The 72,089-nt window shown below is 39.5% G+C and overlaps 2 protein-coding genes across 7 annotated transcripts; one reads left to right on the top strand and one right to left on the bottom strand.

Moving 5' to 3' along the window:
* Positions 1 to 21,536: 21,536 nt before the first annotated feature.
* LOC104242742 (uncharacterized) lies at positions 21,537 to 24,593 on the bottom strand. The gene is made up of 4 exons (XM_009797825.2): positions 24,093 to 24,593; positions 22,720 to 23,172; positions 22,132 to 22,444; positions 21,537 to 21,907 (listed from the first exon to the last, which is right to left on the bottom strand). The coding sequence occupies exons 1-4, from the start codon at positions 24,489 to 24,491 to the stop codon at positions 21,771 to 21,773; spliced, it is 1,302 nt and encodes a 433-aa protein (XP_009796127.1). The 5' UTR covers positions 24,492 to 24,593; the 3' UTR covers positions 21,537 to 21,770.
* A 4,108-nt stretch (positions 24,594 to 28,701) lies between these two features.
* LOC104219883 (uncharacterized) lies at positions 28,702 to 39,417 on the top strand. 6 transcript variants are annotated; one of them, XR_011400494.1, is made up of 12 exons: positions 28,702 to 30,188; positions 32,589 to 32,626; positions 33,427 to 33,571; positions 33,674 to 33,760; positions 34,034 to 34,161; positions 36,774 to 36,870; positions 36,965 to 37,042; positions 37,131 to 37,356; positions 37,586 to 37,806; positions 38,002 to 38,065; positions 38,630 to 38,792; positions 38,987 to 39,417. XR_011400494.1 is itself a non-coding variant. In XM_009770636.2 (10 exons), the coding sequence occupies exons 1-10, from the start codon at positions 29,826 to 29,828 to the stop codon at positions 38,023 to 38,025; spliced, it is 1,407 nt and encodes a 468-aa protein (XP_009768938.1). In that variant the 5' UTR covers positions 28,702 to 29,825; the 3' UTR covers positions 38,026 to 38,539. The 6 variants fall into 6 exon arrangements, 5 of the variants coding, with proteins under 5 accessions (XP_009768938.1, XP_009768944.1, XP_009768942.1 ...); XM_009770636.2 differs by lacking the exons at positions 38,630 to 38,792; positions 38,987 to 39,417 and having other exon boundaries at positions 38,002 to 38,539; XM_009770642.2 differs by lacking the exons at positions 38,630 to 38,792; positions 38,987 to 39,417 and having other exon boundaries at positions 28,706 to 28,868; positions 32,579 to 32,626; positions 38,002 to 38,539.
* Positions 39,418 to 72,089: the final 32,672 nt, after the last annotated feature.

Here is a 72,089-nt window from a genome sequence, read left to right as displayed (position 1 = left end):
CGCAGATCGGTACGGAAACGTTTGTATTTATCCTCGAGAAGCTGCAGAACCTTTATGAAAAATTTATATTCTTAAAATTCTTGTCGTGCGACTTTGTTGATCCGAGTACTAAACTTTTGTTATTCTATTCTCTCACAGATGGTGAGGACACGTGCTACCGGTCAGGATGGACAACCACCAGTACCACCAGCTGTGGCCACCAGAGGACGAGGACGCGATCATAATCGCGGTAGGAGTATAGGTGTGCTTGTACAACAGCTAAGGCAGCACCTATAGATCCACCAACAACCCCAGTTCAGGATCAGGTCCCAGTTATGGGCGCTCCAGCAACACCAGCTCAGGTACCAGCTGTGCCCATTGTGATTTCGGGTCTTCAAGAGGCCTTGGCTCAGATCTTATCAGTTTACACTGGCCTAACTCAGGCGATTTTAGCCGCTACAACCGCAACTACTTCTCAGGTCGGGGGAGGCAATCAGACTCCCGCCGCTCGCACACCTGAGCAGGTAGTGCAGGGACTTTAGATGCCGGGGGCACATCCAGCCCAGCCGGCTACAGCTGCTCAGGACTATGTAGTTCCTGCCATGTTAGAGGACAAGCAACGTAGGTTGGAGAGGTTTGGTAGACTTCAGCCTCCGACCTTCAGTGGTGCATAGGGCGAGGATGCCCAGGACTTCTTGGATAAGTGTTAGAGGATGCTTCGTACAACAGGTATTCTGGAGACCAGCGGGGTCGCTTTCACTACTTATCGGTTTTCTGGAGCTGCTTTCACTTAGTGGGAGGCTTTTGAGAGGCGTAGGCCTACTGGTGCAGCACCCCTTACCTGGCAGCAGTTCTCCGTTCTCTTTTTGGAGAAGTATGTGTTGCAGTCCCGCAAAGAAGAGCTGCGTAGGGAGTTTGAGTGGTTGCATCAGGGAGAGATGACTGTGACGCAGTATGAGATGAGGTTCTCCGAGTTAGCTCGTCATGCTATTTGGTTGGTTCCGACAGATAGAGAGAGGATTAGGAGGTTTGTTGATGGCCTCACTTATCAGCTTCGTATTCTCATGACCAGGGAGAGGGTGATTGGTGCTACCTTTAAGGAGGTTGTAGACATTGCTCGGGAGATTGAGTCTATTCGTCACCAGGAGCGCGAGGAGAGGGAGGCCAAGAGGCCTCGAGGATCTGGTAGTTACAGTGGTACTCCTTCGAGAGGTCAGTTTCAGCATGGCAGAGGCCGTCCATTCATGCATGCTCAGCCAGCTCGCCCAGGTTATCGTGGGGCATCATCGGGTCATGGTTCTCACAGTTCTCATTAGGGCCAGTCATCACTTAGTGCCCTTCCAGTTTAGAGCTCGTCCCGTGCTCTATCAGTTCAGGGCTCTTCTATGCAGGTGCATCTGCTAGTCACTCTGGTGTGAGGGGTTCCCTTCAGTCCCTTCTCCAACACATGGGAGTTGTTATGAGTGTAGTGAGATGGGTCATATGTAGAGGTAGTTCCCTCATCGTCTTATGAGTTCATCTCAGTAGAGGGGTCAGTCATCAGCTTTAGCGCCAGTTACTTCACCACCACCCACTCAGCCAGCTAGGGTTGGAGGTCAGTCAACTAGGGGTCGCCCCAGAGGGGGAGGTCGATCATGTGGCGGTCAGGCTCGTTTCTATGCACTTCCAGGCAGACTTGATGCTATTCCTTCGGATGCTTTATTACATGTATTGTTTTAGTCTGCCACAAAGATGCCTCTGTATTATTTGATCCCGATTTCACCTTTTCTTATGTTTTATCATACTTTGCTCGTTATTTGAGTATACCCCGTGAGTCTCTTGATTCACCTGTTCATCTATCTACCCCGGTGGGTGATACTGTTGTTGTAGACCGTGTGTACCGGTCGTGTGTGGTAACTATTGGGGGTCTGGATACCCGAGTGGATCTTTTATTATTATGTATGGTGGACTTTGATGTCATTTTGGGTATGGATTGACTATCTCCGTGTCGTGCTATTCTTGACTGTCATGCTAAGACAGTCACATTGGCTATATCAGGTGTGCCACAGATTGAGTGACAAGGTGTGACTGATTATGTTCCCAATAGAGTGATCTCATTCTTGAAAGCCCAGCGCATGGTTGGGAAGAGTTGTCTTTCGTATCTAGCCTTTGTGAGGGATGTCGGTGCTGAGACTCCTAGTATTGATTATGTTCCAGTTGTGAGGGATTTTCCAGATGTGTTTCCTGCAGACCTATCGGGCATGCCACCGGATAGGGATATTGATTTTGGTATTAACCTAGTGCTGGGCGCTCAACCCATTTCTATTCTGTCGTATCGAATGGCACCAGCGGAGTTGAAGGAATTAAAGAAGTAGCTTCAGGAACTCCTTAATAAAGGGTTCATTCAGCCTAGTGTGTCACCTTGGGGTGTGCCGGTTCTATTTATGAAGAAGAAGGATGGCACTATGAGGATGTGCATTGATTTTAGGCAATTGAACAAGGTAACAATTAAGAACAAGTATCATTTGCCTCACATTGATGATTTATTCGACCAGCTTCAGGGAGTGAGAGTATTCTCCAAGATTGATCTCCGTTTAGGTTATCACCAGTTGAAGATCAGGGATTCAGATATTCTAAAGACAGCTTTCAGGACCCGATATGGTTATTATGAGTTCTTGGTGATGTCTTTTGGGCTGACCAATGCCCCAGCAACGTTCGTGCATTTGATGAACAATGTGTTTCAGCCTTATCTCGACTCATTTGTCATAGTCTTTATTGATGATATTCTGGTATATTTGCGTAGTCAGGAGGAGCACGCGGAGCATTTGAGAGTTGTGTTGCAGAGATTGAGGGATGAGAAACTTTATGCAAAATTCTCCAAGTGTGAGTTTTGGCTCAGTTCAGTGGCTTTCTTGGGGCATGTGGTGTCCATTGAGGGTATTCAGGTTGATCCGAGGAAGATAGAGGCAGTTTAGAGTTGGCCCAGACCATCCTCAACCACAAAGATTCGCGACTTTCTTGGTTTAGCAGGCTATTATTGCCGGTTTGTTCAGGGATTCTCATTTATCGCATCGCCCTTGACCAAGTTGACTCAGAAGGGTGCTTTATTTGTATGGTCAGACGAGTGTGAGGAGAGCTTTTAGAAGCTCAAGACAGCCTTGACCACAATTCTAGTGTCTGTTCTGCCATCAGCTTCAGGTTCATATACCATGTATTGTGATGCTTCGAGGGTTGGTATTGGTTATGTATTGATGTAGGAGGGTAGAGTGATTGCTTATGCTTCTCGTCAGTTGAAGCCCCATGAGAAGAACTACCCCGTTCAAGATTTGGAGTTGGCTGTCATAGTTCACGCGTTGAAGATTTGGAGGCATTACTTGCATGGTGTGTCTTGTGAGGTGTTACCGATCATCGTAGCCTCCAGCACTTGTTTAAACAAAAGGATCTCAATTTGAGGCAGCGGAGGTGGTTGGAGTTGCTTAAGGATTATGATATCACTATATTATACCATCCGAGAAAGGCTAATGTGGTGGCCGATGCCTTGAGCCAAAAGGCGGTGAGTACGAGAAGTTTGGCATATATTCCAGTTGGGGAGAGACCTCTTGCAGTTGATGTTCAGGGCTTGGCCAATTGGTTCGTGAGGTTTAGATATTTCGGAGCCCAGTCGGGTATTGGTTTGTGTGGTTTCTCGGTCTTCTTTTTATGATCGCATCAGAGAGCACCAATATGATGATCCGCATTTGCTTGTCCTTAAGGACATAGTTCATCACGATGATGTCAGAGATGTGACCATTGGTGATGATGGGGTGTTGAGAATGCAAGGTCGGATTTGTGTGCAAAATGTGTATGGGCTTCGGGAGTTGGTTCTGGAGGAGGCCCATATTTTGCGGTATTCCATTCATCCGGGTGCTGCGAAGATGTATCAAGATTTGAGGCAACACTATTGGTAGAGGAGAATGAAGAAAGACATTGTAGGATTTGTAGCTCGGTGTCTCAATTGTCAGCAGGTGAAATATGAGCATCAAAAACCGGGTGGCTTGCTTCAGTAGATGGATATTCCAGAGTGGAAGTGGGAGAGGATCACTATGGACTTTGTAGTTGGACTTCCACGAACTTTAAAAAAGTTCGATTCTATTTGGGTGATTGTGGATCGGCTGACCAAGTTCGCGCACTTCATTCCTGTGTGTACTACCTATTCTTCAGAGCGGTTGGTAGAGATCTATATCTGGGAGATTGTTCGTTTGCATGGTGTCCCAGTTTCTATCATTTCAGATAGGGGCACTCAGTTTACTTCACAATTTTGGAGGTCTGTGCAGCGAGAGTTGGGTACTCAGGTTGAGTTGAGCACAACTTTTCGCCCTCAGATGGAGGGGCAGTCTGAACGCACTATTCAGATAATGGAGGACATGTTACGTGCTTATGTCATTGATTTCGGAGGGTCCTGGGATCAGTTTCTACCACTTGCAGAGTTTGCTTATAACAACAACTACCAGTCGATTATTCAGATGGCTCTATATGAGGCTTTGTACAGGAGGCGGTGTAGATCTCCAGTTGGTTGGTTCGAGCCGGGTGAGGCTAGGCTATTGGGGACAGACGTGGTGCAGGATGCGTTAGAAAAGGTGAAGGTGATTCAGGAGAGACTTCGTACAACGCAGTAGAGGCAAAAGAGTTATGCTGACAGGAAGGTTCGAGATGTGTCCTACATGGTTGGTGAGAAGGTTCTGTTGAAGGTTTCGCCTATGAAGGGTGTTATGAGATTTGGGAAGAAAGGGAAATTGAGTCTGCGGTTCATTGAGACTTTTGAGGTGCTTCGGAGGATTGGGGAGGTGGCTTATGATCTTGCTTTGCCACCCAACTTATCGAGTGTGCATCCGGTATTGCATGTTTCTATGCACCAGAAGTATATTGGGGATCTGTCTCATGTTCTGGATTTCAGCACGGTCCAGTTGGATGATTATTTGACCTATGATGTGGAGCCAATAGCTATTTTGGGTCGTCAGGTTCGGAAGTTGAGGTCGAAGGATATAGCTTCAGTGAAAGTGCAATGGAGAGGTCGACCCGTGGAGGAGGCTACCCGGGAGACCGAGCGGGAGATGCGGAGCAGATATCCTCACCTGTTTGAGGCTTCAGGTATGTTTCTTGACTCGTTCGAGGACAAACGTTTGTTTAAGTTGGGGAGGATGTGACGACCTGGCCAGTCATCTCACGAGTTACCGCTCCGTTTCCCCCATTTTTGCTTCTTTATGCTTTGTTTATCCGTGTTATGTGGTATCGGGTTGGTCAGATCGAATCCGAAATTATTTTTGGTAAGGTTTGAGACACTTTGTCTCTTTGGAGTGAGTTTAGGTTGGAAAAGTCAACTGGATGTTGACTTGTCTGTTAAAGGGCTCGGATGTGAGTTTTGATGGTTTGGCTAGCTTCGGGAGGTGATTTGGGACTTAGGAGCGTGATCAAAATATGTTTTGGAGGTCCGGAGTAGATTTTGGCTTGAATTGACGAAAGTGGATTTTTGGCGTTTTCCGGTTGATAGGTGAGATTTTGATATATGGGTCATAATGGAATTTCGAGAGTTGCAGTAGTTCCGTTGTGTCATTTGGTATGTGTGTGCAAAATTTCAGGTCATTCGGACATGGTTTGGTTGGGTTTTTGATCAAAAGCGAAATTCAAAAGATTTTGGGAACTTAGGCTTGAATCCGATGTGTTTTGTTTGAGTTGATGTTGTTCGAGGTGTTTTGAAGATTGGTACAAGTTTGAATAAGGTTTTGGAATATGTTGGTGCTTTTGGTTGAGGTTCTGGGGAGCCTCGGGGTGATTTCGGATGGTTGACGGGGAGTTTGAGGAATTATTGCAGCGGCAGATTTTGCTGCTTCTGGTATTTCTGTACCTGCAAATTGGGGATCGCAGGTTCGACGATGCATATGCGGGAAAGGGGTCGCAGAAGCGGAATTTGGTAAGATGGCAGGAAACCGCAGAAACGGTTAGAGGGACCGCCATATGCGATGCCGCAGATGCGGGAATGGCACCGCAGATGCGGAAATGGTGAGTTAAGCGAAAAACCATAGAAGTGGTTGGTTGGCCGCAAATGCGGTACCGCAGATGCGAAATGCCTGGGCAGAAGGTATAAATTGTGTCCTTCGCGATTTTGAGTTATTTTCATCATTTCTAATTCGGCTTTGGAGCTTTTTGGATGATTTAGAAGAGGGATTTCAAGGGAACTTCATTGAGGTAAGAAATTTGGACCTAAAACTCATCCCTATGCTATTATTTCATGGATTATAGCTATAATTAATGGAATTTAAGAGTTAAAATTGGGGAAAACTAGGGCTTGAAAACTTAGACCTTTGCTTGAAGATTTGAAGGACCATTTGATGTCGGATTTGAGAACTTTTGATATGTATGGACTCGTGGGAGGATAAGGATTCTGTTGATGTAAAAATTATCGAATTTCGAAACGTGGGCCCGAGGGTCGGGTTTTGGTAATTTCGGGATTTATGTTGTAAATTGATTATTTTCGTTTGGGCTTCGTTCCCTTAGCATATTTTGACGTCCTCGTTCTGATTTTGGATAGATTCGACACGAGTGGAGGCCGATTCGAGGGGCAAAGGCGTCGCGAACTAGAGATTTGACTGGATTGAGGTGAGTAATGATTGTAAATGATGTTCTTAGGGTATAAAACCCTGGATTGCACATCATTGTGCTATATTGAAGTGACGCACATGCTAGATGACGAGCGTGGGGTCGTGCACTATTGGAGATTGTGACTTAGTCCGTCCCGAATGACTATTTTACCGCGTATTTGACTGAAATCTATTTGCTATCATCATTATTTGGGTTGAATGCCATATTTGGGCTTCGTGCCAACTATTTGAACTCTTAGAGTACTTTTATTGATATTTCCTCACTGTTTTGACTTCATACTTGAACTCAGTCATGTTGTATTTCATTGTTTTCGTACTCAGCCATATTTACTCTATTTTAACACTTAAATGATCTTTCAAATGATATTTTGGGATGAGAATCCTATTTTACTATTGCCCGAGTGGCTTGTGAGGATTTTTGACTGAGTAAGGCCGAGGGCCTATGTTGTGAGGAAACATTTGATATTGATTATGAGGCCGAGGGCCTGAGGTATGTACGCCATGAGGTGGTTTGATTGATATGAGGTCGAGAGCCTAGTGATGATGCCACGAGATGGCTTGATATTGCGCTTGGGCTATAAGGGCCCCTCTAGGAGTCTGCACACCCCCAGTGAGCGCGGGTACCCATTGTGATGTGAGATATAGCCCAAGGGGCTGGTATTGTTCTGAGATATTGCCCGATAGGCATATTTGTGGATACTGTGCCCGAGGGGCGAACCTTTATGTGTTTATTTTCCTTAATTGCCTATCATTTATCTGCTTAAATTGTTGAAAAAGGATTTTGTGAAGTTTAATTTGAGATAAATGACTTTCACATATCTTTTACAGATTTTACTGCTTCATTATAGTCTGCAAATATGCTTTACGTGATTTCCTGCTTTCAGTCTTTATTTATGATTATTACTCACTGAGTTGGAGTAGTCACTTTACTCCCTGCACCCATGTGCAGATTCAGGCGCATCTGGTCCCGCTCCCGAGTGTTGATCATTTCCAGCTCAGGCGGATCCGAGGAGTCTCTAGGTAGCTGTCGGCGTTCGCAGCCCGGATCTCTTCCCTATCTTTATGTCTTCATGTTCTTAGTTTCTGTTTTAAACTCTGTAGTTTTCTCTGAGTACCCCGGATTGTTTACATGCTCATGACTAGTGACACCCTGGTATCGGGTTGTGTTGGATTGTATTCCGTATATTATACTATTATCTTCTTAAACCTTGGATTACTTTATCATGCTTTAGACTGTTTCTTACTGTTTAACTATTAAATACTAAAATGGGAACTGTCGGCTGGCTTTGTCTTCACGAGAGGCATCATCACGACCGGGTTCGGATTTAGGATCGTGACAAGACCCTATGTTGGAAAAGTGACTAAGGAGTGAAGACCCTATGTTGGAAAAGTGACTAAGGAGTGAAGACCCTATGTCTAAAATAACTTCAACTAGGGAGTGGAGGCCCTATGTTGGAAAAACATACTAGGGAGTGGAGACCCTATGCCTAAAATAACTTCAACTAGGGAGTGGAGACTCTATGTTGGAAAAGCAGACTAGGGAGTGGAGACCCTATGCCTAAAATAACTTCAACTAGGGAGTGGAGACCTTATGCCTAAAATAACTTCAACTAGGGAGTGAAGACCCTATGTTGGAAAATCAGACTAGGGAGTGGAGACCCTATTCCTAAAATAAAATCAACTAGGGAGTGGAGACCCTATGTTGGAAAAGCAGACTAGGGAGTGGAGACCCTATGCCTAAAATAAAATCAACTAGGGAGTGGAGACCCTATGTTGGAAAAATTACTAGGGAGTGGAGACCCTAGGTCTAAAATAACTTCAACTAGGGAGTGGGGACCCTATGTTGGAAAAATGAGCAGGGAGTGGAGACCCTATGTCTAAAATAACTTAAACTAGGGAGTGAAGACCCTATGTTGGAAAAACGACTAGGGAGTGGAGACCCTATGTCTAAGATAAAATCAACTAGGGAGTGGAGACCCTATGTTGAAAAAAACGTAACTAGAGATTGGGGACCCTAGGCTACCATGTTTATTTTGAATTTTTTCTTCTTATCTTTTTTTTTTCCTTCATTTTTCTTTATTTTTTTATTTCATAGAATGAGTAAATGCGGGAAAGAATTTTGGAGGGGACTTCCCTTTATGGATTGTTGCTACAAAGTTGTTTCTAGCCCTTGCGCAGTTTCTCTTTGGTTGCACCTGCTTCTTGCAAAGTTGCTTTGGATTGCACCTGTTTCATGTTTTCAAACAAAGAACAATTGTTAGTTTGAAACAGTGATTGGTTTTGTGGCATTGATTATTTTACTCACTTGATCTCGGCCCTTTCAACTGCAACTAGTTGCTTCCTGAATACCGACTGCATTTCTGACCCTAGAGAAACTCTGGCTTTTTCAGATTTTACCATGACGATTGGTCAATGGGACTCAACCTTTTCGACTTTATTTTGCCTCTATAGGCCTTTCCCTTATGATCCTTTTTTAACTTCGGAGCATTGGAGAACTTTTGGCTCCTCAACCTTTGCTGCAATGGCTAGTCGCGTGGGACTTAGCCTTTATTTCGCCTTCATAGGTCTTTCATTTATGGTTTCTTTCTTCCAACTTCAATTTCAGATCATTTGGGTACCTTGGCTTTTCAAACCTTTGCCGAGACGGTTAGCCACATGGGACTCAACCTTTTCAACTTCATTTGCCTTTATAGGCACTTCAATTTGATTTTCTCCTTCCAAGAGTTTTGAATTCGAAGCATCGTCCGCTATGGCCAGTCGAGGTCGACTTGATGCCCCTACGAGGCTGGGTGCCTTTTTGCACATGAGCTCGTATCAAACGAAAGCCTTGTAAATCAATCTTGTTATATCTTCTTTGTCTTAGTTTCAGAATAGAGTTAGACCGATAGGGATTCAAAGAAAACAAACAAGGGAATGGACAATGAGTTTAAACAAGATGTGTCCCTTTCGGGGAAAGGAAGGAAGGACTTATCTGGAGTACATGCGGACTTCAATGAACATGACATGCCTTTTGGACTAGATGCCTAATTTGTGTAAACCGTCCGACTCTCAAAAGTTCATCACAATATTTACCTCAAAATCGAGAAACCTTGCTAGGACTCTGTTGATGCCGATGGTTGTGAGGATCTTCTTTTCGATCATGGGCGCCTTTGCGGGTTTTCACGAGCTGACCTCTCTCATTTCTCTTCTCACCATCGCCTAATAGTGCTCTTTGCGATTTTTCACTAACAAGACTCTTTCATTTCTAATTTCTCTGCTTACGGTCGCCTCACGGTGCCCGTGTGAGTTTTCACCAATAAGACTCTCTCATTTTATTTCTCTACTTTTATTGCATCGGATCTAAGTAGTTGTATTCTCCGACCCTTGAACATTCTCACCGATTGATTGGAAGGACTTGAAAGGATTTGGGTAAAAATGATTTGGACTGAATTACAACTTTGGAACCATTCAGGCGGGATCATCGCCGAACCATTATAACACTTGCCCCAATTTTACTTTTGGGGAATTTGGATTTTTGTTTTGGTGTGACTGAACCCCAGAGAGAGGCTGCCTACGTATCCTTTCGGAATCAAGTCAAACATAGTTCAGGGAACTTTGTTTTTGATTTTCTTTATTTTTTTCTGTTTTGTTTTGTTTTCTCTTTCTTTTTCCTTTCCTTTTTTCCTCTTTTTTCATTTCATTTTCTTTGTATTTTATTTCTCTTATTTTTAATTGTATTTTTTTTTCATTTCATTTTTCAATAACACTTTCAGGTTCCAAAGGGATAATCAAAGAACAGTGACCGGCTCAAAGGGTTTGCAAAGGGTTGAGTATTTGGATAGTGAGAAAGAAAGCCTTCTTCATCCCAATCGGAGAACATTAATGCTAAATAGAGGATCCAACATAGTATCTTTTGACTGCATTTGCATTGACAATTGTTTGAGGGACATTTCCTTTGATGTATCCCAAGCACAACACATTTTTTTGGCAGTATTATTGTTGCAATGTATGGACCTTTCCAATTTGAAGCCAATTTTCCTTTAGCTGTTCCGATTCTTTGTTTTATTTACTTAAACTTATCTTCATTGCATTCTGATTCTTGATTCATTATTTCGAAGTCCGACAGAGTTTTAGGATCTGGGCATGAAGTCCGCAAGCATGTCATGTTATTGAAATCTGCATTTAATGGAACTCAAAAGAGAATAAGAAAAATGACAAGATTAAGAAAAGAGACATTCCTGGACAATGAAATATTAATTTCATTTGATTTTTGATTTTTTGATTTTTTTTCACTTTTTTTTGAAGAAAAAAGGGTTTACATTGGAAAGTAAGATAATAAAGTAAAACATCCGGATCACACCCTGAGGTAGTCCGGATGCAGAAAGAATAGCAAGATTGGCTACTAAGACTCCCGTCTGATGGGAAACTTTCATGCTTAGCGACCATTTTTTAGCTTTTCTTCTGTCTCGGTAATGGCCGCAATGGCTTTAGTGCCGGATCAAATTCCTCATCTTCAAAAATCATTCCGACTATTGGCCCGATGTTGTGGGCAGGCAACAGATTGCTCATCATATCAAGAGCTTCTTTATCTTGAAAAATAGTTCTTTCAGCTTCAATCAAATCTTCAGCTGTCTTTTTGAGGGTCCAACAGTCCTCTGTACTGTGTCTTACTGCTCTAGAGTGGTATTCAAATCTAGCATCATCTCGGTGCGTTGGGGACTCGGGGTTTGGCCGGTTCGGGGCCACTGGCTGCAATAGATCTAACCTGATTAGCTTTTGGAACAAGCTTGAATATGATTCACCAATAGGGGTGAACTGATTCTTTTTGAAAGGCTCTCTTGGGCGAGGATTGTACTGGGGAACACTTGGTTGGGGATTACATGAAGCTTGGTAAGGATGGACATTTCTAGGAGGTGGATCTCGGTTTTGTGTATGATGTTATAGCCGCGTGTAAGGTTGCGCATTCATCACCACATAAGGAGGCGGTGCCACGACATAAGCAACATTTTGAAGGGGATAATAATGATGAGGGACCTCAGGAAGCATATATGATTGGCTGAATGACCTGCGGGCCGCCCTCGAGCTGGAAGCCATCATGGCTCCTTCTTATCTCCCATTTCCATTTATCAAACCCTCTGAACCATTTTGAACATCTGGTGATGTTGCTTTAAAAGCAGCATGACTCAAGATTCGACCCGTTTTTAGCCCACTTTCTACCATCTCCCCAATTTTGATAACCTCAGCAAACGACTTTCCCATAGCGAACATCATATTCTTGAAGTAGTCCACCTCTTGGGCCTGTAGAAAGATCGTAAAACCATTTCAATTTCATCCATTGGAGGCTTTACCCTGGCAGCTTGGTCATGCCATTTGACAGCATATTCGCGGAAGCTTTTCGCGGTTTTCTTTTTCAAATTGGACAAAGAGTTTCTGTCGGGAGCGATGTCCATATTATACTGGAACCGGCAGATAAAATCTCAGGCCATTTCGTCCCACATGTGACAATGAGTAATTCCTTGATTCGTATACCACTCAGAAGTGATTCCGGTGAGGCTTTCCCCAAAATAGGTCATTAGTAGCTCCTCTTTTCCACCAGCACCCCTCAACTGGTTATAGTATCGCTTCATATGAGCGACCGGGTCTCCGTGCCCATCGTACTTTTCAAATTTTGGAATCTTGAAGCCAGCTGGCAAGTGGACATAGGAAAACATACAGAGATTAGAGTATGAGACACTCTTCTGGCCACTCAGACCTTGCATGTTTTTCAGGCTTTGTTCCAGGCTCTTCATCTTCCGAGCTATTTCCTCCTGCTCGGGAATTTTAACAACCTTTTCTTGCTCCACTGAGAAATCATATTGCGGAGGTTGAGTGAAAGAGTACGGGGTCACATATGCTATTTCTGATTAAAGTTGTGGACCCTGAAAGGTGAACATTGGAGGCTCAACATACGACCGTGGTAAAGTTGGTTGTGTTCTGGTGTAGACTGCTACTGCAGAGAACAATATTAGAGGTGCTCTAGAAACTGGCGCTTGGGGGAGAACCACAGAAGGCATGCTAGGAACATTGGACGACATTGAAGGGTGCCCGCATGGGATGAGCGGGTTGGGCACAGGGGCGTTGGTAACCTCACCTGACCTGTGGATCAACTCAGGGACCCCAGGGATTACACTTGGCGGTTCTCTACCATTAGACCAGGCGTCCCACATTTCCAATATGTGGAGATGCAACATCTTATTCTCTTCAACAACTGCTGATACTAGTAGGCCCGATTGGAGGCGGTAATCCGAATATGCATTTTGTTCCAATTCAAAGTTATGTTGTATCCTTCTTCATTGCAAGCAGCTCCTTTACGTTATATCAAATCTCCTGCCGCATAATAGCCCATGCTCCAAATTAAATCCGTAGGCCCCAATCACTAATCTCTAAAATTCCCAAATCATTCCAAACTCTCCTCAAGGTGCGTGGTCATCCTACCACCAAGCCCATATGCAACTCCGCCACTCTCCCACTTTGGCGGAACTCACCCCTTTAATCGACTACTCGACCTTTGCTTCTTATACTTGGCCTTCTAGAAATTTAACCACCGCCTGACACTCCCCACATGTCCTTTCTCATCCTTTGCCGCTCAGTTGTTTCCTTGAATAAAAATCTATCTTCGTAACACTTGAACCCACAAATTGCTACTAACTTTAAATCTCCCCGAGGTCATCATTCTTGGGACATCGACACTAGATATACCGATTCAATCCTGAACCACCGCAATTCGCAATCTCTGACAGTCGCCTTTCCATTATTATTTCACAATATCCTGCCCCAAAGGCGAATTGAAGAAAATCATAACACCGACGAACTCAACATATTCAATCGAGGACGACGATACCACGTCACAGATGAAAATTCCACCACGTTCGAAAATACCATGTCTCGTTACTCCATCAAACCAAACTTGAACATTTATAGCCCGATTTCCTTTCTTCCACCGGGAAATAAAATTCTGAATCTCTGAATCTTGCATTGAGTAAACATCCTTCCAAGTCATTCACTGCTTTAACGCATAGACAAACACTCTACCATTACACCAATATTGTGCGATAACAATGCACGAATTGTCATAACAGTTAGTGCCAAATCTCAAAACCTTAGGTGATACTGAAACTGAGCTGAAACAGCAGAACGCCTTCCGCAAGGCGACGATAATAGCCCGATCAAATATGCAGGGAGGAACATCCCGCACCACATCTGTATTATCATTAAATTTTTCTCAATTCCCGATTTATAATAAGCGCTTCACGTCGCTTAAGATTGAGTAGGAAAGAAACAAAGGTATAAGCCTCAAAGGAATCAAACCGCACGATGAGGAATCAAGAAGGGAAGTGCTCCTAACAGCCTTGTGCCTCTCGAAGATAAGTACAGACGTCTCCATACCGATCCGCAAGAATCTACTTGACTCGCTCATGACTCGTGAGACCTAAGGGAACCTAGTTCTCTGATACCATGTTATCACGACCCAAAATCCACTAAGGGTCGTGATGGTGCCGGACACCACTGTCAGGCAAGCCAACTACAATTTACTAGCAATTTCTCATTTTAATTATTTTGAAATCATTTTCTTTAAACAAATAAATAATACATAATAAACTCTGCTGGATAAATGAGGATGTCTTAACAAATTTAACTACTGAAAAATCCCGTAATCATCCCAGAACCCGGTGTCACAAGTACATGAGAAATTACTAGTGAATGAAATAAAATACAGTAACTGTCCGGAATACAAGTGGACAGAAATGAAAATACAGTGCAATACTCTGAAGGAGACTCTGCTGGCTACGGACGTCTCGATAAATATAACTCACCTAAGTCTCCGTATCAACCATGCTGTTATGCCACTGAGCCACTAGCCATATATTAACCTATGAAACAAAATGCACAGCAAGTGTAGTATCAGTACGAAAACAACGTGTACCCAATGAGTATCCCATCTAATCTCGAAGAAGTAGAGACGAGAGGTCGACTTCAACACTTACTAGTGGTCCAATGATAATATAGTAAAAATGTGAGGCATTCATGGATTTCATAAGCAAAATTAAACTCACAAAGCCGGAAAACAAGTAAACAACTTCCCAAATAATAAGGAATCCAAAGATTTACTTTTCATTATCTTTATCAATTTATCTCTGTCCAGGAAATGCAATTATCAACATTAAAAATTCTCAGGCAGCAATACAAGCATGCGCATATCATGTCGAGGTCGTACGGCCCGATCCAACAGAAATGTAAAATGTGCACTGCCGAGGGTCAAACGACGCGAACCATAGATGCATCTATTACCCCGCTCGCGAATCGTACATGCGACGCGGTCAACATAAATAAACAAACACCCTGCTCGCGAATCATACATGCGACGCAGGTACACATAGAAATACATGCTCAAATAGCAAATTAAGAATTTGTCGAGGAATGTTTATCCAAATAAAAGCCAATTCTCTTTTAGCAATTTAAGAAAATGAAGTTTAATCCCTTTTAGAAATTTATTTACCAATTTGATTAGATTTAAGCAATTCAACTGTCAACAAGATTACAGATATTCCAAGTATAATATGCTTTTGGGGTCCTAAACTGCCCGGACTTACACATAATAGTAGCTACGCACGGACTCTCGTCACCTCGTGCATACGTAGCCCCCACAAATAGGAGCACATAACCAATTATTTCACCTATGGGGACAATTCCCTCTTACAAGGTTAGAAAGGAGACTCACCTCGCTCCGAAGCCTATATTTCGACTCAAGAACGCGCTCAAACCTCCAATTCGGAGCTAAACGATCCAAAACAATTCAAATAGGGTAAGAACTAGTCAATACATGCTCAAAAGTTCATATTCTAATTATTAAACCAATTTCCCAACCTTAAATGCAAGGTTCCTAAAATTCATCTCAGGGCCCACGTGCCCGAATTTCGGAAACTTTTGAAGAAAATTGTTACCCATAACCTAAGAATCAAGAATATATGATTTTTACTCCATTCCCTAATAGATTTCGTGGTTAAATCTAACTTTTATCAAAACCCTAGGTTTTCACTCAAATCCCATGATTTTCACTAATTTTAGTGTGTTAATCTACCCAAACCAAGTATTAAACTCACATTAAGTAGGAATAACTTACCTCACAATGCTAGGTTGAAATCCTCTCTTTGAAAGCTCCTAAATCGCCCAAGTGTAGAAGTGAAATGAAATAAATGGCCTAAGTCCCATTTTTAAAAGATGTGCCCAGGCCTCTGATGTTGCATTTGAGACACCAGGTTCGCAAATGCGAAGTCGTAATTGCGACAATATGTTCACAAATGCGAACTAGGCCTCCCTCTGCCTTGATCACAATTGTGATAGAGGGGTCGCAAATGCGATCACTGCCCCCCCCCCCAAGTCGGCCTCATCGCAAATGCGATGTTATCCTTGCAATTGCGAGTTTGCAATTGTGATCAATATCTCGCAATTGCGAGATCTACAGCAGCAGCAAAAACACCAGAAAACATGTGTGCTTTTCTACTCCCAACCCATGCCCGAAACTCACCTGAGCCCTCGGAGCTCCGCTTCGAACACTCACACAAGTCCAACAACATTGTACAAACTTGCTCGAACGATCAAATCACCGAAATAATACCTAAAACTACGGATTCAACACCAAAACACATGAAATCCTTAAGAGCATTCAAATTCCTATCCTTACAGCCAGACGTCCGAATCACGTCAACTCAGTCTCGTTTCTCACCAAATTTCACAGACGAGACTAAAATATTATATTGGACCTGTACCGGGCTCCGGAACTAACATATAGGCCCGATACCAGCATGATCAAGCATTATTCCTTTTCATTAAATCCTTAGAATTTCAATTTAACAATTTCTAATAAAAATTCATTACTCGACCTAGGGACCTCGGAATTCGATTTCGGGCATACACCCAGGTCCCATATTTTTTCACGGACCCTCCAGGACCATTGAAATGTGAATCCGGGTCTGTTTACTAAAATTGTTGACCAAAGTCAAATTTAGCCTTTTAATAAAATCTTAAGGAATCAAATGAGCATATTTCAACCTAAACTTATGAGATTCTTCCAAAATGCTAACTTCCACAATAAGCGTCGAAACGTTCCCGGGTCTTCCAAAACCCAGCCCGGACGTACGTCCGAGTCCAAAATCATCATACGAACCTGCTGGAACCTTCGATTCCCGATTCCGAGGTTGTTTACTCAAAGATCCAATCTTAGTCCATTCTTTCAACTTAAAGTTTCTGAAATGAGAATTCTCTTTCCAAATCAACTCTGAACTTCCTGAAATTTAATTCCAACGATGCGTACAAGTCATAATACCTGAAGTGAAGCTGTTCATGGCCTCAAACTACCAAAGAATGTGTTATAGCTCAAAACGACCGATCGGGTCGTTACAATCATTATCATCACCGTCTGATGAACTTTCATCAACAAGACGATATACAAAAGGGTCTACTTGTCGAGGACGGGAAGAACGATCAAGGGGAGGACGGGAGTAACGAGCATGAGGAGGATGGAAGGAACGCTCACGTCCAAGTCGACCCTCTGGCGATGAGTCACGAGACTGGGGAATCGGAAAACCTCCAGAAGCTAGGAGAGATTTGAGCTGCTCTTGCATTCCCTGGTACCGAGCTTGCATGCAATGTACTGAGAATCTCTAAGCTTTTCTCTTTCCTTGGCCGCTTCTAGCTCGGATGTGAGCTTTGTCACAGTCTTCCGCATAGCGGAGAGACTCTCCCCATCAAGTTGCTTGCCTTGCGAGGAAGTCCCTATTCTTTGCATTCCACACTTATAGCGATGGAATTTCTTAGTAGGAAGCTCGTATACCTTCCCCCATTTTGGACCGCCAGCAGCCTCGTCCACATTCTTTCAGCATCCTCGTCCGAAGATTGGATTGGCTCGCCCGACTCATTAGGTGGCTGACTGCGTATGAATTCCTCCACGTCAGCTGTGAAGCAACCCTATAAGAAAAACTACATTGAATTAGTATTTCAAAATTTATATAAAAATAAATCAAAATACTTAATGAAAAGTGAAAACTTATATGTACAGTCGAAGGTCGGCCCTCGACCCACCTTTCTTGATCCGTCTCTTTCTTATTCTTTACAATATGAATCTCTTTGAATAACTCATCTTGGTTCATTGGACGCCCCAACTTTTTTTCCTGAAAACTCATAAATTTTAGTTAATAAACAGAATAGATATACTTTGAAAATTAAAATAAATTAAGCAATTACGTACCAATCTTCTTTTTATTGTCCCTAGGCTGATCGCACCTCCAGTGTGCAAGGAGCCTCCCTTCTCAGATGCGCGAGCTTTATTTCCTTTTTCGCTCTTCTCTAAGAACTTTGCGGTAAGCCATTGCCTTTGCAAATACTTCCATAAATTCTGAAGCAACCAGTCAGGCTTCTGGTTCAACTTTCTAGCTTTGGATAAACTATGCGACAACCGCTTGCGAGCTTTGTGATGAAAATTTGCAGCCACTTCCGCGCTATAGCGGTGTTCCCATACACACTTGCTCTATATTTCAAAAGTTAAATATTATATGGAAATATCATAAATATAAATAATTATACTGCTTAAAAGAACATTTATACCTTAAATTGATTGAAAATTTGCTCCTTCAGCGAGAATTGGAATTCACTCCAAGTTGCATAAGGGCCATCATAAAGCTTTCTGATGGCTTTGGTGATTATCCTCGTAGTAATATTACTCGGGATGAACCTGCAATTTAACAAAAAAAATACATTAATATCTTAGTACAAATTGTACAAAACAATAAACGTAAAAATAACAAATAACTCTTACCCATCATCACCCTCAGGGACTGTGATGTTCCTGTCATATTGATCATAATGCACCCCCCCCCCCGTCATCATCAACATCACCGTCCGAAACATGTATATCAGAGGCATGTGTGGAAGAGGTGTGTGTGTAGGGGGGGTCAGAGCTACTATCTCGCAGGCAAAGACCTGAAATAGATGGAGTCGTTGATGAAGATGGTTGCGATCCTTGTGACTGCGACATAACTTGATGGCCCGAGTGGTTGTGAACCGAGTGGCTGTGATCCATGTGGATGTGACATGGATGGATGCGATCCATGAGATGCAGATGGCTGCAATCCACGTGGTCGTGAGGCAGCTGGACTATATGCCGGACGTATAGTGCTATGGCCCTGTGATGAAAGACCTAGTGTCTGCACGAAGGTGTAGGTCTCGTGATGTTGTGGCAGCTCAGAATAGCCCTGGGGTGGAGGATAAGACATAGGCATAGGCATCTCTGAAGAGGGTGGAAAAGATGCAATATTATCTTCTACCCTCCTCTTTGCCTTCCTAGCCTTTTCTCAACCCCGAGAACCAGTAGAGTCATTGTTACCTCGACCTTTGCCTGTCATATGCAAAATATAATACATATTTAGATTGAAACATATAAGAAACTAGCTATAAAACAAGGGTTATTAAAGAAACCAACTTTTTAAATCTCATCAACGTATTGTTCCTCGTCCGAGAATTCTTCTTCCTCACTAGTTTGAGCTTCATTAGTTAATTCTTCTTCCTCATTTTCTATAATTGTTACTTCATTTATATCAACTTCTTCCAATATGTATTCAGGATGTTCCAAATCATTTCCTAAAATTTCGTCCACTATTTGGTGAACACTGGAGATAACATATTGATATGCAACATCTAACACATTCTCGACTTCCACCCTACCTACAGGTTTAGTTTTTATTACAACCCACCAATCAGACTTATTCCGCCGTAATGGATAAGGAGCATAATACACTTGCCTAACATTATGTGCAATTATGAAAGGATCATAGCGATCATACTCCCTCGTATAATTAACCTCAATTATATTGTATTGATTGTGTACTCTTGTACCTCTTGTTGGATTTGGGTCAAACCACTTGCATCTAAAGAGTATCAATTTCTTAAATGGCCAACCTGTATATTCTAGTTCTATTATTTCTTTGAACACACCATAATAATCAATATCTCCAACTTGGTTGCCATCTCCACCTTGAACACACACCTCGTTGTTGTTGCTATTTTTATTTTTAGAGCAATCCTCTGTATGAAACTTATAACCATTCACAATGTACTTAGACATTGTTGTGACCTGAAGCCTAGGACCCCAAGACATTGTCGGGTTCTTTTAGGGATTGATAGACTTGTCAAGATCCTAATTAGTATATATAATTTTTCATCAAATATATCTGTGTGTAAATTGATTCATCGACTTATAACCTACTTAGATGCATCGTTGAACATTAAAAACAAAATGTAACACGCTTCGTTGTACTACTTTAACTACATATATAGTATGTTAGAGTATATTTTAGTGTATTCATCTCTTGTATTACAAAAGTGTTAACGGATTACACTTATATTATTTAGATAGTAAATACAAAAGTGATTTTTATTTTTGACCAATGTTGACCTGAAAAGAGACCAACTTTGGTCGCTAATTATCCAGAATTAAAAAATAGCGACCAACGTTGGTCGCTAATTTTAAATAAGATTTATTTATATTTTATAAAATATTTTAAATAATAATATAATTATTAAACGTTAGAACTGAGTCCCAAAATAGCGACCAAAGTTGGTCGCTACTTGCTTCCCTTTCATAACTGACCAACTTTTGTCGCCAATTTTAAATATTATTTATTTATATTTTATAAAATATTTTAAATAATAATATAATTATTAAAACATTATAACTGGGTCCCACATTAGCGACCAAAGTTGGTCGCTAATTTCAATATTTATTTGACCAAGCAAGTCTGACCAGCCCAGTCAACATGTTGACCACTTTACCGACCAAAAAGCGACCAACCTTGGTCGGTAAATTATTTAAAATAGTTATTTAATAATTTTCTTCACATTAGCGACCAACGTTGGTCGCTTTTTTTGACCAACCAACTTTGGTCGCAAATTTTTGGTCGCTAATTCCTAGATTTCTAGTAGTGTATGGTCTGTTAAACCACCTAATTTACTTTATCGCATTTTATTTACATGGTTGGCTCTGCCCCATAGATTTATTTGCTTGCACTCTAACTGTATCTTCTGCAGGTTTAGTTATTTAACTTGTTACTTGTTTCTTGTCCTTACATTTATATATTTTTTCCTTAATCTTTTTGGGGCTTCGCTTCCGGTCCCCTTGGTATCAGAGCCATGGGGGGAAGTAAAGATTATTATTCTTGTTTTTAACTTGCTTTTATGTGGTATTGATAGACCCAAAGGTCTCTAAGAAGATCCGAAATTCAAATTGATCTTCTTAAGATATATATAGAGGATAAAATAGGCACTTAAAAGGGCCAACTAAAAAAAATGAAGAATGTCTATTGTTTAAAGTTGTAACATCCGAGACTTGTGAACAGACCGGCTTAGAACAGAGGAATCCAGATGAAGAGGGAATTTGAGTTTTAAAACAAAGTTAAAGAATGTAAATGATTTTCACCTTTTTAATTTGATGAAATAAACATGTGGTGCAATTCATCACGGTAAAAATAAACATGCGCTCATTATAATATAGTGTACTCCTGCTTATGATATCCTTGAATACGTATTTCCATCCGTGAATCAAACAGCCGCATCGATGTAGGACAAGAGGATATCAATAACTGCAATATTCAGACAAGTCTCAATTTTTCCTCTAATGTTACACATGAATACGCAGATAAGCTGATAACGTTATGGGGCTATTTAAAAGTTCCGTACTTCACTCATAAAGAATTCACTAATTCTATATTTTCTGCATATCTTGCTCATTCAAGAAGTCATGAATCATTGAACTTACCCGTACGATTCAGTAATACTTTGGGAATACACATGATTTATTCTTCAGAAAAAAGAAAATTTATGCCTAATTTGGGCAGTAAAGTTATAAGGTAAGATAGCATAAATTAAAGCAAAAAAAAAAAAGTAACAGTAAATTCATAAAATTATTTTTTGTCACTGAATCGATGATCTGCCTTCGATGGCATTCCAGGCATAAATCTTTCCTTGTTCATGGAAATTAATCATACACAAGAAGAAAACTTTCATCTTTTACTGTGTTCAAGGAACCATGCAACGTTAGAGGATCTTATACTATACAATTTCAGAGGCAACGACAAATTATATATAGTTTTCAATTGTGCAGTCAACAATTCAAGAAACGCCCACAGTTTTCCCAAGCAACCAGAGCATCAGTGTCAGCTCTATCCCAAAAATGGTGTGAAGAGAACTTCTGTCTAGCATGAAGCCGTAAATCGTCACTCCTGCTCTATTGTTCTCAAAATATGTCACTGCAAGAAGATGCACCAAAATAAGTCCGTTCGAACCAATTATGCATTAATACATGAGTTTTAACTTCTGTGCACCGATAGCTAGTATAAGGTTTTCTTTTACGTTACCATATTAATTGAAGAATCACAGGTAACTGTTTCATAGTACGCCTAATGTAATAATATAGGGATATTGCACATTTTTGAAGGAAGAATAAGGAAACTAAATGAAGTGATCAGCATACCTAGAGCTTGTCTTTTCTGGAACGAAATTGTACTATAGGCATACGATGGGACGAATTTCGTATTATCCAATTCATCTTCTTCATCTCCAACATCCTCTGCATCAGATGATCCATTAGAACTCGGATGAAAATCTTGGTTGTAGGCTACTTGAGTTGCTGGAGAATTCTCAACCTTAGCCCAATCATACGAGTCTATGGTCGCACACACGTGCCACTTTGCAGCAAGGCTCGTCACAGCTTGTGCCTTGTGTGTAATTCTGGTTGCGCTTCGCAATAGTATCATCAGCCCAGCAAGAAGGCTGACAGAACACAGCTGCATATGAAGACCAAAATATTTAGTTCCACAAATGGACAAAGGCGATCATATTCAGAATCTAGTGTCAGTGAGTCCAAAATAAACGTGATCTTATTGTATGTATATATTTTCAATCTTTTCTTCACATATACACATAGTTCGAAAACATGAAATATTAACATTTTATTTACTGCATGACATCTGCAAAAGGTAGATTTTCTCGAGCCATTTCTGAGGGAAATAGGAAGCGATAACAAATAAGAACGCCAAAATGAGATTATGAGAATCCATACCGCAAGTTCACCACTTTTATAGATATGAAGATCTGCATTTGGGCGCGTAGTCATGAGAAGAGAGGCAAATAGACTTGCTGTGATGAATATCAATGCCCACAAGATGAACACGCGGTACCTATGGCTAATAATTCTCAAGTGCCTCCTGATTCTAAGGTGCTCCCTCAACACGGATTCAACATCAGAATCCACATGGAAGAGTACCTGAGCAAAATCTTGTAGTCGGAGAATCTGAAGATAACAGATCAAGCGGAAAAGAACACACACTAGGAAGAACACCACAGTCCTGTAAAGCCAGGAGGTGAGCTCCAGAATGCACGCGACGATATTACTCATAACGACATTGCCCAAGAAGGGGAATCGAGTTCCACCTGAGCTGTACCACCAAATCTTGTATGTGATTTCAGCAGCAAAACATGGCATGACAAAAATGAATAGGATTTTCATTGATCTCTGCATGTTAAGAAGAGAATATAAGTGCATCATATTTGCTCAATGTACAAGAAGTAATTGCTACAAATGAGCCAACAAGAATGAACATATCACATTAGTAACTAATTTGAACAAATCTGAAATGGCTGAACCTCATGAATTCAGGTTATCTCCTGATAGAAATTAAACGATTCAAATTATTCGACTTAGTTTATGTTGGGTGTGCAAACAAAGTCCACATTGATAGCTGATAAAATTGGGAGCTTACATATAAGGTGTAGGGATCTCTTAATGGTACGAGACATTTTGGAAAAAACCGTGCGGGCTTGGCCCAAAGCAGACAAGGTCACACTATGTTAGGAGTATCTTTAGGCCGTTTTAGCCCAACAACTAGTATCAGAGCCCAGGTTCAGCGGGCCGAGTATGGCGATGGCAAAGTGATGGTGTGAGACTCGGTTTGGAGACGCGCACACAAAAAGAATTTAGTTGTGGGCTTTAGTTGGCATAAATACTCTAACAATGTGGGTGTCACACAGTTAATCTCGGAAAAAGACCCATGAATCGTGATAGTGAACCACGTGGAACTTAGTTCGAGGGGAGATTGTTGGGTGTGCGAATAAAGTCCCACATTAGTAGCTGAAAAGATTGGGAGCATACATATAAGATGTAGGGATCTCTTAATAGTGTGAGCCCTTTTGGGGAAACCGTGCGGATTTGGCCCAAAGCGGACAATATCACACTATGTTAATAGTATCTTTAGGCCGTTTTATCCCAACAGTTTATCAATCATAGAGTGAATACATTCTTGAGTCACACAACAAACATGACCTGCGTCGCTCAATGAATTTATAATTTCACTGAAACAAAATGATAGTCAAATATGTAGAATCAAGCCATGCTTTTGACTGATAATTAATCAAGAAAAGAAAAAAAAAACGTACATTAAGCTGTTGTGTGTAGCAATTTCTGACGGTCTCGCTCTCACCACAAAGCTTGTCAAGGAACAAGAACCTCCGAAGTCCATATTTCTTGTTAAACCTTGAAAGACAGATGAATGAGAGAGCAGCAACGCTGCTGAGAGACAACTGAACAACACTGTCGTACGGCCTACTGTGATCAGAAACACAATCGGTACAAGCCAGAAGGTAATGGGAGAGCCATGGCACAACTACGGCCAGCCAAATAAAAACAAACCAAGATAAGCAAGCAGACCAAGTGTCAGATTGATCCACACACATCCACTTGAACCACGTTCTAAAACTCCTCAATTCATCGTACATGTGCGAACCACTTCGGACTAATACTTTTTTGTTGAGAAGTTCTTTGTCCTCGTCCTCCATATAACAATACTGTCAGTGTATATAACTTAAATTCTATCGCAATACACTTTGTTTTCTTTACAATAGAGCGTTGGAGAAGGGCTGTAAATGGAAATTTGAGAGGAGTTATACAGGTGGTTGGAGATAGAGGACTCACATGGAGACAGAGCAAATGGCAATGAGCTGACGTTTAGACTTTATGCGAGGCATCTTGTGTAGAGGGGCAAGAAGAAAAAGTGCAACATGGCAATAAATGGTTGGTTATGTGGAATAATGGAGTGGAGGACGACATTAATGGATGAATCTAGTTCCTATTCCTCACACTTCAATTTTCTATTTTACCACAAAAAATGGGAGGCGGATTTAGGATTTATATTTTTAAAGTCATGAGTTCATATCTTCTATTTTTATAATATTAAGGAATTTTTACATATAAATTTTTGCTCCGCGTGAAAAGTTATGGGTTCAATTGAACTCGTAATAAACCTTCTACATCCGCCTCTGCAAAAAGCAAGTCCAAAAGCAGTGCGAATCAAAAGGTTCTGGGATTTCTTCTGGATTTTTGCTATCAATTGTCATTAAATGCCGTCTTATTAATCTAATTAAGTCCTATTGTATGTTTGCATGTCCAACTTTTGTGCTTGTTTTTTCACGTAGTTAACAGGTAAAGAGTGAAGCAAGTTTTTTTAGTTTCGAATTTGACTTGAGCATCTACATTTAGTCAATATCAGAAACAATATTTCCAAACAAGGTTCTAGTCATGCCAAATGCAAGAAGGGTAAGCAAAGGAAGCAACATTCGAAAATCACTATTAATCTAGATTAATCTATTTAAGGAAAAACACTTTCTTCATTCTATGAACTCGTGAGCTTTGATTAAAGGTGGAGAAATTTTATTCATCCCACCGTATCCGTTGTGGTACAGATAATGAATTCAATCTCTTATTAGTGAGATTCTAATTACTAACCATTCACGGAGGCAAATGGTCGTGTATCTAGGAGGAAATTTTTGATAGCTACCACCAGGAGGCATGGTGGGATGGCCCTTTCGAGCTCTGACAATAGAAAACTTCTTGATAAGGAACGCTTCAACCTACCAAACGTGAATCCAAATTTATTTGACTAATAGATTTCACGATGATTAAACAAAATATCTTTAGTACTGTAGTTAAATACATTATTTTTGAGATGTATAAATGATGATAGGCTATAATTACGTATTTTAGTCGATTATTACACTCTAATTTACTGCACTTTAGTTGAGTTTGTGCTTTAATCGCTAGTGTTTTACACTAATTGTGTATTTTATGCCTTGTAGGTGTGATTCCGAGCTATATAGATGTTATGTAATGAATTTAAGTGGTTTGGAGCTTTGAAGTCTGAGTAATAGCTCAAGGAATTAAGCCGGGATCGCGTTCGGGGATCAACGGATGATAAAACAACAAAACAAAAACTCGAAGAGGCATATTGCGCACTGTCTAGTAAAATAGACATAACATTTTACTCAAAACTCCATTTGAGATCCACAATATATGGTTGGAAAGATAACTCAAAGGACTACAACTTTCATGTTTTACGTTTTTCCAAATTCCAAACGGAACAGGGTCAAAAACCGCGACCGCGGCAGAGGGCAGTCACGGACAACTGAAGAATCTGAGAGGGTGTTTGGCCGCGGTTCCGGCGCGACCGCGGTGGAACCGCGGCAGGATGCGTAAATTTCAGGGACCAAAGTGCAAAACACGGGATTTTAAGCCCTAAACCCTATATTAAACCAAGGAAGCCGGCCAAGAATTGGAGGGGACATATTTTTGACATAGATTTAACCTAAGGAGGCAGAGACACAATAGGAGCAAGGCTTGGGAATTCTTCTACAAGTTTTTCTTTCCTCTTCCTATTTTTCGTTGTTGGTTATGACTTTTAGTATTGTAGTTTTACATACTATTATGAATAGCTAATTTGTTATCTAGAGTTTTGATAGAACCTTTTGTAGGATAAATTCTTGTTATGTTTTTATATAATTGAGCCGTAGTATAATCTCTATTTGTTCAACTACGTTCTTATTGTAGTTAATTGAAGAGCTCTCAATTAGCTGTGCCTATTTAGTATGCATAACTCGGGAGAGAGTGCATATTTAGGTAATTGTTGAACAACACCACTCCCAGAGTATATGAGGGATCAATAACCGAGGGTTTAAAGGCGGGATTAGGGATAACGAAGCCTTGGGTGCGATCTGAAGTGAGCTGTATCAAAAGCCAGCTAGCGTAGCTCGGGAGAGTGCGTCTAGTAAATTGTCGTGATTACTCGGGAGAGATTTACGGTAATAAGAGTGCTCATGATCGGTAGAGAATACTTAGGCGAAATTATAGAAGACATAGCGGGAAGGATTCCGACAATTGGGGAAATCATAACTCTAGACCTCCTTAATTTTGTCTCTAACTCTTAGTATCTTTAGTTGTTAATTTATTGTTTTAATTTGTTAATCAATTAGTTAAACACAAGAATCTAAATATCTATAAGTTAGGAACTGTTCAAGCTTGTCTTCTTGGTGATAGTGAACAACTGTAGCTAAGCCTTAGTTCTCTGTGGGATTCGACTCCGGACTTGTAAACCGGATTATATTTGCAACGACCGCATTGTCCTTTTTATAAGGCAATAAAGTTGTGCTCGTAGTAAAATTGTGAGCAGGTTAGTAGGGCATGCTAACAAATTCACTGAATGACGTGTCCAAATGAAAATATAAATCATTTGTGGAGAGAAAACGAAAAAATGAAAATTGAGATATAAGGATGAGTCGGAGAAAGAGCAGTTGCGTGCAGTGGCAGAACCAGAAATGTTGTAAAGAGTATTCAAAGTTTAATACATATATTTATAAAAAAAAAATTAACTTCTTTACATAATATAATTTTCTATATACTCCGTGTAATTTTTCGACAAGAGTGTTCAACTGAACACCCTTCTGTCTTTGTGGCTACGCCACTGGTGGCAAGGTTGAACTTAATTAATGGATCTTGGGATTGCAGTGAAACTGTAGATAGAAGAATCCTGCTACCTAAAATCCCATGGAGCTTGTGACTTAGGGTGCACTTTTTAGTTGTCTAAACTTCCGTGATCAAAGGGTCAATTTCACAGATTTATTCCTGTAAATTTCAGTCTGAGCCACTAAAATATACTCCTATCAAACTTGTTCATTAATTTAATTTCCAGTTTATTACTCAAAAAATGTTTTAGAATATGTATGCAGTAAGCAACATTATTTTTTCTAGATACAAATTTGAGATAATTGACAGAGTATATACTATGCAATATACTTGTCTAGTGACTAGTCTAAAAGAAATGCTCAACCTAAATATAAAAAAAAAGGTGATGTAGACATGGCTGAATATGAGATGCGGATATACTACACTTTGAAATTGAAAAAAAAATGGCCAGTTCGGTGTACGAAATATTCCGCATTCACATAGGATCCCGAAAAAGGTCGTCGCATTTCAAAAAGGTATAATGTAGGCAACATATCCCGACACAAGCATCAATAATTTGATTACGCATCTCTTATGACCTATATGTCACGCGTAAATAACTTTATTGTTGCTTTAAAATTCCCTTTCACTTTAAAATTTAAAAGTTCAATCCAATTTGATCTGAATTAGAAGCTTCTTACAAAAGTTGAAACTTGTAGTACCACCATCAGTAATAAACTCAAATTTTCTGTCGTTTTTTTCTCTTTGTTGTCTAGATGATCGTATGATTGTATAGTCATAGTCGCGTACTCACCGTACTAAACAACTTCTCTATGGATTACCGATAAGATGTGAACGGGGTAATTTTTGTCCCTAGACTTGAATGAGATTTTTGCTTATGATGAGGTGATGCTGGTGGCGAAGCCATATACTGATAGAATTGGGATTTCTGCTGATCCAGGATAGCTTTCTCCTAATTGGGCCTTTTTGTATAGCTGGGCCATTACCTTTATTTTTATTTTGAAGAATTGATCCAAATAGCCCCCATCTAATCTCTTAAATTATTAATAACCGACAGATGTATAATATATATACAATTCATGTATAATATTTGCATAACTATGTATAATTAATGTATACCGGCTAGAAAAAGTAAATATTGAATTTAACTGGCTATTTGTGTAACAATCCCTTTTCTTTTATACTGGGACCCGACCTATGTCCGATTTTATTTTATTGAATCTACTGTTGTACATACTAAAAGACCCATCAGGTCCTAAGACAAAATAATGGATCATTTTCTTTTGTTATTTACCCATTTGTATCTACAAACTCTCTCCACCGACCAGAACCTAGGGTTTTCATCGATCCATTCTCTCAAATTTCGGTCAATTTCATTGGTTAACATGGTATTAGAGCAATAATTCCTGCAACTCGATGAGGTTGTTCATCCTATCGGTTTAGATTTTTCAATTTTGAAGTTTTTCGGGTGTGTTCGACAAGGGTTGTTTTGCAACTTTCCGACAAAGATTTGAGTTTTTCGGCGATGTTTTTGAGGAAAGCTTCAGCATTTTCTACTTTTGTTGAACAAAGCTTTATTCCTTCGAGTATTGTGAAGGAGATACAGTATCATCTGTCCACTCCTTAGTCTATACCTAGTTGATTAACATATCTTTCGTGCTGTAGTTTTTGTAGCATGTTTTCATTCTATTTGAAATTGATACTGTCGTTGTTGTGTGAAATCGATTCTTGATTGTACTGTTCCGTGTGTTGGTTAAAGTCATAGGTGCAGAATCGACCTCTTCTCCTGCTGCCCTTGAATCCTCTCCTACAATCATCGATCTCTCACATCCTCTCTATGTCCATACATCAGACAACCCAGGTGTCTTATTGATATCTGTTCTTTTTCTAGGGACAGAATATACATCATGGAGAAAGAATATATTGATTGCATTGTCTGCTAAGAATAAGGCTGGTATGATTAATGGTAGAATTTTCCAGCTTTCACCTAGTTCTCCTTTTTATGACTATAGGGTTAGGTATAATGATATGGTCTTTGCTTGGCTCAACAATGCTATGTCCAAAGACATTGTTGATAGTGCCTTACATTGTGGCACTGCTAGGGACCTATGGAAAGATATAGAGGAAAGATATGGGCAATCTAGTGCTAGTAGGTGTTATCAGATTCAGAAAAAAATTGCAGGGGTCTCTCAGGGCTCCTATGATATTGCTAGCTATTATACCAAGCTTAGGAAACTCTGGGATGAGCTGAAACAACTTCTTTTGGTCCAGCCTGCATTTGTGGAGCTGAACCACAGGAGTGCAGTGATGGTCAGAAACTCATCCATTTCCTCATAGGATTGAATGACACTTATTCAAATGCTAGAAGCAACATCCTTATGATGTATCATCTGTCAACCCTAGGGAAGGCATATTCTATTCTTTTTCATGATAAAAGTCAAACGAAAATTCAATCTTCTGGTAGTCCTTTTGTATCAAAATCAGCTTATTTCTCTGTGAAGTCCTCTCCTACCTCTGGCCAGTTCAACAATACCTCTGCTCAGTTTAACAATGGGCCCGAACCTTACCTTCAGAAGGTAACATTGATGCCAAGAGGGAAAAACTTGTGTGCCAATACTATAAAAAGCATGGGCACTCTGTTGAGAAATGTTATAAACTACATGGGTTCCCAAGTGACTTCAAGTTCATCAATGGAAGAAAATCTTCTGCTTGCACTCAGGTTGACATTCGTGCTTCAGAAGGTCAGAACTCTTATGAGAATGTCAACCCCTAATAAACATCTTTTACACAATATTCAGCCTTTACCTTTTCTCTATCTTGTTATACTTCCTAATGGCTATAAAGTCAAGGGTTCTTTACATCTCTGTAATGACTTGATTTTATGAAAAGTTCTTTTAGTCCCCTCTTTTCAGTTTAATTTAATCTATGTGCCTCAGTTAGTTGATCAGCTCAGTTGCACAACTTTCTTCACTAGAGTTTTCTGTCATTTATAGGGCCCTTCTCTGAGGAGGCCACTAGAAATTAGTAGAGCACCAAATGGACTCTATGTCATTGAATCTGCAGTTACTTTACCAAAATCTATTCCATTTGTAAATGTCATTTCCAATAAAGGATCAATTCCTTTACCTCAATCTAGTCCACCCGTAAATAACGTTTTCAATAAAGCATCACCATCTTTGTGTGATTACAGTGATTGTTGTAACCCTGATTGCTCTATTAATAAAACTGATCTTTTCTAGCATCAAAGGTTATCTCACATATATGTCGCTTCTTACACATTTCTATTAGACAAATAAAGTCAAATCCTAAGGGGTATTTTTCCGACATAAGATTAGGCAAAAACTTACCTCAAACGGGCCAAACCAATACTCCAAGAATGCCTTTCCTTTGAAAATCACCTCTAACTGGCTCGAATTTAATAAAAAATAACTCAATAACGTCAAACAAAGTTATAGGAATTAATTCCAAACAATGAAGCTTCAATTTTTATTCAATTTTCAAAAATTCAACAAAAGTCAACCCGAGCTCACATGGTCAAAACCCGAGTCAAGTGTTAGATCCCGACTACCCATAATCCCACGAGTCCAAATATCTGATTAGATTAAAAACTCAAGTCCAAATAAACCTTCAAATACTCAATTTTTACTCTCTTAAGTTGTAGGAACCCCCTAATTTTTCTCTAATTCCATATTTTAGGTGTTAATAATCCATGTAAATTCTTGAAATAATATAAAAAATGAGTAGAAATCACTTACCCCAAAGTCTTGTATGAAGGTCTCCTTCCAAAATCGTCCATCTCCAAGTCTAGGGTTCAAAATATGAGAGAATGAGCTAAGATCCCGAAATTAGAACTTAATATAGTCTGTCAACACTATCTTTCGTGATCGCGAAAGGCTCTCGCGACTGCGAAGGCCCCTCTCGACCGCGAAGGCCAAACACATCTGCTGCCTAAAAGTCTTCTAAGCGAACTCGGAATGCACCTTGCAAATGCAATGCACAGTTGCCCTGGAATTATGCGAACGTGATTCCCCTACCCGCAATCGCGAAGACCAACCTCCAGCCAACTTACCGCCTGCCTCACTACTACGGAACACAACATGCAAAGCGCGAAACGCGAATGCCAACTGCCACAACCATCACTAACGCGACCACCAGCTCGCTAACGCGAAGAACAAAATATCTTGCCTCAAAATAACCCTCCGCGATCACGAAGCACACCAGACACCAACAAAAAATTTGCAAACTCAAACAAGCTCCGGGTGGTCTGAAATCCATCCGAGCCACTCGGGACCTCGTCAAATCATACTAACAAGTCCGTAAACACTACCCGGACCTAGCCAAAGCCTCCTAACACATACAAGATCATCACATCAACGAATCAAAGATCAAATCAATAGTTGAACTTCTTTTAAGTCCAAGAACTTCCAAACTTCAAACCACGCGTCCGATTCAAGCCTGACCAATCCGGATTACTTCCAAACTTTGCACACAAGCCGCAAATAACAAAGCAAACCCTATCAAGTTTCGAAACAACAATTTGAATATGATATCATGAAAGTCAACCTCTGGTCAAACTTATAAACTTTGCAAACCTTCAAACTTCCAACTTTCGGCAATTAGAGCCAAAACATCGTAGGAACCTTCAAATCCAAATCCGTACAAAAACCCAAGTTCAAAATCACCATACGATTTATTGGAACCATCAAATCACTAATTCGAGGTCGTTTACGCAAAAGTCAAATCTTAGTCAACTCTTATAACTTAAGCTTCCAACTATGAAACTAAGTGTTCTAATTCACTCCAAAACCTTCCTCAACCAAACTAACTATGCCTGCAAGTCACAAAATAACAAATAAGCATACAAAAAGCATCAAATAAGGAAATAGGGCTCGAATGCACAAAAAGACCGGCCTAGTCCTTATATTCATATGAATAATCACACTGCTCCTTCAAGTCAACTCAATTTCGATATTGTATATCCCTATGCTTCTGATAGGCAACTTTAATAACTCCAGTATCTGTGATAGTTGAGATAACAAAAAAAGATTAATAAAGTGAACTTCAAATCTTGAATTATTTCAGCACATTGATTGAGCATATAAGCAATTTATTACTCCTAATCCTTGTATAGGATATAGCAGGTCAACCCCACATCTATCCCACGCCATTTTGACTTCAGGTACCTAATTTCTTGTCGTATGTGCAAATTTGTGCTCTTGCTATTGATATGTACTGAATTTGTTTAGCTGAGTTCTAAATCTGAATTCTTTGTGTTCTTGAATTGCATTTTCATGGCCAACTGCACTAAAGTTTCAAGCTTTATGTTGATTCCACTGATGTTCCTTTTTATCTTTTTGGTTTCTTTCTTCACATTTTCTCACTTTGATTGTTCTTTTTCTGTGTTTAAGAATATATTAAAGCCCAAAAATAAGTTGGTTATTTCTAGCTCATATGTTCGTGCATTATCTCATCCAGTTAACGCCTTTCTTGGGAGGTATATGCATATTCTCTTAAAAATGAGTACTGGCCATATTATAAAACATAGTTCATTTAATTGTTATTATTTTTGTCTTTTACAGTATTTTGATTTTTTTCCTTCTGGGGTTCTTAAAGAGGGGTTTATTCTTTGAATAAGTCACTCCTCTTTTCGTTTATGTTACTCCCTCCATTTTGATTTATACGGCATAAATTGATTTGATATGGAGTTTAAGAAAAAAAAACAATCTTTTTTTTAAACTAGTCTTAAACATGCCATAACATTTGTATGATTATAAAAGCTTATCATTAAGGGTAAAATGAGAAGTTCCAACTTAATTGTGTCCAAATTCAGAAAGGTATTCTATTTGGAACAGACTAACACGGAAATAGTGTCATTCATTTTAGGACAAAGAGAGTATTTATTTCTTTTCCCCACAATTTAAATATATTTGCTTCTTCAACTTCAAAGAACCTTACTTGTGTCTGATCCACTTAATACAGTGAGGAAAGAAGACTACTAACAAGTACCGCAGCAATTGTCAAAATGGAGATTGATAATCGGTCATGGGTTCCGTTGGTAGAGGAGTTCACTTTTGCAGCAAATTCGGCCCCGTTCAATAATTGTCATGCTTCTACTATTGTCGAGGTTGTGATAAATTTTAGTTCAGGTTCAGTCATTAGGTAGATTGAGTTTTATTTTTTCATTGACTGATGGACTGAGATTGTGACTGATTTGGTTTTGTGAAAGGTGAATAAAGATCATTTCTTGGTTGCTTATTTTGGTGGTACAGTAGAGGGAGCTCCTGACGTGAAAATTTGGGTACAAACTTTTAAGGTAATCACATTCTGTACCACTTAAACTGAGTTCTCTAGCTCGTAGGTGGTATGCCGTGTTTTCTTTGTATAATATACTGCAGCTTTTTACTTGCAAACCAATATTTGAGCCGATGGTTTCAGTTATAGTTCATTAATATCAGCTAAGTCATTATGGAACTTACATTGACCTTTCCTAAATATCGTTTCAAACTTAGTGACATGTGAAGTCCTCAGATGATTTACCTTTTTAAACTGATTATGGGATAATTCAATTGAGGAACAATTTGAGCAGGATGGCCATTGGAATGCTCCTGTTATTGCCGATGAGGAATTTAATGTCTCAATGTGGAATCCTGTACTGTTTAAGCTTCCTTCCAGTGAGATACTCTTATTCTATAAAATTGGGCAAGAGGTACAAAAGTAAGTATTCAGGCTTCCCTTTTAATCTAGTGGTTAATTATGTTATGCAGATCTGACTCTAGATATCCTTAAGATTGTTTGAGCTTTTAGTTTCATAGTTAACATTTTATAGTCAGATTTTTCTACAATTAAATTTCATTATGAGACAATGTGATTTTGTTCACCAGAAAACACTTTTAACACAATACTTTACTACAAGGAGGAAACAATTTGGGAGTGCAGTTAACAGACATTTATAGACATGTATCTCTTAAACATCTTCAGCGTCTCACCAGAAAAATAAAGCGACGTGTCTTGCTACTTACCTTCCATCAATATGTGAAACTTGAAGAACTAAGGTAATTTTTGTATTAGCATGAAATATTACAAGTGTTAGGAAACTGTCAATGCATAGGGCGTGAAGTCACAATCAAATTTCATAATAACACAAATTTATTCGCATACCTGGCTCTGTTTTGTGCATAAAGTCAAAGGTGTTGCATTTCATATCAGAGCTGCCTTTTGTGCATAAAGTCAAAGGTGTTGCATTACATATCAAATATCAAAGCTGTGTTTTGTGCACAAAGTCAAAGGGAGTAATATTTTTAGTCTTTTTGCATTTCATTACAACCTGATTATAATTTTATTAATCATAGAAGAGTTGAGAAAATGTAATATTTTCTTCAAATGCATTGACTTCTTGCTTTTATGCAATAACTGTGAGCTAGATTTCATTATCATGTATATGACTCACTGATCATGCATAGTATTCGAGTTACATCACAGTACATTGCTGAATTTAAAGTTCTACTGTCTTTTCTATTTTGTTGAATGCAATGACAACTTACCAGATCCATGGGATTACGCTCAAACTTGCCTTTTACTAGGGACACCACTAATAAAACTCTTCAGTGTCAATATTTTATAATATCCTTCATTTCTTATATTTTTCATTAAACAGTTATACGGTGGCTCATTATTATTTGATATCATTTTGTACTGCTCAAAACATGTACTAACATTGATGCCCTTAGTTTTCTCATTTCATCCCTTACAACAACAACAACAACAACAAAAATTCAGTAGAATCCCACCAGTGGGGTCTGGGGAGGGTAGAATATACGCAGACCTTATCCCTACCCCGGAGGGGTAGAGAGGCTATTTCCAGTAGACCCTCGGCTCAGAGACAATAGATTCGTAACAACAACAGAAACCAGAAAAATAATATCAGCAATGTGAGAGGCAATAACTAAATGGGAAAGGAATAACACAAATACTATGCAAAATGTGAAACACAACATAAACTGCTAGCAGTCCTAGACAAAATATTATCAGACTAGCCGGTACAAAGAGGAAAAACGTTTGACTACCCCTTAACCTACAACCCTAATGCTTGACCTCCATACCTTCCTATCAAAAGCCATGTCCTCGGAAATCTAGAGCGGCGCCATGTCCTGCCTGATCACTTCGCCCCAATACTTCTTATGCTGCCCTTTATCTCTTTTCGTATCTGCCAAAGCCAACCACTCACACCTTCTAACCGGGACATCTATGCTTCTTCTCTGCATGTGCCCGAACCATCTAACCCGCGCTTCCTGCATCTTCTCGCCCACCGGAGCTACGCCCACCCTCTCCCGAATACCTTCATTCCTAATCTTGTACAGCCTAGTGTGCCAACACATCCATCCCAGCATCCTCATTTCTGCTACTTTCATCTTCTGGATATGTGAATTTTTGACTGGCCAACACTTAGCCTCATACAATATGGTCGGTCTAACTACCGCTCTATAGAACTTACCTTTAAGTTTCGGCGGCACATTCTTGTCACACAGAACTGCAGATGCTAACCTCCATTTCATCCACCCCACTCCAATACGGTGCGTTGTAACATCCCGTCGATCTCCCCATCTCCCTGGATAATTATCCTAGGTACTTGAAACTTTCTCTCTTGGGGATGACTTGTGAGTCAAGCCTCACTTCTACGTCCGTTTCCCCCGTCACGTCGTTGAACTTACACTCCAAATATTTCGTCTTAGTAGTTAGTCCTACTCAACTTGAAACCTTTAGACCCCAGAGCCTGCCTTCATACCTCTAGTCTCCCATTAACGCTGCCTCGCGTTTCATCAATCAAAACTATGTCAACAACGAACAGCATATACCATGACAACTCCCCTTGAATATGGTGTCTCATTTCATCCCTTAATGCATTAATATGTTTGTTTCTGCGGTAATGCCATATTATAAATTATATCAAGGTTCTCTAAGTTTTAGAGAGTATCAAGCTTGTTAAATGCTTAACAAAATTTGCAATTTCTCGAAAGCTGACCTAGTCACAATTCCCAAGGTCAAAGAAAACTAGAAAAACAGATGACCTAGTCACCATTCCAATAAAGGTCAATCAAATTATTTGGCTAAAATTTTCTAAAATATTTTTTCAGCATTTCTAAATTCTGAATTAATTCCAAAATTAATGGTTGATTATACTTATAATAATCATAATTCTATTTAAAAAATTTAGTCAATAAGTTAATCAAAAGGCTGGCTTGTTATATAACCAACTCTAAATTGAAATTATTGAACTTGTCCACTATACTTTGTGCTCCCGATGCTTGCTGATGGTTTTTATACATTAGATGGAGTGGATGCTTGAAGCGATCTTATGATGGTGGTGTTACATGGACGGCAAGAGAACAGCTTCCTCCTGGTATATTGGGGCCAATAAAAAATAAGGCAAGAATATGGCGAATTCAATTCTCTTAAGTTTCATCCATGTCTCTCAGAATATCTGATAAGCTAAGAATAAGTTTTCACTTGTTTTCATTAGCCTATCTTGCTGGAAAGCGGTTCCTTGCTTTGTGGATCATCTGTGGAGAGTTGGAACTCTTGGGGAGCATGGATGGAGGTAGTACTAAATAGTTGGAAAATGCTAAGTATCCGTTCCTACTGTTCTCTAATGGAACTAAATGGTGGCTTCTGTTTCTTTACTACAGATGACTGCAGATTCAGGTAGGACATGGAGAAAGTATGGTCCAGTATACATCGAGAATAACCCTCTTAGTGTGATTCAACCCGTCCCTTACCAGACTGCAAATGGGACATTGCGTGTTCTTCTAAGATCATTCACTGGCATTAATAAGATCTGCATGTCGGAGTCCCATGACAGTGGTTATACTTGGAGTTATGCAAAGCCTACTGAACTGCCGAATCCTAACTCAGGTAACTATTTAAGAAAATGCCTTTCATCTGGTGTTTGAAAATGATGTACTATGGTTACATTTTGTTTCTTCATAGGTTTCCTTAGGTACGAGATTTTTAAAGGTGATCAAACTTACATGTTTTCAGAAACTCTAAGTTTGAACATTAGTAATATGCCTTTCCAAAAGAATATGAGAAGCAACTATTCATTCCAACATAGTTAAGGCTTATCTGATTACTTGCTAAGCAGGGATTGATGGAACAAAGCTGAAAGATGGTCGTCTTTTGCTTGCGTACAATACATTTTCTAGGGGTGTGCTAAAGGTAGCACTCTCAGAAGATGATGGAGACTCATGGCACGATGTTGTTACACTTGAGGAGACTGTAGGAGAGTTCTCTTATCCAGCTGTTATCCAATCTAGTGATGGATTAGTTCACATAACTTATACATACAACAGAACACAAATCAAGGTAGCAACTTAATCTGATGAATATCATAAGATTTTGGTTAGGTTTTATTGCTGATATATTTTAATAACTAGTATCCACTTTTCACTTGTTTGCGTGTGTGAAACTATTTTTACTTGGTTGTTCAGATTCCCCCTGATGCTTGTGGACTACGGAGGCATAACTCTTTGTTTTGTTTTTAATCATTTGTTACTGCAGCATGTAGTCCTTCAACCCAAGTAATGAAGTACGGAAAGATGAGAAAACCTCTCAAGTGAAGAAGGTATGTAATCCATATTTGTGCCATGGGACTGCTGGAAGAATTTGATATACCACTTATTTGAGACTGATCTCACACCTATTTTGTGATTGTACTTCTAATTCTAGATTCATAATTCTCCTCGAATCAGTTCTTATGATGAGGATGAAGGGCAGCAATTGTACTTTTTCACTTTTCTTTTCTATTTTTGATGCCTTTGTATTCCTGCAAGATTGACCAGGTCCTCGTGAGTTGCGGGTTCAAATATGTATCTGGTTTTCACTGTTGCCTTATCAGGATGTACTTGAAATTTAAGAATTTATTTATGATTAGGAAGATGATCCTTTTATTAAGTTAGAAGTCAGTAACTCTTTATGGCGGAGGATGGTAAAATTAAGAGTGTGGTGTAACATGTGAACGAGGATCTTAAATTACTCGGTTTATTTCCAAATGTTCTTTTTAAAGTTATGTGACAACAGAGACAGGTAAATAACTTGATAGGGGTGTGTGTAAGTATTGTCCGTGCATTTTTCTGCTATTTCTTTTGACAAATCAGGATGAAATATCATAGCCGCATCACTCCTACAGCAAATGAACAATCCACATGATATTGGTACAAGGCATTATTCTTTGTGATTGCACCTGAATTTCCGTGGCAAAGGACTGTGTTGGTCATGCTCTCCTTCCGGAGGAACTAGCTTGTCCCTTTTGACCTTGCCTTTCTGGTACTAATTCACTATGCCAAGCTTATGTGAGTGCTAGTGATATGTTTTGATCATTTACTCCTGGAATAGTACAAAGATGTTTTATTGTTTACAAAATTCTTTTTATAAGAGATTTGAGGCAAACTTTTTTCTTTTTCTTTTGGTAATAACTGTGATATGTTACCATTGTCAACCAAATGATTATTACAAGCTAACCAGTATAGCGTATCATTGCTCGCAGAATAGCAGCTGCTATCTCCTCCTTGAATTGCGTACACTTACTCCTTTTGATCCACCTTACTCTGGTTGCTGCCCCTGCTCTTACTATGCGTATCCCGGCCCAGTTTTCCATGGTATTCGTCACCTCACTGATCCAACTACATGCAGCAAAGAGATGATAATGTGTCTTCACAGTATCTGCATCACACAGACTATACTTGTCATCATTAATGGGAATGTGTAGTCTATGTAATCTTTCCTTTGTTAAAAGCCTATCTTGATATGCCAGCCACATGATCAGTCTTTGTTAGGTAGCAAACTTATTGCTAAAGGTGCTTGATGGTTTATGCCATAAGACATTATTTTAGGTGTTGTAGATATAGGACAAGATGTGGAAAGAGTTGAGAAAAGGAAAAGAGGAATAAAATGTAAAAAGCAAGTTAAAAAGAGGAATCAGATATCATGGGGATGGTGCTCTATAACGTTTAGTGAAGACTGCTATCGGGTACTGGTGCTTCATTAGAATGAAGAAGGATGATTGCTGGTGGTTGTGATATTGATATGTGATGCTGCTAGGAATGGGGGACATGGGAAGCAACCTAAGGAAACAAATATAATTGATATGAAAAAGAAAAATATGAGAGTGGGCAAGGTAATTAGAATATTCAGTGCTAAGTCTGAAAATCTAGGACACAAATGAGAAATATCCCGTCTTAAGTTTTTTTCTAACAAACGTGCTCCCTTGGTCCCAATTTATGTGGCGATGCTTCATTTGATGCGGAGTTTATGAAAGAAAGAAAGATTTTTGAAACTTGTTTAAAATATATCATAAATATTTATGTGGCTATAAAATCAGGTTATTTAGGGTAAAAGTAAATTTACCTATAAGATAGAAGTGTGACAATTTTTTGGGATATAATAAAAAAGAAAATTGTGTCACATAATATGGACAGAGGAGTACAACTCTTGCTCAAAGCTTATCTAACTAGGCTTGACTCAATTGTCTACTTGTCTTAGGGCATCTCCAAGGGTGTACTATTTTTGGCACCAAATCTAAATTTGATGTTTTCTTTGCTCCAATGGAACACCAAATCTTGCACCATTATAGTTGTTATGCAATGCCTTCCTGATATTCTTTGGAAGGGCAACGTAAGGCTAAGCAACTGATGTCAGTGCGGTTGCTGTCCGCCAATGAGGTCCCCTCCGCACGCTAGACTAGATTGTCAGTGCCGTGCGGGAAAACCAATGTCATGAGCAATTGCGGAAGCTGAGAGAGAATTGGGTTTTGAATGATGATGATGATTTTATTGATGACTGAAATGCTGATTACAAAGATGCGGTGTCGAGGGGGAGAGACACCAGAAAAATGCTTGCTTGAAAATGTTTGATTGTTTGGTCCCCCTTAATAATGCTTAAAAAAATAAACCAACATTACATGACTAGTCCTAATAAAGCTGTAGAAGCACACTGAAATGGAAATGATGTAAACTAGCTTATGATTACAATGAAAATGACTTAGTTTATTACAAGGTAGAACTAAGTCCGATGGCAGCAACTTTGTCTTGCGGGTCAGGGTCTGCGCGCGCGTTGTTGTGGGCGCGCGCGACACTTGCTGTGTTGACCTGAGGCTGGGCCTGGTGCTTGGCATCAGGGTCTGTGCGCGAGGCGCTGCTGGAATGGGCCTGCAGCTGGGCGCTGGCGAGGCATCAGGATCTGCGCGCGCGGCATTGTCAGGGCACGCGGCGCTGTTGTCATTGGCCAGCCCTTGGGCGCTGGCGAGAGGCATCGGTGGGGCGACAGAGGCGCATGCGCGCTTGTCACTTGGCGCAGCCAAGACCGCGGGGCCAACCATGGCGCTAGGCATTGTGAGGCTTGCTAGGCCGCCATGGGGCGCGACCAAGGGGTCATGGGGCGTGTCTGGAAAGCAGCCCATGACATTCTCCCCCACCTGAGTTGGCGCCATCCTCGGAGCCTTATGATGATGATGATGATGATGTTTCTGATGGTTGTTGGATGGGAGGCCTGCGCCCCTCTGTTCTGTGAGCTTGCTGTTGTAGCGACGCAATGATTTCATGCGGCTGACATGGAAGACTGGATGGATCTTCCACCAGGATGGAGTTCTCACCTGGTATGTGGACTTCCCAATGCGTTTTTCAATGGGAAGGGGCCCGATGTATTTTTGTTGCAGGCGAGGGTCATGGGTCCTTTCTGCAAACAAGTACCGCTTTGGGATGCATAACATTACTTTGTCCCATGTTTGATGTTGGGCAAAGCAAAGCTTTTGTTCGGTGAACCTTTTTGCCCGCTCTTGGGCTTTGACGAGATAGCTCCGCACTATCCCCATGTTGCGCTCCCATTCGCTCGAGGAGATTTCGGCATGGTTGATGCATTCACCGTTTGCGGGAGAAGCGGTTGCTGTCCGGTAATAATTTCAAAAGGGCTTTTGTTTGTATGATGGCTCTTTTGAGAATTGAAACACAGTTGAGCAGCATCCAGGAGCTTCACCCAATGCTTCTGTGATCCAGTTGCAAAGTTGCGGAGATATTCCTCCAGCATGTCATCGAACCAGTCTGTCTGGCCATCCGATGGTGGATGGATGCCTGAGTTGTGACTCAATGTTGACCCAAAACACCTGAAGAGATGGGTCCAAAAGTTGCTAGTGAAGCGTGAGTCGCGCCTACTAACAATGTCTTTGGGCAGGCCCCAATGTTTGACAATGTGCGAGAAGAAGAGTCGAGCTGTATCTTCTGCTGATGCGTTTTGCGGGGCTGCTATGAAGGTTGCATAGCTTGAAAACTGATCTATGACAACCATGATGGATGCAAGATTACCGACTTGGGGCAATTCCGTGATGAATCTGAGGGAAACACTTTCCCATGGTCTCTGAGGGACATGTAATGGCTGCGAGGGTCCCGTCTGTGATGAGTGATCCGACTTGTCCTTATGGCATGACTTCACACACTGAGGAGCATCACCAGTCCTTTGAGGCCGATGACATGATGGCTGATTGTTGCTGCGAAGAGTAGCCGGAACTAGGGGTTCATGTCTGTCGACTACTTTCTCCAACTGCATGGCCGAGATGTTTTCAGCGGCCATCTTTATGGGAAAGCATGGTATGGTGCAGGGCATGACCCCGTTTTCTCCCATCATCAGGAGCATGTTGGCATATGGTACCGGTATGGTGTTGGTTTGCCTCATGAACTCCAAACCCACTATGATGTCGAAGTCATCTATGATTGTGATGCACAGGTCGATGCTTCCTTTGTATGGGCCAAGTTTCACTGGGACATTTGTAGCTGTTCCACCCAATGTCTGAGGTGGTGAGTTGATAGCCTTGACGCGGCCTTTGCTCTTTTGCACAACAAGACCTAGGCGCCCTACTTGCGTTGACGACAAGTAGTTGTGGGTGGCACCCGTGTCTATCAATGCGTGAAGAGGCTTGCCATTCACTTTCAATTCGACGAACATTAGGGTCCTCGCTTGTTTAGGAGGCCTCTCGTCCATCTTTTCCTTCCCTTTCTTGGTGATTGGGACTGATGTTTTCTTAGGAGGACATGCACTAGTCCCCGCTAAGGCATGCGAGATAGAGCCAACAATTGCATTGAAAGTGCCTACCTGGTCGTCTTCGGATGTGTCTGATGCGTCTGACCCATCCTCGACAGTCTGATGAGCATTGACCTTTATGTTTGGGCATTCATTGTTCCAATGTGCCCCGCCGCAATGACGACATTCTGAGGGAGGCTTTCTCCCCTGATTGTTGTTGATGGATGCAACACTGTTGCTATTGGAGGGAGGAGTCTTAGCTTTGGATGCACTCCGATCTCCCCCACTTTTGCTTGGGCCACCATTGCTGGGATGGTTCCTATTGAATCCCCCTCGGACAGACGGCTGGGGCCTGTCATTCTGAGTTCCCAAATGATAATCGCCAAGGCATTCTGCAGCTTGAATGGCCTTGGGCAGGGTGTCTACCTGTTGTCTCTGTAGTTCCATACAGGCATGAGGTTTCAAACCTTCTATGAATGCGAAGAGTTTGTCTTTGTCCCCCATGTCGCGTATGTTTAGCATGAGTGCGGAGAATTCGCGTACGTACTCCCGCACTGATTTGGTGTGGCGGAGGTCCCGTAGCTTTCTCCTTGCATTGTATTCCATATTTTCGGGGAAGAACTGCAGGCGTGTGGCTACCTTCAATTCATCCCATGTCTGGAGAGTATCTTCACCGGCCTTGATGACTTCGTATTTGACCCTCCACCAAAGTTTGGCATCGCCCTGAAGATACATGGCAGTAGTCGCTACCTTTTTGGATTCTTCCAAATGGCCCACGACATCGAAGTATTGTTCGATGTCGAAGATGAAGTTTTCCACTTCTTTAGCATCCGGGATCCGTCGTATGGCTTTGGCTACGGTATCTTAAGCTTTTGTGGAATGGGGGTGAGGTTTGCGGCACCCCTGATGTGGTTGTCACCTCCTCGAAGTAGGCTCTGTAGGGCAGCATTGACAACATTGAGCTTGCCTGTCAAGTCATCTATGGTTTGCTGCATGACAGTTAGTTTGTCTGCCTCTTGTTGCTGATGGGCTAAATCGCCGGCACGCTCCTGTTGGAGGTCCTCAAATTTGCCATGAATATTGGCAGTTTCGATGACTGCCGTTTGTCGGTCATCATCAGAGTCACGACTGATGTTTGCAATGTCATTTTCTGCCTGCCGCATTCGGCGGTCCAGGTCATCCAACCTTTGCACTAGGTTGTTGTTTTGATCAGGCACCGTATCCACGATGGGTCGTAATCGGTCAACCGTCTCTTCTAGGGATGCTAGACGCTCCCCATGATTCACCATGGTCAGAAATGGTGATGATGACAAATGTGTTCCCTCATCCGATGTCGAGCCTAGGCTCTGATACCAACTGTTACGCAACGCCTTCCTGATGTTCTTTGGAAGGGCAATGTAAGGCTAAGCAACCGATGTCAGTGCGGTTGCTGTCCGCCAATGAGGTCCCCTCCGCACGCTAGACTAGATTGTCAGTGCTGTGCGGGAAAACCAATGTCATGAGCAATTGCGGAAGCTGAGAGAGAATTGGGTTTTGAATGATGATGATGATTTTATTGATGACTGAAATGCTGATTACAAAGATGCGGTGTCGAGGGGGAGAGACACCAGAAAAATGCTTGCTTGAAAATGTTTGATTGTTTGGTCCCCCTTAATAATGCTTAAATAAAATAAACCAACATTACATGACTAGTCCTAATAAAGCTGTAGAAGCACACTGAAATGGAAATGATGTAAACTAGCCTGTGATTACAATGAAAAAGACTTAGTTTATTACAAGGTAGAACTAAGTCCGATGGCAGCAACTTTGTCTTGCGGGTCAGGGTCTGCGCGCGCGTTGCTGTGGGCGCGCGCGACACTTGCTGTGTTGGCCTGAGGCTGGGCGCTGGTGCTTGGCATCAGGGTCTGTGCGTGAGGCGCTGCTGGAATGCGCCTGCAGCTGGGCGCTGGCGAGGCATCAAGATTTGCGCGCACGGCATTGTCAGGGCGCGCGGCGCTGTTGTCGTTGGCCAGTCCTTGGGCGCTGGCGAGAGGCATCGGTGGGGTGACAGAGGCGCATGCACGCTTGTCATTTGGCGCAGCCAAGACCACGGGGCCGACCATGACGCTAGGCATTGTGAGGCTTGCTAGGCCGCCATGGGGCGCGGCCAAGGAGTCATGGGGCGTGTCTGGAAAGCAGCCCATGACATAGTGCATGAATAGTGTTGCACCAAATTTGGTGCAACACTATTCATCAACACCAAGTTTGATTTATTATTATTTTATTCATCTTTTTATTTTTTTGGATTTTTAATTTATCATATATTGCGTATATAATTAATTTTTATATTAAGATCTTTATAATTTTAATTTTTATCCTATTTTTTTGATATATTAATTTTTGTGTATATTATACTTATATATAAAATTATAAGTTAATTTTATTATTATTATTATTATAATTGTATAAAAAGAAATATAACCATTATTTAAAAATGAAAAATGCAAAAGTAACATATTTGATGTTGCTAAAATTGAAAAGTGAAAACTAAAATTTTTAAAAGTACATTATAATTAATGCACCAATTGAAGATGCATGTGAATGTCCAGTTCCTACGGTAGAAATGGCAGTAGATGAAGATCACCGATTTGAATAATTTTTAGCTCGACACAACAAATTAAGGATAAAGATGCGCATTTCGCACTTCGTAATGCATTAATCGAGCATTTGTGGGAGAATAGAGGCGAAAGTTGAATATTTATGTGGTACTTAAATTAAATTTGACTATGACGTAATATTTATTTAATTATAATTTATCAATGATTTCACTTTTAGTTGATTTATCCTTTAAAATAATTTTGTAATAAATGATTATATAAGTGGTGAATTTGAATTATATATGATGAATATGGAAAAAAGAAAAAAGATAGAATTTGTTTGAAAGAAACAAAAAATGAAATTTAAATAGAAGATAATAATATTATATAGAAGAGAGAAAAAAAAAATTTGGTGAAAAAAATGGTTGGAGTAAATTTAGTGTTACACCATTTTGATGTAAAATTTAATATTAGGGTCGGAGATAGGTCTTATTGTACAAGCGCTTCAAAAGGCAAAATTCACTGTCATAGTCTAGCGGCCTATCATTAGTATGGGCCTTTACTCCAATAATAGCCAAAAGTAGCAAAACGTTTTAAAATACCAAACGCACCCTTCAAGTGACTCAGTCACTCATGTCATTGTTTTGGGGTAATATGTGGACGATCATATAACTAAGTAGAAGTCGATACATGGTCCATAAGAATCAGTAATAATACTAGAGTTACCAAGTCTAGCCAAATTATTAAGCATACTAACCAAAATATAATTTACAAAACTTGCTCCAAGGCTATGACTGCGTGCGCATAGCGGGAGCTTAGTACACCGCGCTGCCCTTTATTTTGCTCCGAGGCTATCTGCACTATTATTTGCTGAAGTAGTAAAAGGTGGCGGAGCTGAATGCTTTGAAGGTTAAATTTATTTGTCCACATAATGATCAAGTTACAGGAAACGTTCTTAGTTTCATTTTTATGTAACAGGAAACAGTAACAGTTGTTGTTGTATTTTTATTAGTTCAAATCCACATTATGATCGAGTTACCAGTTATGTTGATTGTTGGTAGAGCCTATATAAAATATCCTCAGAAACTACGAGCACTTTGTAGTAGAGGAATATGTGCTCTAGGGTTTCCTTATCCATTTTGCACACATTATTTATGTTAATCCCAATGTGATTCAAGTTGTTTTTAGTTGGAAAATGATAGCAAAGCCACATGAGGAATTTTATTTTGTTTGGAACTTTTTAAGTTTCCAGATCCATCTGAAATTTTTGATATCATTTTCAGGAGGATTGATAAGATCAAAAGCAGTACGAGTAGAGAAAATTTCAATTGTTGACCTCGGTTAAAAGGCAAATATATACTATTACTTAATCATATTATTAATGTAACAGGGAAGTTAAAAAGATATGGGAGCTCAGTCCCAATCTCCATTGTCGATTAGGTCACTGGTTTTCAAATTATCTTCATTTTAATATCAAATGTGGTTGGGTCAAAACAGAGAACTAAAAAAAATTCTCTCCGTACATATAGATTGGAAAGGGAACTTGCTGATCAGAAGGAGAAGAGCGACAATGAGCAAGCCAATGGTAGAAATATAGGGGTGCAGGAGAATGAACAGACAAAGGATAAACAAGAACAGACTCATCAACAAGACCAAAAAGGAAAAGGAGTGAAGAAGAATGATGAGGCTAGCCAGAATGCATCCACAAACTCTCAAATTGCTGATATTCCAGTGACAAAAGAAAAAGCAATTCTCGCAGCAGACAAATGTTCAATTTAGCAGAGGAAGAGAAACTATGATGAATTGTAGGATTGCAGTCAAAAACAGAAGAGGTAGGAGCGAACCCCCTTAGAAAATCTACAGACCTATAGGAGCTATTTTCGGTATTGACAAACCTTCCCCATTAGTGGAAGTAATCAATAACATCACTGAATCATCCAAAGCAAGGGAGAAGACAAAGAAAAGTCCATAATCCCCTGGTGCCTAACAAATGCTAGCAGTCAACAATCAGCAAAATGCTCCACAACTGAAAATCAATATGAACCTGCCAGACATGAGAATTGATAGAACAAAGAAATTGAGGGTTTTTGTCTAAAATTTCATAAAGTAAATTTTTGAGTTTTGAGCATCGATTCGGAATCGGATTTGAGTGAAACTAGTATGGTTGGACTCATAATTTAATGGGTTGTCAAATTTAGTAAGTTTCGTCAGGTTACGAGGTGTGGGCCCGGGTTTGACTTTTTGGTTGACTTTGGGGCTTTCGAATAAAGATTCAACCTTTATTGATTGAGATTGTTTTCTTTGGCTTTATTTGATGTTCATGAGTTGCTTTTGGCTAGTTTTGAGCTGTTCGGAGGTCGGTATGCGCGGGATGACGTTTCTAGAGTATTGTTTGGCTTGCTCGATATTGGATTCGGCTTGTTCAAGGTAAGTAACACTTTTAAACTTGGTGCTGAAGGTATGAATCCCTGAATATATGTGTTATGTGTTTGGTGTTGAGGTGATGCACATGCTAGGTGACGGGCGTGTAGTTGTGTACCGTGTGGATTGTGACTCGATTAATTCTGTGGTACTATGTAGTTACGTAATCTTGTCTTTATCCATGAGATTTCTACATGATAGAGTAGTTGAGTTGCGATCTATGTTAGAAATCATATTTAGGCTATATGCTTATTCTGTTGAGACCTGCTGAGGTCATTTCTGCTGTTGAGTTATTTGCTTAAAATTTGCAGTTACATACTCAGTCATAGTCATTCATTTGCATATCATATTTTAGTCTCTGTTATCATTGTTTGGGCTGATTGACATGAGATTTGTGAGCCCGAGAGACTAAAGAGATTGATGACTGAGTTGGGGCCTGAGAGCCGGATTGTAAGTGATATTGATAGGATCGGGTTGCACGTCGCAACAGGTTTATTTGATTCATGATGGGATCGGGCTGCACGCCGCAGCAGGCCATATTGGCTTTATATATTATTATATGGATCAGGCTACATGTCGCAGTAGGCCCTATGCGCTTTACATATATTATTGATGGGATCGGGCTGCACACTGCAGCGGGCCATGATGGCTTATATTAGCGCTTGGGCAGGATCCGCCCCTCCGGATCCTGACATACTAGCAGTGAATGCAGGTTTTATTGATTCATGATGGGATCGGGACGCACTCCGCAACATGTACCGTACAGTGCTAAGTGACTGAGTGTGCTGCGGGATTGAGCATGATGAGTGAGAGTGCGAGACAGTAAGATTGAGTACTTTGAGAGTATGAGTACATGAGTTCATCACTGTGATACATTGTATTGACACATATATATTTGACATACAGGCATAGAGATGCATTTCCTCATGCTATCGGTATTGTGACATTCATGACTTCACATGTAATTTGACATGTAGGCATAGAAATGTACTTTTCTTATGCTATTTGAGATTGAAATATTTTATTCGTTGTTGAAAGTTTCTGGGGAAAAGTCACAGTTTTCTGATATACTCACATTTTGGTGATTTCAGTGAAAGATTTGGGTTTTAATGTTCTACTTGAAAAGCATGCCTATTTTTTCGTAACTGTGAACGGGTTGAGCATTATATCTTTGAGTTGTTTCTTGTACTACTTTTATTATATTGTTATGAGTTGTTGTTGGCTATTGGTGTTGGACTCTGACTGTTGTTCAAGCTCGTCACTACTTTCAACCTAAGGTAGGTTTGTTATTTATTGAGTACATGGGGTCACTTGTACTCATACTATACTTCTGCACCTTGCGTTCAGATTTTGGATGTTGATGTTGTTGTGTATGGCGGGAGCTAGCACTGAAGACGTACGTGCGATCCGGTCATAGTTGCCTCCTGTTCTTGGTAGCTTTAGAATTATTAATCTATTCATGTATATTTCAAACAGATGATGTATTTATTTTATACCAGCTTTGTAAACTCTAAATCTTAGAAGCTCATGATTTGTACTACCACTCCTGGGGTTTTTGTATAAAAGCTCAGTTATTTCATCATTTATTTTCTGAGGTAAATCTCATTTGAATAGGATTATTGCTATTTAGCTTACCTAGCGGGTTGGAGTTATGTGCTATCACGACTAGTTAGATTTTGGGTTGTGACAGACTTTATCGCAAAAGTGAACAATTGTTCGTAAATGCGGAACCCCAGTCCCTATTTCGCAAATGCGATGATTTGGCCGCAAAAGCGAGGCTCGCAAATGCGAGCTAGACCTTGCAAATGTAAGATCTGCAGGCTTGCACCAACAATCCACAAACTATCCAAACACATTTGATACTCACCCGAGCCCCTCGGTCTCCAAACCGAACATGCACACAAGTGTAATAATATCCTACAACTACCTCAAATCATCTAAATAACATTAAACAAAAAGAATCGATCGTCAAACTTAAGATTTCAACTTGAAAACTCAATTTTCATAATTTTTCACATAATATGCCGGAATGAGCTCAGGTCACCTCGAGCCCAAACCAAACATGTGTACAAGTCCAAAAATATCATATGAATCTATCAGAATTATTAAAATACTGATCCGAGGTCATTTACCAAAGTTGATCGTGCTCAACTCAGGTCTCATTTTAGGTTAAAAATCACATTTTCTTCAAAATTTTATGTAAAAGCTTTTCGAAAAATAACCCGGACCATGCACACAAATCGATAAATATTAAAGGAAGCTATATGAGTTCTCGAAACATAAAAATTAAGGTTATTGCTCAAAAAACCTACCGAGTCGTCACAGGTATACTCAATATTCTTGATATACTACTTTTTGGTATATCACGATTAGTGTTAAATTTTGGTATTCTCAATATTATTTGGTATATTGTATACCAAATAATTAAATGGTATACTTTGTTAGAGTACGTTAAATGACTATATTAAATGGTATACTTTGTTAGAGTACGTTAAATGCTATACCCAATATTATTAGTATACTATATATTGATATACCAATAATTACAATTGAATCATGGTACTTTTACTATTCTTCTTATACTACGCACTGGTATATCATAATTAGCATGGTATACCAATTTTTTGTATTCACCGATTTAAGTAGAAGGAACAAAAAAAAGATAAAAAAAAGAGTGACAAATTTTTTATTTTATAAAAGCCTTAGTTTCTTTAAAATTTACAAAAAAAAGTCATCTACAAATATAAAATACAAAAATAAAAAAGAGTGATACCGTAAATATAACTGTAATCGATTAATGATTGTGTAGAAAGTATTTCAATATTAAATTTAGGACTATGTTATTTATCTAGAAAGAACAAATAAAAGTAAAAGTAAAATAAAGTGATAAAAATTTTAACGGAGAAATTTTATTGAAAAAATTAAAAAAAGAAGATAAAAAGTAATAATTATAAGAAAAAAAAGTGATAGATGTTTTGAACGAAATAAAATCTAAAAAGAAAACTACAAAAATGAAAATTATCTACAAATATTAATAAAAAATTAAAAGAATAAAAAAGAGTAACATGGTAACTCTACATAATCATAATCGGTTACTGTAGAAAGTATTCCAATATAAATTTTAAGACTATTTTATTTAATTAAAAAATAATAAAAATAAAAGTGAAAGAGTGTGATAACAATTTTTGGGGGAAGAATTTTACTGAAAAATAATAGAAATAATTATGATGAAAAATGATAATGGAAAATAAAAAAAGTGACAATTTTTTTTGATTTTAGTGGAAAGAATAAAATTAAGGAAAATAAAAAAACACTAAAAAAATGTAAAAAGGAGTGAGAGGATTACTACTAGAAAGAATAAAAAAGAAAAATAAAAAAGAGAATAAAATCAGAAAAAATAAAATAAAATAAGAAAAAAATGAATAAGACTGCACAATTTTATTAGAAAAAAAATTAAAGGGGAAAAAATATCAATAAATTACGAAAAAATAAAAAAGACAAAAACAAAGAAATGAAGGAGAAAGGCCTTTGGTGAAACCTAGGCATAGAAAGGAGGGGACATTCTGGTCTTAAATTTTTCAAAAAGGGCCTAGTTTGCCTTTTTTAAAAAAATGGGAGCATTTGGTCATTATGTCTTTAAAAGGGGGTCTCAGTGTCATTTTCTCTTTAAAAAAAGGAAGTATTTTGATCATAAAGTCTTTAAAATGGGCGCTTAGCGTCCTTTTCTCTTAAGGATTTTTACATACCAATACATTATTTTAAACCTTATTACGAAAAATGTCTATATTTTTGTATTTACCCGATCTAAACACATTTTAGTTACAAAATATATACAATTCACCTTAAAAGCTCCTAAATCCATTATTTGTGCCTTCAATCAAGGGATTTAGTTACACCATTTTTTTTTCTCCTCTTCTCTTTCCTCTTAAATCGAGCACAAAACTCACAACATGGAATATTGTCCTTTTATTAATCGACTTTTGTCTGTTTTCTTCCACGACGTTGGATTTTTTTTTTTTAGAAAATTAAAAGTCTTTATTATTTTGAAAGCCCATTCAAACTATGCATACACAGGTCGCTATTCTTTCTGGTGAGTAAACCATAGGAAGCATCAAGTTAACAATATGAACACTAATGAAGAACAAAGCTTTGACCATCGGCAATTAAATCCAAATCGAAAAGTTGATTGAAGCAGCTAATATCAAAGGCTCATGATTGTACTAACGAGGACCATGCACGAAATGAAAATGTATTATTGATTTAATTCTGCTCAAGGCTTGTTTATCATAAAAAATGATCAGTTAGCTACCAGCTTCTTTGACACTTTTGTTCACTTTTCTTCTTCCTGCTTCTCCATAAATGCTTTCCGCAAAAAAACTAAAATTTCAGTGGTGATCGAAATCTAAAATTCTGGAAATGAGCAAAGGGATGGGCTTAGCCAGTCAGCCACGTTACCTCACAAATTTGAAGCTTCCCTTTATCAACCAAACCAAATACTATCAAAAAAATCAAAACTGTAATCATACTAGTTATACATTATTTCTACAATTTCATACATTATTTCTACCCAGTTATATACAATTACAATAGCATACCATTTAAATACAATTTTTATACAATATATCTTTTGTATATTTTGTATCTGATTTATACATAGTAAAAACAAATTTCATACAACTAATTATATATTATACAACTTATCTACAACTTTCATACTTTATTTCTACCAAGTTATATACAACTACAATATCATACAACTTAAATATAATTTTTATATATTGTTCAACTTTCATATAGTATTTAAATAAAATATATATAAACAATAGAATATAATTTTTCTACAATTTCTCCAATATAATATATGTCATGTTTTCTTCTTCTTCTTTTTCTTCGAGTTTCAATCTGAAATTCAGCCAAAATCAAGTCTAATCTTCACCAAAACACCCTCAAAATTGAGATATAAACTCCAAACAATATTTTTAATTGTTTGCAATAACACCCAATTCAAACAAATAATGGTTTTTGAAAATCCAAATTCTAATGCAAAGCTTTAAAGCTTTTTAATGGCTGTCAATGGTGGAATTGCTGCTCTCTTTTTCTTTGCTTTACATTACTGGAATTATGGATTGAGAGATAGAGAGAGACGTCGAGAGAATTCTCAATTGTTTGCAACAATATCCAATTCAAACAAATATATTTTTTGAAAACCCAAATTCAAATTCAAAGCTTCAAAGCTTTTTAATGGCTGTTAATGATGAACAGATAACCCCAAACCTCCACACTACATCTATCTTCATTTCAGTTATAACAATACAATCCACTTCATCATCAAGGATATACGTTTATCTCCCTCAACTTTCTACTTAAACTAGTTTTTAAAGTACTTCTTTAGTAAACTTCTTGAATAAAATATCTCACTAAAGCTTCTGGTGATTTACTCGTCTCTTGAAACAACCTCATATTTTTTTTTCATCTAGATGCAATAAACACAACATGCTGGTGTCATTTGATGTATAACAACACCATCAAATCTTCCTTTATACTCATCACAACCCAATTAATCTCCTCTTAGCAGACCATAGAATGTCTAACTACCCCTTGTCATTACCGAATTTTACTCCATATGGCTATAGAAGCCTCACTTGTCTCATTAACAACGTCACATAATATGCACCTCAGATCCTTTATGTGACCCTATTTGTGCAGCTATGTCCCTAGTTAGCAATTTCCTGTGAGCAGCCAAGTATAGTATGAAGATACACTTAGGGAAATGATCACGTCCAACTATGCCTTATAAAAAGAATTAAGCGATCATTGCAGATAAAATCCGGTTTACAAGTCTGGAGTCGAGTCCCACAGAGAATTAAGGTTTAACTATAGTTGTTCAATATTACTAAGAAACACAAGTCCAAATAATTTTCTAGTTATAAAGATTTAATTTTTATTTCTACTAATTAACTAACAAATATTATAAAGTAGTAAATTTATGAGCTAACAAGGATGAATTTAAGACAAGATTAAGGAGGTCTAGAGTTATGATTTCTCCAATTGTCGGAATCCTTCCCGCTAGGCCTTCTATAATTTTTTCTAAGTATTCTCTACCGGTTGTGAGTACTTCAGTTGTCATAATTCTCTTCCGAGCAACTACCACAATTTACTAGACATATTCTTCCGAACTACGCTAGCTGACACTAGTTTACCGCTCACTAAGATCGCACCAATGTTTCGTTATTCCTAATCTCACCTTTAAACCCTTCGTATTGATTCCTCACATACGTCTGGAGCGATGTTGTTTCACAACTACCTAAATATATATCTGTTTCCAAGCAATACATACTAAATAGGCATAGTCAATTGATGACCATTCAATCAACAACAATAAACACGTAGTTGAACAAGTAGAGAAATCCAAAGGCTATAGAAACATAACAAGAATTTATCCTACAAAAGGTTCTATCAAAACTCTAGATAACAAATTAGCTATTCATAATAGTATGCAAAGCTACAATACTAGAATTCATAACCAATAATGGAAATAGGAAGAAGGAAGTGAAAAAACTCATAGAAGAATTCCCCGCCTTGCTCCTAGTTTGTTCTTGCCTCCTTAGGTCAAAATCCCCTTAAAAATAGTGTTTAATGACTATTTATATATGTAGGGAAAAGACCTAGATGAAAAAATTAAGCCCAAAATAAAAGAAAAAGACAAAATAAACTTTAAAAATCCGGAACACCCTCGCTACCGGCCTCGCGGCGCGAGGCAAAATGCGAGCTTCATCTCGCTTTAGCCCGGGCGGCGCGAGCTCTATCGCGAGCAAAATCCCTCGCCTCACCTGCTGCTTCGATTTAATTGCTGCCTAACTTTTCCATTTCGCGTTTTCTCTTCTTTTCCAATTGCTCTTTTGTTTGCTGCTTCAATTACACTTTGAGTTGCTTTGACTAACTTCCCAATTTCACGTTTTTTGTTTCTTTTCGATTGTTCTTTTTGTCTTCTTTTGATTTGTCTTCAATCATTGCACAATAATACATCATATCCGTCATTAAATAATCACGAACCATTCTTGTAGTATATAAAATACACATAAAATCTCTCATTTGCTTCCAATTTCGTCTTCAGCGTACCTACACATAAAATGAACTTAATTAAGTACAAATATAATATAGTTTAGCATTAAAACCCCAAAATGTAAGGTAAGTAATGCACTAAAAATATGGAATTATAGCCAAACATCACTATCTCACACTTAAACATTGCTCGTCCTCGAGCAATCAAACTATACTTTACAACAACACGACCTTCTTAAACAATACTTCTAACTCATCACACCAAGAATATTTAAAATAGACTAAGCACAATAGTGTAACATCTTTACCTCAAGATTTGACTCACAAGTACCATGCATTATTCACAATTCACTCACTTACTCTAACATAAATGTCAAGACATTATCTTTCTTTCATGAATCAAGTGCCCTCACACAACAAAAGAGAATAGTTCCACACACAATAAAATTTAAGAACAATTAAAAACTCAAGATAGAAATAATTCACTCACTCTCAGAAATAACATTCATATGCCACAAAAGATGCACCATAGGCTTGCCCGTAGTGTACTACTCTACTAATCGAGCTCATTCAGTATAGGATCAAGTATGACTTTAATTAGTTGTAATGTAGGCTGCGGGACGAGTATGATACATTTAGATATAAGAGTGACTACACCCCCCTAAGCACTTTAATACATACACTTTTAACATTTTAAACCCCCATACTTATGTCAAACCATAACTCCGCATTCACATCAATGTATATTAACTTCATACTTTTTTACGCACAATTACATCAAGAGTCACCACTATCAAGGAAAATATTTTCACAACAATACAACTATTTTTCTTTTCTTTTTCAATTCAAGTGGCTCTTACTTTTCAAAACAGTGCACCTTTCTCATTATTTCATTAGTTCCACTCAAAAGCCAAACCAACCACCTCACACTTTAACTTTTATAAAGTTCAAAATAATTCAAGTGCTCATGAGAGGTGAAAATGTTCAAATAGATGATTAACTCAAACAAATGAGTAAGACTTGTAATGTGGTTGCCAAAGAAATATGATTACAGGCTCAAAGGGTTAACTACGAAACATAACAATTAGGTGGGTAAAAACATATAACTGGCTCAACAAAAAAATGCCTATATCACTTCCAAAACTGAACACCACTACTATTTCGCTTTGCAATGCAAGAATACCACACAAACCTCGCACACACATAGCACATAAACCACTCAGGATTGGACTCATCAAGACACTCTAGTCGAAGCAGTTAAGCAAATTTAAGATTATACAATTTAAGGTACTTATACAAGAGTCAAAAACTGAGCCTAAGCGTTACAATCAAAGTACTCACTATTCTCAAGTCATAACAAAGTCAAAAAATATTGCTTCAATTCAATTCATATCACCATGGCTCCTACTCCTAAGAAAAAAATTAACTACACCCGGTTCAAACAAAACTCTTGAATGAACCGCGACACAAAAAAAAATCAAACGGGGATTACTACACTACCTACAAAGAAAATCTTTATTTTTCTTTAGACTTAAATCTCTCAAGAAAATTGTCTAATAGATCCATCGTGGAGAAGAGTCCAATTTGTTTTTTTTTAAAAAATTATTCAATTAAACTAACACATCTAAAATAACATAGAAAGTCACCCAGACAATCTCCTCACCCCACACTTAAAATTATGCATTGTCCACAATGCATACCATAGCTAATAAGAGGGTAAAAGAAACTCCCTGGTAGGCCAAAGGACAAGCACTAGCAGCTCATGGGGTACTCAAACTTCTCTCAGACCTGGTCCTTCGTGCATGTACCTCACACTTAGTTCCAACCATCTAGTTTGTTGTTGCATCCTTCTAGTAGTTTTGCTTTTCATGCTCGTACAAAATTAAAAATCGACACTAGAAAAATAATATAATTAATAAAATAAAAAAATAAAATAAAGCAGTAAAGTTGGGGCCTCCCAACAAGCGCCTGATTTAATTTCGCGGCGCGATACGAACCACTCTTTACCTCCACTTCGAACTTATGAATTGGACCCCCAATTTGGCTTCAAGTTTTCGGTTATGCTCCAGGGGTGGTGGAGCAAATCTAATTGGCACAAGCAACCATTGTACTATTCTACACTTCTTGGCTTTTAGATGAGGTATATAGTCTTGTCTTTCTGGCAAGAAAAATTCCAGAATGTAGGCACCTTGTTCCTCATTCCTTGACTCCTCAATCGGCTCAGATGACTCTATTTCTTTATCATCATCTAAGCAGAATGTGGAAAAATGTTTGGAGTGAGGTCCATTGCACTCAAACACATGAACTTCAGGACTTTCAACATCCTCAACATCAATGGTACTAGAGTCAATAAAATTTATATCATCAATGTCCTTGGCCGACTCTAGCCTCATGTCTTCAACATTGACATCCTCAAATTGTAGTTGGCTAGGTTGTAGATGTTCTACTCTGACCTCCTCCATTAAAACCTCAAATTCACGCTCTTCTTGGCCTACTATTGGCTGTTGAACATTAAAAGCTTCAACCACTTGAATCACTTGAGCCTCCAAGTTGCGAATAGTTGCCTCTTGCCTTTCTATCTGCAGTTGTTTCTCATTATTTTGTTCCAGAAGATACTTTAACATATCTTTGATTTCTTTCGGGTCATCATCCCTAGGTTCTTTGTCCCCATTAACTTCACAAGAAAAAGTAGAACCATCAAAGTAAGGGGCTGGGAGAAGATAAGAAATATAAGCACAACCGTGAAAGTGACCATCTTGACCATCACACATATCACACACATTCCGCACATAAGATTGAGTTGGTCCACATAACTCGCTCTCGAAAATATTTTGATAATTTTTCCATAGGTGGTTTCCTCCACAATATGCATAAGGGGGATCATAATTAGAATTATTAACATCAAAACTCTCATAATTCTAAGATACCATGTCTCTCAAATTAAAAATGAAAATACATAAAAGTTCAAACTTAACACTAAGCAGTATTTACAGCTACAACTATACCGTTAATTCCCCGGCAATGGCGCCAAAATTTGATTACACCCAACTATGCCTTATAAAAAGGACTAAGCGGTCGTTGCAAATATAATTCAGTTTACAAGTCCGGAGTCGAATCCCACAGAGAACTAATGCTTAGCTATAGTTGTTCAATATTGTGATGACCCAAAGAGTCATCACTCGTTTTGAAAGTAAATTCTGTGCTCCGAGACCTTAAAAATCTCTTTTTATCTCACCTCGATTTGCATGTACAGTCCGGGTGCATTTCTGGAAAGCTTTTATGTGAAATCTAAAAACAATAAGGAAAATGACCTTTAATATTGATTAAAGTTGATTTTGGTAAATATTCTTGGTAAACGTACCCTGACCCATGATCCGACGGTCTCGTAGGGTCTGTAGTAAAATTTGGGACTTGGGAATATGCCTGGAATCGAATTCCGAGGTCCCAAGCCCGAGAAATAAATTTTTGAAAGAAATCGTTTAACTGAAATTATAAGAGTTTTTGAAAATGAAAGGATGTTTGAAATTGATGGTATCAGGCCCGTATTTTGGTTCCGGAGGCCGGTACAAGTCTTATATAATAATTAAGTTGAATCTGTGAAGTTTGGTAAGAATCGGAGTTCGTTTAGTATAAATCAGACCTTTATTTGAGAAAATAAAAATTTTGATGTTCTTGAGTGATGTCATGAATTTGAGACTTAATTCATTGTTATTGATGTTATTTTGATAATTTGATCGCACGAGCAAGTCCGTATGATGTTTTTGGACTTGCGTGCATGTTTGATTTGGAGCCCCGAGGGCTCGGGTAAGTTTTGGATAGGTCGTGGAGTGAAATTGAACTTAGGAAAAATGCTGTTGTGTTGCAGGTCTACAGGCTTCGCAATTGCAAAGCCTGGCTCGCAAATGTGAGCTCGCATTTATGACTAACCATCGCATTTGCGATGAATGGGCAGGGGGAGTGACCTTCGCATTCACGAAGCTCCAGACGCAAAAGCGACTCCAACAGTGTTCGCAATTACGAACGGTCGTTCGCATTTGCGAGGTTAATAGGGCAGGCCTTCCTTCGCAATTGCGAAGCCTTTGCTGAAATTGTGAGTTTACATTTGCGAACAGGACATCACAAATGAGATATCTGCGTCTGTGTAAAATCAAACTTAGACGAAATTACTTCATTTTTCAAACTCTCTCAAACCCTAAGCTCTCTTGGGCGATTTTCCATAGAAAAGTTCTTCTCCAAATCGATTGTAAGTCATTTCTAACTCGTTTTATTCAATCCATAACATCTTTTTACATGATTTCAACTCAAAATCTAGAGTTTTCATGAGGGAAATTGGGTGTTTTGGGTAGAACTTAGGATTTTTAAATTTTGGGGATTTGGATCTCGATTTGAAGTCCGATTTCAAAACAAATTATATATTTGAGTTTGTGGGTGAATGGGTAATCAGGTTTTGGTTCGAACCTCGGGTTTTGACCATCTGGGCCCGGGGTCGATTTTTGACTTTTTGGGGAAATCTTTAGAAAACCTATTTTCATGCACTGGAATTGATTCATTTAGCATTTATTGATATCGTTAAGTAAATTATGACTAGATACAAGCGAATTGGTGGTGGAAACAAGAGGTAAAGAGTTCGTTGATGCTTGAATTGTGTTCATGATATTGTGACACCAAATTCTGGGTAGAGTTGTATGTTGGATTCTGTACTAGTATTTGGTTAAACTATTAGTTTTCATCTTATACATTTCAGTTTATTATGATTATTCCACTATTGATCACCCGTTATATTGAACTGTTAAAAAGTCTAAGTAAAAGGGTTAATGAAACTATAATACTTGGCTTGCCTAGCTTTCATGAGTAAGCGCCATCACGACTCTCGAGGTTGGAAAATCCGGGTTGTGACAAGTTGGTATCAGAGCTCTAGGTTGCTTAGGTCTCACAAGTCATGGACAAGTTTAGTAGAGTCTGAGGGATCGGTATGGAGACGTCTGTATTTATCCCCCAGAGGCTACAAAATAAGGAAAAACTTCACATCTATTCTTTCCCGTCGTGCGACTTGATTTCTAAATGCTTATTGAACTTCCACTCTGTTCTTTCGCATATGGTGAAAAAACGTACCGCTTCATCAGCTGACCAGTAGCCTGAGCCCCCAGTTGCAGCTCATCTAAGGGGCAGAGGTCGAGGCCATGCTAGGGCCCGAGGCAGAGGCAGGGCTCAGCCTAGAGCTCGAGCACCAGCACCAGTGGTAGAGCCTCAGGTTGAGTTTGACGATGAGGTTCCAGCCCAGACAGTTCCAGTAGGACCAGCTCAGGTCCCAGAGGGGTTCATCGCCACCCCGGTACTTCAGGATGCTCTGGTCCATCTAGTAAGCCTTATGGAGAGTATCGCCTAGGCAGGCTTACTTCCTCTAGCATCAGCCGTCTGTCAAGCTAGAGGAGGAGCCCAGACTCCTGTTACTTGAACTCCAGAGCAGATGGCTCCCCAGTTTCAGACTCCAGCAGCTCAGCCAGTTGGGTTAGTTCAGCCTGGTGTTGTGAAACAAACCGGAGAGGGGCCAACTATGTCTGCTGATGCCTTGTGGAGATTGGACAGGTTCACCAAGCTTTTCACTAATACTTTTGGTGGTACATCTTCTGAGGATCCCCAGGATTATTTGGATAGCTGTCATAAGGTTCTACGAAACATGGGGATAGTGAAGACCAACGGGATCGACTTTGCTGCTTTTTGTTGGTCTGGATCTGCCAACACTTGGTGGAGAGATTATTGTTTGGATAGACCAGCTGGGTCACCGGCTTTGACTTGGGATCGGTTCTTTCAGCTATTTCTGGAGAAGTTTCTTCCTATCACTCAGAGGGAGAACTATCGGAGGCACGTCTCCGGCAGGGTTCTATGACTGTTACTCAGTACGAGACTAGATTTATTGACTTGGCCTGTCATGCTCTTCTTATACTTCCTACTGAGAGAGAGAGAGAGAGAGAGAGAGAGTGAAGAGGTTCATTGAGGGACTCGTTCAGCCTATTCGATTGCAGATGACTAAGGAGATGGGAAGAGAGATTTCTTTTCAGGATACGACCAATGTGGCCAAGAGAGTAGAGATGGTTCTATCACATGGGAGTGGTCACGGGTCTGACAAGAGGCCTCGTCATTCGGGCAGGTTCAGTGGTGCCTCATCTGGAGGCAGAGATTCTTTTGGTAGGGGCCATTCTTCCAGGCCATTTCATTCAGCACTTCAGGCTTCTCACAGTGCTCCAAGTGGTTGTGGTCCTCATATGCAGTATTCCGATCAGTTGCCCTACAGTGCACCGCCACTCCTATCAGTGCACCTCTGCTCCAGAGTTTTCAGAGTGGTTATTTAGGCCGTCAGGGTCAGCAGTCTCAGCAGCCGAGGGCTTGTTATACTTGTGGCGATACGAGACATATTGCTTGATTTTGTCCTCGAGCACCGAGCAGCTCTCAGCATCATGGTTTCCATGCCATGGTTCAGGCACCGAGTGTTCCACCACCCGTCCAACCAGCTAGAGATGGGTTTGGCACGCTATTACCATCGGTTTGTGGAGGGGTTTTTATCTATTACAGCCCCGATGACCAGGTTGACCCTAAAGGGTGATCAGTTTAGGTGGTCGGAGGAGTGTGAGGCGAGCTTTCAGAAGTTCAAGACAGCTTTGACTACGGCGCCGGTGTTGGTGTTACCCACAGGTTCGGGGCCATATATAGTTTATTGTGATGCATCTTGTATTGGACTTGGTGCGGTGTTGATGCAGGATAGCAAGGTCATTGCTTATGCTTCGCGACAGTTGAAGATTCATGAGAAGAATTATCTAGTTCATGATTTGGAGTTAGCAACCATTGTTCACGCGCTGAAGTTTTGGAGGCACTATTTGTATGGCGTGTCATTGTTGATACCCGATTTTTCCCTGTATTTTTAAAAACAAATATGCAAAATACCTTCCAAATAGCCTATATATGTGTATATATGTATATCCCAAGGTTACATTATTTTTCCTTAATTTTTCAAAGATTTGTAAATCAATTTACTGCCCTATTTTATCAAGAAAAAAAACCCAATAATTATCCCCCAAATTATCATTTTTGGTGATTCATTTATTTGAGTCTCATGTTTATATTAAAATATAGCTAAGATATATTTTACACATTTTTACAAATTTATTTGGTATTTTTAAGGATAAAATTGTATAATTGCAATATTAGCCATTTTAGGTTTAAATCCGTCTCGTATTTATAAAATAGGGTTTTATATTTTTAAATTGATAATTATATATTATAAATCATTTTAGTTCTTTTAATTTATTTTCAGAAATTTGTTTATTATTTTTTATAAATTAAAGGGGAAAAAGGGGGCTATTTAACTTATAGCCACATTTGGCTTTTTAATTTGGCCTAATTAAATCCAATACCCAGCCCAATTCATAATCAGATTACCCGACCCAGGCCCCAATTACCCCTACCCGACCCAAAACCACATTAAATCCTGGCCGTTGATCTAAAAGATCAACGACCCTCATCCGTTCTTACCGTTTTAATTCCAAACGACCCTCAATACCCCTCTCATTTCCTCACTCGTCTCTATCTCTCTATTTCTAGTTCTCTCTAGAACCTTCTCCCTTCCCCTCCTCTCCAATGAGTTCCCTTCATCTTCTCCGGCCACCTTCTAACCTGAATCCAGGGTGGTTTCACCACCCACCGGCCTCCTATGGCTCCTCACGTTTGGTTATTGAAGTTTTATGAATTGACCACGAAGAGCTGGGTCCAGACCTCTATTGATTCAAGCTTTACGGTCATCTCCGGCCTGCTCCGGCAAGCCATGAATGTTTCCAGCCTGGCCTCGACTCCTCCCGCTTAGATCCAAGCCTTTCTCACCGTTTGGGTTCCTCTGAAAACCCTAGCTTTTGAGGTTTTTCTGATCTCTTTAGATTTGTTCCAGATCTATGCTTTCCCTAAGCTTTTAAATGATTTTCTGATATTTTTTCAAAAAGTTATGCTTTCAAAACCGTTATTTTCCGATCTAGGGTTTTTAGATGTCTATCTGATTTTCTTTTTCTCTTGTGTGTTTCTTCTACTATGTTTCTTCTACTGTGTTCTCGTTAAGCTTCTGCTACCATGTTCTTATCAGTTTCCTCTACCATGTTTTTTTAGTTTCTTTACGGTGTTCTGATTAGTTTTCTTCTACTATGTTTGTTATTAGTTTCTTCTACTATGTTTTCTTTGAGCTCTTCTACTATGTTTGTTATTAGTTTCTTCTACTATATTTTCTTTGAGCTCTTCTACTGTGTTTCGCATGTTACTCTTCTACTATGTTCTCATGAGTTTCTGTTACTGAAGGAACATGTTAAAGGGCTCAGCTCCTTTCTGAAACCTCTGAACCTGTTTCGACTTGATTACTTGTCCTCTCATCTCTGCACTCGATTGATGGTAGAAACCCTAGAATTTGGGGTTTCTTCTGAGTTTGGAAACCATTGGCTATGTGATTTGCTTGAAACTGGTTTTATTTCAAGAACCCTAACTCTTGTAGACCTATTTCGAGTCTCTGAACTGAGTTTTGAAATCTTTGTCTTTCATATGATTCTGACTTTTGCTAAACTCTTCTAAGGTCTTTTACACTTGACCTTTTGTATGCTATTTGATACTATCTGTCTTCTACACTACTAACCTATGTGACTACCTTGATCCTGTAGTCTACTATCTACTTATTTTTTTGCAATTGCATGACACTTTCACTTTGTCCTAAATTCAGCTTCGCATGTCTGATACTTGTGTACTCTTTATATGTGCTGAACTTCCCTTCTAAAGAGCTTTCAAATTTTGATTAGTTTCAGACTTCCTTCTGTATAGGTTTGATTGATTTCTTTCCTTGTTTGCTGATTTCCATGTGACTCGATTTAAGTTAAAAGTTTTCCTTAGCTTTTCTGACCTGGTTCATTTATGGACCAATACTTACATAATCTCTGACCCTTTGATTTACTGCATACTGGGGATCCTTACCTTATTTATTTTAACCGTGTATTTCAAAGTCCTTCCCTTAATTAAAACCCCTATGTATTTACCCCTAATTGCCTACTTTGCACAAGATGTTTATTTGATTCCTTTCCCTAAATAGCTTGTACCATTTAAGTCTGAATTCCTTGATTAAAGGAAGTCTTGTATTGATTAATTTTAGTTGGTATTCAGTTCCCTAATTGTTTTTTACCTTGTTTCTGCATGTTCTTCATACTATAAATACCTGCTCTTCATTGACATAAAGAGACCATCACTCATAGTCATTCTGAACTTACACTTACACTCGAAAGAAAATATTCTTTCTTGTTGCTTGTATTGTGGCCTGTTTACAAGACCTATTGCTTACTTTTCTTTATTTGCTTCTTTGAAAATTGGTATGTCCTGATTTAAGCTTTTTAGCATCACAACAATGTGTTTATTTACTGCTTTTGAATCCCTGTCTGTTTACTGCTTCTGTGTGTTTCAACATTACTGATCTCTTTCTGCCTGTTCTATTATGAATCCCAAACCCCTGGACCCCTATGTGTTTAAGCTATGGTTTGAGGCATGGCAATACTACAAGTTATTGTCCATGAATCAAACTCGATCCCTTGGGATCCTAGCCTCTAAATAGTGTGTTCTGGCAGGTTTGAGAGTATGCTAACATCGTCCATTGCTGAGCATGCTTGAAGCCTGTCCTAGACTAAGCAATAGGCTCTTCACAATTTCCGTACCCCCTGAACTCCCTATGTGTGTTTATTAGTAGTTGTTTCCCTCTCCTTTTCCCCTTTAGTAGTCTATTATGCACTTGCATACTTTTTTAGTCTTTAAGTTCTGCCCCCCTCTTGTGAGCCTTGCCTTGGGACCCTTTGAGTTCCCTCTGAACTTGGACACTTGAGGGCTGGTCCTTCCACACTGCACTTGTCCTAATATGATTATACATTTGGGTGTGAGCATTTCCCGGAGTCCCTTTGAGGCTTTTAAGGAACTTTGACACACTCAAATGGGAGAAAGGCTTTGGATCATGATCCCTTGGAGTTGGTTTACCTCATATCTCAGACATGAAGTCTGAATCAGGCTCTTCTTTGGTTGTACTTTTATTTATATTTTCTGATGTATTTTTACTTTATTCTGGGTTGTAATAATTTGTAATAAACTCTTGGGGATGGTTAGTGAAAAAGGGGTGGTTAACAATGTATGCCAAAAAAGGTAGATACCATGTCTATAGGAATTTTGAATATGCATATAGAAATCATGCCTATAGGTGTTTGGAAATCTGCACATGCAAATGCATATAGAAATCATGTCTATAGCTCCTTCTGAATTCTGTATATCCTACATTCATATAAAAATCATGGTCATAGGACTACTATATTCATATAGAATCATGCCTATAGGATTGTCTAAATCTGCACATTCAATTGCACCTAGATATTATGTCCATAGGTCTTAAACAAAATTCAACATCTAGATATCATGTTCATAGGTTTAAAACGAGTCTTCTGCATTTTTATATCATGTCTACAAGGTTCAAAATCAACTACATGTAGAAAACATGTCTATAAGAATTCCTAATCAAATCTGAATCGCTTCATTCACGTCTAGAGCTAAAACCAGTAATAACAGGTACCATTAGTTGCAGAATTTATAACCTTCGTTAAAACTTGCCTTTCTTTTAATAATCTGACTGCCTATTTAACCAGTATGTATTCAGTTTATTATTTCTTTCTGAATTCAGTAGATACCATGCTTATAGGATCCTTGTCCAATGCTTAGGCAAGCCTTAGAGCAAAGTTATAAACTGAATCTGTGCTATTAACTACAACCAACAGACAAGCCTAATTCGGGCTTCTTATCTGAATTATGTAATAAATCAGTCTGCCTCAACCTTTAAGTTCTTAATCAGAGCATAAACAGTATGTGAAAGTCATGCTAATTATGTGCTTTCTTTGTTCAATGAGGTATATCTGAGCCTTTTACTTGTTATGTGCTTTCCCCCAACTTGCTATACATGTTTTTATATGTCGCCTTAGAATTTTGCCTTTGAAGCTACAAATAAGCCTAATATCCCTCCTCCTTAGGATTAGTAGTCCTAAATGCCTCCGGGACTAATAGGATTGAGACGGGTAATAACATGCAATAAGTAAACGAGACCATTCTGCGCTTTAATACCTTAACAGGGTGGGAAAAGGTAGATATGGATATGATGACCACGCGATTATGTCTCATGTAGCCCCTCACTGAGGAGTGATTACCGGATGTTGTGTGGGGTGATCCATATTATTAATAAACCTAGGACTTCCCCCTTTCCCTATGTTTCTTTGTTTTTTCTAAAGATTTTAAACTATTTCTTTTAAGAAAATCAGCTTCCTTTTAATTCTTTCCAATTTTGTTTATAACCATTATGTGAAAATCCCCTCTTATTTGAAGTTTTATTTGCCTACATGTTATTTGCACCTAAATTCATAACAATAGTCTGGCCGGGAACCACACTAGTGGATCCTGAGGGGTGCCTAATACCTTCCCCTTGGGATAATTTCAAGCCCTTACCCCAATCTCTAGTTACTCAAATCAAACCTTCTTGGTGTCCTAATGCACCTTAATCATTAGGTGGCAGCTCTTCAATTCAAACCCAATTTCCAAAGAGGGAATGAGTTGTCCTCCCAAATGTCATAAACCTGATTTCGCGAGAAAAAGGGGGCGCGACAACATGTCGACTCTGCTCGAGATCTTTTAGGCTTTTACCATTTCAGACTATTATTGTGGCTTGACATTTTCTTTATATGCCTTTATTTGTTTAATACCTTTAAGCATTCAATTCCCCTTTTCAACTACAAAACTGACTTGTCTTTTGTTTCTTTCCTTTATTTCTTTTACTGCTTTCCTTTATTACTGCTTTAAATTATGAAGAACTGTTGTATTTACTGCTTTCTCAACGTGAAAATACATGACAACCTGCTTTAGTTATTGCATAAACATGTTTTCAACATCATATTCCACTCGTTCCCAACAAAATACCATAGCAACGCTTTTAATGAGTGGTTGCGCTCTTCCGATATTATCACTCCCTAAATTCGGAAAAGGCGTATTTGTGGTAAAACCAGTCGATCAACGGTGTAGTCGACAGTTCCGTGCCATTCCCCCTTGAGTTGTCCGCTTAAGGGTACCAGTCTAAAACCCCATAGAAACCTTACTCTGTTTAACTGTGCATGTATCATGGTCAAACCTAGCTGAGTCAGTTATGTTGTCCGCATAATGACTCTTTAAGAAAGCCTTGTCCAAAGTCCACTGGGTTTCCATAAAACCCAAATGGACACTACCACGTTTTGTGCATTTATTTGGAGAACTAAATGTTTTATGCCAATTATTAATATTTAATAGTCGAGTTTGGTGGCGGTAAGGGCCTAACCCCTTTGTCTTGCAGAAATATAAGACACGAAGTCCCCAGATTCGGCATGGTCACCAACATCCACCCAAAATTGTTAAGCTGGTGGGAGGATCTTCATTCCAGTGATCAGACTCTTGTCCGGAAATACCTAGGAAATCTACCTTCTCTCCTGGAAATCCAACCTAACAACAAGATCATAGAAGCTGCTACTCTGTTCTGGGATTGTGATAGGTCTGTGTTCCGCTTCAGGGACATTGAGATGACACCCCTACTGGAGGAAATAGGAGGATTAGCTGGTATACCATGGGAAACTCCGAGTTTGTTAATGCCGGAAAACCGCAAGGGTAGAGGTTTCCTCAAAATGATGGGTCTAAAGAAGAATCCAGACTTGACATGCTTGAAAGAGTCGTATATTCCCTTTGATTATTTATACGAGAGGTACGGTCACAACAAATCTTATCGTACTTATCCTGACGAGTTCGCCCTCACATCATTGGGGCATATTCACCGAAGGGTCTTTGTCTTCGTGTTTTATTTCCTGGGGTTGATAGTGTTTCCAATGAATAAAGCAAGGATCCATACCAGACTGGCTATGGTAACTAAAACTCTGATGGAGGGCATTGGTGGGAAACCTTTTAGCATTGTGCCCATGATTATTGCGGAGATATACCGAGCATTGGAGAAGTGTCAACGAGGAGCCGGACACTTCGAGGGCTGCAATTTGCTACTCCAGCTCTGGCTCATAGAACATCTCCAAAGGGGTGAATACCGGCAAGAGATTCAGTGAAGGGACTGGGATGATCATATAGCTTTCCATCATCCAAGGCTGATGAATTACATTCCCAACATGTTCGCCCAACCAGAAGACGCCAAGGGATGGTTAAAGCTATTTGAAAACCTAACTGAGGATCAAATACAATGGATGTTCGAATGGTTCCCTACCGAGGAGTTTATCGCCCGATCCAGGGATGCGCCGTTTTTGATATTAATCGGTCTGAGAGGAACCTACCCTTATGTCCCTCTTCGAGTTATGAGATAAGCTGGTAGGAAACAGGTTATACCAAGGGTCGACAAGATGAGTCACTTTCGGGCCGACTTTCAAGCTGATGACAGTCCTTATAAATGCCAAGCTCAACATATATGGCATTGCAAGATCATCATGGGAAGAGATACTATCGAACCAGAAGGATACCATGTTGGTTGCGCTTCCTACTATTCAGGCTGGTTAGAATCTAATCACAATGATCTGGGTCAGCGAGGACTTGCTAGGGGCCATAGGATCATAGACGAGAGGGACGATGCACAGGTCAAATACAATCAACTGCGCAAGAGGATTCGGGAATGCGAAAGCGAGCACCGTGAGATACAGGAAGCCAGCCAAAAGCTGATTGAAGAGTGGAAAGACATGGCTGTCAGTGCCAACAAACGACTGGGGTACTTGGAGCGGGGTATAGTAGAATTGGAAAGGAAATTTCTCAAAAGAATCGAGGATTGCCAGAATGCTGAGGGAAACAAGGGCGGACATCTAGCCAGAGCCTACCTACTATTGGGACTTCGCGAGTTAGGAAATCTATTCGATGGAGCCAAAGATGCCGAGTCTGGGGAAGGTCCTTCTGGGACCAAGTAGATAGGAGTTTTTCCCTTTTCTCTTTACAAAATGTAATAAGGCCAACGACCATTAGTGCTACTTTACTTCCTGTTATTTAGTGTCGATTTGGGACTCGTCTATTTTTAATCAATGAAATGAGGCATTTAGCATTCTAAGTTCTCCAAATTAACTTGTCGCCAGGCCTACCTCGGGTACAAAGAGGTTCCCAAATAGGATACGATTTACATTCTTGCACTATGTGTTTAACATCGCAACATTTTCTTATAATCCTCACTAACTTGTTACCTTTTTGTTTTTACTTTTCTGATTTATTCCCCCTCCCCAAAGGTTAGTTCGTGCACTCTGGCAATATCATCTTATTCAACGAGATCCAGGGGCCCTCCACCCACTCCTCCTCTTAGTCCTGTCAGAAACAAGAACAAATGGCAGACGAAAGACCTGAACAACACCAGAAAGGAAAACTCAACTGAACGGGTAGAGGTCACTCATGGTACTCAGGTTTCCAAAGAAAATGCGTCCCAACTCGAGCAAAAACTGTTGAAGTTCCAGGAGGAACTTGATCAAGTTCGGAATCTGGCGAATTTGTCATTTTCCCTCACCACTCCAGACGTTAATTTCCCAAACACTCAGAACCCCACACCTCCACAAAATACCCCAAAAACACAAAACCATCCCGCTCCTTACCACCACTGCAACACTTGCCACACCTCCAACAATACTCTACTGCTCATCCTAGAACCGTTGAACTCCACAAATGACCATTTCCATGCTTGTCATAACACCCCCATCTATGCGGAGACCGTACCACACTCCACCCAACCCATCTCAAGCACACTCGAGTCTGATGATAAAGACTCACTTATCAGGAACCTGGCTGAAGAACTTAAGAAGTTGACTAGCCGAATTCAGGGCGTCGAAGGAAGAAAAGGGTTTGAAGGGTTGAACTACGAAGATCTTTGCATACACCCCGATGTCGAACTACCCAAAGGGTACAAACCTCCTAAGTTCGAGATGTTTGATGGTACAGGGGATCCAAGAGTTCATTTGAGAACATAATACGACAAGCTGGTCGGAGTAGGAAAGGACGAGAGGATCCGCATGAAACTTTTCATGAGGAGTCTGAAAGGAGATGCTCTATCTTGGTACATCAACCAAGACCCGAAGAAATGGTCAAACTGGGTGAATATGGCATCCGACTTTATGGACAGATTCAGGTTCAACACAGAAAATGCACCAGACGTGTTCTACATCCAGAACCTAAAGAAGAAGCCCACGGAAACATTCCGCGAGTATGCTACTCGCTAGAGATCAGAAGCTGCTAAGGTTAGGCCTACTTTAGAGGAGGAACAAATGAACAAGTTTTTCGTCCGGGCTCAGGACCCGCAGTATTATGAAAGGCTAATGTTGATTGAGAACCATAAATTTTTTGACATCATCAAGTTGGGAGAAAGGATCGAAGAAGGCATAAAAAATGGTATGGTTACAAACTTTGAAGCCTTACAAGCCACCAATAAGGCTTTACAGTCTGGTGGTACGTCCAAGAAAAGGGACGTAAGTGCCGTAATGGTGGCACAGAGAACCAAATCCCCTATCAAATACCAAACCTATCCAATGCCTCCACTCACATATCAGCCTACTCCGAACTACCAGGCACCCTCACCCTCTTACCCAACTCTACCACCCACTTATCAATCACCTCCACCTCCCACATATCAACCTACCTCACCAAGATATTCCCAACCTGCACATGTCTACCAAGCCTACAATGCTCAATCATCCCACTATCAATCGCCTCCCACATGTCAAGACTTTCCTAGACTTCGACCAAGTTTTGACCGAAGACCTCCCAAACAGTATACCGCCATTGCTAAACCTATTGACCAGCTGTACGTGTCACAGCTCCTTTTTACCTACACCCCCGTAAAGGGGTATATAAGGGAGTTATTTCCAATTTAAGTGACAATCGAAACGAGATTATTTTTTATATAGTTCAGAGTCGCCACTTGGGATGATTTATAGTGTACCAAGTCACCACGAGTTGAGGAAAATATTGACTCTGTATTATAGTACGCGAACCAGAAATCTGGGTAAGGAATTCTGTTAACCCGGGAGAAGGTGTTAGGCATTTTCTAGTTCTGTGGTTCTAGCACGGTCGCTCAACTGTTATTGTTGGACTAATTATCTGATTTTAAAACACTTTTAAACCTATGTGTATTTTACTTCAAACCACTTTTAATATTTTAAGGAGGTCAGCGTCATCTAAAACACGTCTTTGGACCACGCCACATGAAATGCACCTGCAGTCCGAGACACATTTTATTGAACGTTGTTAAGATTTGGATTTGGGTCACATGAAATGCACACCCAAATTTAGGAAGGTAATTTTAAATTACGCGCCTAAAGCAACTGCGCATTTTTAACTTTGTGAGGGCCATAGAAGTTCAACTAAATGGCGCGCCTCGATTTCTAAGAATTCAAGTATTAATTAAATGAGGGCCATGCATTTTGAGATTTTGTTTGGCACGACACACCTCAAATTTATTAAAGAAAAACATTCAACCAATCAATTGGAAAATTCACAGCACATGATAAACAAAGCATAACTTAAAAACCAAACGACCAAATATGATAAACAACACATGAAGCCAATTAACAGAATGAAACTTCATCACATTCTGCCCAAACATCACAGCCACGCATCCATACATCTGCGATTTATCAGAGAATTGACGATTGGTTTACGCGCTCAAGCAACACAGCCACACATCTGAATGTTCATACACACAATATGTTTGAAATATCATCAATATTTATTAGATTCATACAACTCCAATTGATTAGATCCAATTCAATTCAACAATTTCTCATTTCTGCAAAATCAGTCCTTAGTTTGAGCCTTTTATCACATTGCAACATAGTTGAGTGATTTCAGGTTGCAGTCAATTGAGCTGCATTTGATTAGCAATGGTGAAGGACACTTCAAAAAGCCTTTCATTTGCAATATTAGCTCGCTATTCCAGGTGTTAGAATTGCAATTTGTCACTACTGGGAATCAACTTCACATTTAAAGTAGGTAAAAGGAAAGAAGATAGAATCATGAGCCGAGTTCGACATAAACTCATGTAATACTAGCAAACCGGTCAAGTGAACTCAGAAATCAATAAACCAAATGATATATTCAGAACCCAAATCATACAAATCTGAGTCTATAAATTGAAATAGATACCGAGCTAGCGAGATGGGATATCAACCACATAGAGATGAGTTATTATTGGCTCAATTTACTGCTAAAATGGGGCTAATAAACCAACGGGTATGCTTGAAACAAGCAGAAATGCATTTGGTTCAAACATACAGGAAGAACAGCTTGGCATTCCAGTGAAATCAAACACGAATCAATATGATTGATTAACTCTCCATGCTGTCAAAAGGAGAGTTCAAACAGATGAATGCAGCGAACCTCATCTCAGACATTACTACATGCCATCTAAGTCAAATTTACCAGTCGATGAAATGGGACATAGATTCACCCTATGAT

This window comes from Nicotiana sylvestris, chromosome 6 (genome assembly GCF_000393655.2).
Source record: "Nicotiana sylvestris chromosome 6, ASM39365v2, whole genome shotgun sequence".
NCBI classification, from domain to species: domain Eukaryota; kingdom Viridiplantae; phylum Streptophyta; class Magnoliopsida; order Solanales; family Solanaceae; genus Nicotiana; species Nicotiana sylvestris.
This window is presented reverse-complemented; position numbering and strand designations above follow the sequence as displayed.

Bases quoted from the DNA above. Each gene is read 5' to 3' on its own strand.
- LOC104219883 (XM_009770636.2), top strand. From the start codon at position 29,826: ATGATGTATCATCTGTCAACCCTAGGGAAGGCATATTCTATTCTTTTT. The intron at 32,627-33,426 runs GTACCTAATTTC...CACTTAATACAG, and splicing joins CCACGCCATTTTGACTTCAG to TGAGGAAAGAAGACTACTAA. The intron at 33,572-33,673 runs GTTGTGATAAAT...GTTTTGTGAAAG, and splicing joins ATGCTTCTACTATTGTCGAG to GTGAATAAAGATCATTTCTT.
- LOC104242742 (XM_009797825.2), bottom strand. From the start codon at position 24,491: ATGGAGGACGAGGACAAAGAACTTCTCAACAAAAAAGTATTAGTCCGA. The intron at 22,445-22,719 runs GTATGGATTCTC...CTTCATATGCAG, and splicing joins ATAAAAGTGGTGAACTTGCG to CTGTGTTCTGTCAGCCTTCT. The intron at 21,908-22,131 runs GTATGCTGATCA...ATCTTCTTGCAG, and splicing joins CCAGAAAAGACAAGCTCTAG to TGACATATTTTGAGAACAAT.